The 70563-nt window shown below is 38.7% G+C and overlaps 2 protein-coding genes across 3 annotated transcripts; one reads left to right on the forward strand and one right to left on the reverse strand.

Moving 5' to 3' along the window:
- The first annotated feature begins 1685 nt into the window (after positions 1-1685).
- FABP6 (fatty acid binding protein 6, ileal) lies at positions 1686-42922 on the forward strand. 2 transcript variants are annotated; one of them, XM_010296338.1, is made up of 5 exons: positions 1686-1772; positions 38727-38829; positions 39664-39839; positions 41660-41749; positions 42843-42922. In XM_010296338.1, the coding sequence occupies exons 2-5, from the start codon at positions 38763-38765 to the stop codon at positions 42894-42896; spliced, it is 387 nt and encodes a 128-aa protein (XP_010294640.1). In that variant the 5' UTR covers positions 1686-1772; positions 38727-38762; the 3' UTR covers positions 42897-42922. The 2 variants fall into 2 exon arrangements, with proteins under 2 accessions (XP_010294640.1, XP_010294632.1); XM_010296330.1 differs by lacking the exon at positions 1686-1772 and having other exon boundaries at positions 38714-38829.
- A 4436-nt stretch (positions 42923-47358) lies between these two features.
- CCNJL (cyclin J-like) lies at positions 47359-65846 on the reverse strand. The gene is made up of 6 exons (XM_010296350.1): positions 65785-65846; positions 64997-65129; positions 59328-59538; positions 49818-50117; positions 48838-48997; positions 47359-47806 (listed from the first exon to the last, which is right to left on the reverse strand). Exons 1-6 carry the CDS (start codon positions 65844-65846, stop codon positions 47359-47361), a joined length of 1314 nt encoding a protein of 437 aa, XP_010294652.1.
- Between the last annotated feature and the right edge of the window lie 4717 nt (positions 65847-70563).

Below are 70563 nucleotides of genomic sequence, written 5' to 3' on the forward strand. Positions count from 1 at the left end.
AGGCCGTTACAGATTAGAGGGGTTGGGTCTCTAGGGCGGCTGCGCGATCTCATTGGTAGAAGGAGGAGCCGCTCCCGCGGGAAGCTGGTAATTGGCGGCGCCAAACGTCTGTCAGGGGAGCGCGAGGAAGGGTCTGCGCGGTGGCCCGCATGCGTCCTGCGCACGGCCGGGAGAGGGCGCGAGGGAAGATGGCGAGGGCAGGAGGGCTGCCCTCGGGGCTGTTACTTCGCCCTGTAGCGACACCCCCGCGGGCAGAGGCTGTCTCTGTCTCCCAGCTTGTGCAGCGCTGCGCCCGCCATCGCGCGTGTGCAGGCGGGGGGGGCTTCTGGTCTGTGGCGCTACCTGCCCCCGTGCTGTGGGGGCGAGTGGGGCCCTTACTGAGGGGAGGGGGGGAGTGAAAAACAGTGTGGTGAACGGGCGGGTCGCTGGGGAAAATGTGAGGAAGGCAGAGGGCCTGGTGTCTTTTGTGAAGTAAATCAACACTTTAAAAGGTTAAGTAGTATGAATTAGGTATATCCGATAAAGGTGAAAAGCGCAATATTGAAAAGGAGAGAAAGAGTTAACGTGTTCCCTTAAGATGTTCTGAATCAGTGGGGTTTTTTTTATTGTGGGATTGTTGCTACCGTGTGGGCATTTTTTCCGCCCAGGTAGGAAATCTTGTAGTTCTAAACAAAAATTAATGAAACAGGAAGAGGTTTAGTCTGTTACATGCGTGATTTTACATTTTGGGAAGCCGAGTCCTTGGTAGAAAGGAGGGATTTGTTAGAAGGAAGGATGGATGAGAAAGAAAAGTAGGAGCAACCTGAGACAGAAAGGCAAAAGTGATGTTAAAGCATGAATGGTTTCCTAGTGCTGTTATGACAGAGATACTGTTCAGCAACAAATTAATTTTTCTGAAAAGTAACAAGTGAAATCTATAAGATTTTATTTAAAAATAAAGTGACTTTTATTGGCAGACTTCAAAGCTGCTACCAACGGTATGCTTACAGTAGAAACAGGTCTGCACCCTGGTTTGTCAGGTAAAAAACTTACAAGTGATGGGCATGAAGACGTAATTAAATTTTTGCAAGAGGTCTGAGAAAAAAAAAATCTTGATTAAGGCCTGGTACTGCACTCACCTTTTTTTCCCTTCGTTGTAGGAAAAGTGAGTTATATTTATTAAAAGACTACAATAATGCAGGGAATTTCTTTAGTAGTAATAAACGAGAATGTGGAATATATAGTCTTCTCTAAAAGCAAAAAAGCTATGTGTATGCAAGTAAAACATGATCTTGCAAGCTGATAGCTATAGGATTTTAGTAAGTAATAAAGGCATGATTAACCTACTCTGATCATAGTGATTTGACTTGCATAACAGACAAAGACTCTTCTATCTGATAGTGGTTTACTTTGCATGGTGAACATAATGTTTACATTATTTGTGGTGTAAAGTGTGTAAGGAACATATGGGAACATCAGGAAGAAGAGCTAGTCAATTCTGGAGACAAATATGTTAGAAATATAATCAAAACAATTTGCTAAAGGTAAAACTGCTTGCTAAATATAAAAAACTGCTTAATAAATTTTTGTATCTTTTACCACTGTATTTGTTAAATCAATGGTTTGGTAGTGTGGGTGGGTAGAATAGAATGTGTTTATTGGGGGAAGGAGTAGTAGATACTGAATTACAGTATTTTTTTTCCAGCCATGCTTGCAGCTTTGTCAGTCTGTATCACAGAGAAACAGCAGATGGATTCAGCATATGATCTGTGGCTCAAAAGAAATCAGATTTGGTAAGCTTTTCCAAAACTACCTACGATTAATACTACTTCCTAAATAATTTTGAAACAATTTTGTTAGACCATATTTGTAAAAGATCTGTATTCTTCATTCTGACGCCATAATGCTTTGAATGATGGCAACTGTCTAGGTGCTCCTAAGGCTGAATTATGCTCGTTGCCAGAATTCTGGAGAATAATGAAAAGATTTGTGTTGCTACTGAGTTACCTTCATTTCAAAGCCATCCCTGTGCAAGGTTTTCAGTTTTCATTCAGATCTGAGATTTCGGGGTTTTCTGTATGTTCTGCCAAGGAGAATGCCATAGTGGCTCTGGAAGGTTCACAGAAGTTGCAAATGGTTTATAAACAGTTCTCATCTTGAAGAAGCCTAGTATAAAGAAATGGTTGTAGGAGTGGAAGGACAACTCTGCTGTTCTTTCCTCTCATTACTTTTGGTCTGTGCGATTATGACAACATATGACATATAGAAAATTAAGATTTGTTTCCCAGAAACTTTTTACCTTATTCAGATGAGTCCTAGGACAGATTAAAGAAACGTATTAGTGAAGACAGCTCATATGTAACACCAGAACTGTTTTCACATTGCTCTCCTACGCAAAGAATTTAACTGTGCTTGGAGGTACTCCAGCTGTATTTCAACAGTAGACTGAACCATACTCGGCATGCGCAGGACTATTCTGCATGTTCGTCTGTTCGAATGCTGGTTTACTTATTACTGTTTTTTACACTAGTAGTAATCTATTTGTTCATCCCAAGACTAATATTGTGAGGAAAAGACATCACATCAGCTAGAAGAGGCTGGCAGGGTACAGGGTGTGTATTGTCATATATTCTATTCTTTTTTTTTTTTTTTAAACTCAGGAGGTGTAGTACTATATTTCAAAAACTTACAAACACTTGCACTCAAATAGAAGTTTGCAAAAGCAAAGTTGCCAGACAGCTTTCATGCAGGGGAGGCCAGAACTGTCATGGTCCTTACTATAACACAGCATGGCTTGTGTAGATACTTTGTATGGTTGGTGATTTTAATTGTGCTAGCCAGTCAGTTCAGTTAGCCACAGTGCATTTCTCTGGTGCTGCCGTGCCATGGCATAGAAGGATGGCAGTAAATTCTGAGCCTACAAGAAATTACCAACTAATACAAAGAGACTACTCAGCCCTTGAGCTGATGGGACATTAAGATCCAATAGCTCAGCCTGGCAGGCTTTTTGTTATGTTAAGCTCAGACTTATGTAGAGAATGGGCGTAAAATGGAAGATTTCCTCTTGCAAAAATTCGGCGAGGTTAATGCTTACTGAAATCCACCTTGCTTTTCAGTAGGTGTTGCTTATGGCAGACAGTTACCATTAAAATGCAAACTGTCATCTCTTACATCTGGTGAAGACCCCAGCAATCCTTATGCTAAGCATAGGAAACAAATCAGGATGTATGGCTTGTTAACAATCTGAATTGTTTCATTGCAGTAACAGCGAAGATTATGTGCTTGACCCAAACAGTTTAAACGGCTAGGGGGTCTTTAAATAGAATGTAAACAGCTCTTTCGTATTAGCATTTGCATGTTGAAAAGTGCTATATGTGCTTTTAAAAACAGGTAAATAAGGACATTTATATACCACTCTAATGGCCAACGGAAATATGATAGCATAGGTAACCCTTAAATGAAAGTATACTAACAGCAGGCATGTAGATGCAGGATGAAACTTGTAAGTTTAACAAAAAAGTGCTTGCTATGTAATTTTTTTTCCGCCCCAAATTCCTTTGATCAGCATTTAATTTCTGTTTATTTTAAATCTAGCCTGTAATCTCATTAGGATAGGGTTTGTCTTTTTGTGGTTGGTTTGCATAGTGATTGGCATAGTTGGGGCCTTGTTTCTATCCTGGAACCTTTAGAAGCTGCCAAAAGAAAATAAATGAAGTCAGTGAGACAAATTGCACTAACACTTTCTGTAGATTAAAATGAGCCTCCATGTTTTCAGCAAGTGGCAGAAAGGACAGAAGTAGAAAGAAGAAATCATGAATTTGAGAGAAGTGGTGATACAATTGGAGGGAATAAAATGATGCATTTGAAGGCAGGAAAATGCAAAGTTCTATGAAGATGTGTTAACAGCATATTGGCAGACTGGGTAGCTGAAGAAGTTTTAGTAAGTTTGGGTTGAGTGAGTGAACGGATGTGATGTGGTTACATGATGCCTGTAAGAAGTAGATACGGTTGTATCTGTATGCATGGGTATACATGGGTGAAAAAACTGTTTCTCTGTGTGTAAACTAGGATGCGATAAGGATCGGGTCTAGCAGACTTGACTGTTTAAAGGCCTGAGCTGCTCAATATTAGTGATACTGATTTGTTCTGTCATGACTAAAATGTATTACTGCACTGACCTAACTATGAATAGAAAATCTTGAAGTTTGTGAATAGTCACAGCATGTATGTGTGTTTCACAGAATCACACAAAATAGTTGGGGTTGGAAGGAATTTTTAAGGTCATCTAGTCCAACGCTGATTTCAATTAATAAGTGCATTGGGTTAGGGTGTGTAGAGATGATGTATAGTGGTAACATCATTCTCTGGGCATCAAGTTCCATAAAAGTGCACTACCATGAAAGAGCCAACACAAAATGCAAGGTTGTAATGGAACAATATACATAAATGGAGTATAATCAGGGTTGCAGTGAAGCCAAAGTGCATGATTGCAGCAAATCTAGAAGTACTCAGCTTCCTTGAAGCTAATTTAGCTACCAATAACAGTGAAACTGTGATAGCAGTCTCCAGAATGGGCTGCACCCTGGTAATTGCCTAGTAGCTGGAATTTGTGGTGTTATTGGTATCCAAGCTAGCTGGATATGTTTAAGTTCACTATGCCTGTTCATGCTGGAACTGATCTGTTTTAGTGTAGGCATATGAAAGCTCTGCGTGTGTGGATTTACAGGGAGTGTTTATAGTGTCTTGGTAAGATAGTAGGTATTTTTCCTAATATCTAGACTGGTACATAAGAATTTTAGATTAGAGGTTTACAATTTGAAGTTCTAACAACCTTGCTGAGACTTTGTGACTCCACACATTAAAGGGATTGTGGTTTATATACATCCAATAGCTCCAGTCTTTGCTGGCTCTTCGGAAACAGCACTGAGAAATAGTGTGCTACAGGAAATGCCATACTTTTCTCCCTGCGTCAATCTGAATTGTGATGGCAATAGCTTCCCGTGACTGCTATACTGACAACAATTTCCTGTGGCTCTGAGGAAGGTCTGAGGGTCTCACAAAACCTCCACAAATCAGGGCTTAGGGACCACAGTTTTATGCTGTGTTAATAAATTCATTTTAACATTACTCAGTGTTTTCAAGGCATGATCTGCTACTGTGAAATTTTCAAGACTTTCCTATTTAAAAAGAGAAAGAGTGACCAATGAAAGTCAATGTATGTAAGCAACGCAGAGGAATATAAGCAAACAAAGTAAAGACTGGGTCTTGATTGTATGCTGCAGACTTACTGCTTCTATAACAAGTTAGGAAAGTAATGCTCTTAAAACAATTTTTAATTACATTTAAGCTGTTTTTAAACTTCATTATTGATTTATTGCAGAATTATTGGTTTGGGAGGAGAAAATAATCAGTCATTCCTGTAACATTTGGTAACTGATTTTTTTGTAGCCATATGAACATAGAGCTCATTTGGTTAGGTTTATGAATGATCATTAAAGGATTTGTAAAATCTCACTGCATGCACACATGCCCCAGAAGTCTATCCTGCAATTTGAAAAGTTAATTATATGCTAAATTTCTTGTGAACAAGAGATGAAGTCAACGACTGGGGGTTTACCTAATGTCCATATGGAGAATTGATTTAAATCAATTACCATAGTCGGGGTTGCTTAAAAAAAAATTGCAACTATAAGCGATCCCTTGGGGCGAAGCACTGGCATTAGCTTACTGCTGACATGTCTCACAGTTATTTTATAATTTTAAGGAAATGTAAGTCTGAAACTATTTCCTGTCCTATCTTTTAATCTGACTGATTTCTGCTATCTTCTGAAATCTGTGCATCTGTAGGTACTGGTGGTATCCACATTGTATCTCCATATATTTTTCCATTCAGATAAAAAAACGCACAACTTTGAAGATGCAAAATTGCTAATACTATAATTGTTTCATATTTTGGCATCTAAAATCTTATCTCTAGTTTTGCATGCATACATTATAACTGTCTTTTATTAAAAGATCTTTCATTATTTTAGTATAAATAAAAAAATGAATTCATCCTGCACTAAAAACTACATCTATAGTATCTCTCAAACCATGGTCATTGTTATTAAATTATTAACTTTTTAATTATAACATTCTTATTAGATCAAGTGCCAGTCCTTTTCCCACACATATACACTGGTCCCCTTCCACAGTTACTTATTACCAGTATTAAAAGTTGTGGGTGTGGAATGAATTTATTCATTTATATAATACAATTTTGTAGTGCCCAGCTAGATCAATCAATTTTATTGAGTCTTGAAGACTCGGTCACATTTTAGACTAATTTTGATTTACTAAAACATCAAAGAGCAGCGTTTGCAGGGTATCCTTTTCAAAAGTACTGTCAGGACAATTCAGCCTTCATAGGGCTGTGGGGCAGAGATGTGTTGGTGTACCTACAGGAGGCTGTTGGGCTAGGACACCACTCTGTCAGCGCATGAGCTGCCTTGTCTCTGAGTCAGGTATGAAATACTCCAGTTCCTTCTTGCTGGAGCTACAAACCTCATGATGGGCTGGCAGTCCATTTGACCATTTCTTCATCAAGTATGGCAGGCAGGGAAGTAATTCCATTCCCCTGCTCTGATAGTCCAGGTGGATTCAGTCGAGGAGGTGCTAATTGGTTAACATGGGCCTAAATGACTAAGAAAGTTCATTTTCAGTAGTGGTTTAGTTACAGGGGAAGGTATTTACATGACCTAATTGAAGTGCCTGGCTTAAATGGCCAGTTTAGGAGCTCTGTTAGTAAAGAAAGGAATTGCTTTCAGGACAGTGGTTCAGAAAAGGTTGCTAAGCTAACTCCGAAGTGACCTCAGAAGCCCATCTGTCCTTTTGACTATACAGGTAGTCTAGTTCCACAGTTTAAACATTGAAATTGTGATTATCACCTGTAATTAGAACTAAATAGTTCTAATCAAGCTCCCTATGTTTGATAGGAGGTGGAAAAGCAACCATGTCTTGCAAAATGTTTAGTTGTGTCTTATGTAGACACTTAGTTGTGAAAATCTGCTGCAGTTCTTCACATTCCTTTATCTTTAGGTATAACTTACTGCTCTAAAACACAGTCATGGCTTTCAGAATCCATAGGGTTGCTGAAAGTTTAATTTAGCAGAGAGGTGGTTTTGTTTTGTCTCCTGCATTCATTTAAAAATGTACATTGTTGATCTTTTAAAGATCTCCCCTGTGATGATACCACCTCCTTTGACATACTACCAGTAATTAGTGAATAGATACCTGTTCTGTGTCCTCTAAATCTTTACTCTTTCAATTGCAGATTGAAAAGAAATCTTCTAAGTTTTTTCATTCCTTAATTATATGTTTAGCACTGACGTTTATGGCACAGTATCTGTCAGTTATTCATTGAAATACGGTCCTAACATGGCAAGCAGGACTGGGCCTTACCTGAATTTGAGTAGGAGATCCCTACAGAATCCTCAAGTGATTTGCTAATTGAGTCAGTAACAGTCTTTCCCTGAATCAGTGCTAAATCAGCATCCTACACTGAGTAATGGCTCACGTAGCAGAAGAGTTTGCTCACATAAACTATTACAGAAAAATTCCCTTTATGGATACTCTGTTCTGACTGAAGAAGGCTTTCCAAAGTGAGGCCTTGTCATGCAACTTGTAATTTTCATAGTGCAATTTTTAACTGTGACTATCCTTTGCAGATACCCTTACTGCTGTGGCATAATCACTTCAAGCTGCCCTAGCACCAGTAGAAATGGCCTTGATGCTTATTGGTGCCACAGCTGTTGGTGTGGAGAGCCCTGCAGTTGTGCCAGCTCTAGTTGCTAACCGAGTTATTTCTTTTACTTTGCATAACAGAAGAAACAATTCTAGGAGTTCTTGTAAAGGCCAGTCATTGCTAATACTGGTATGTTATGTAGCCTTAGCCTGAGGTTTCATCCTTTGAATGGCTCTCTTTGAACCTGAAGATCTGCTCTGGGACTAAACTCACTTTCGTCTCTCTGTATTTTTAAAGTAACTGTCCAAGAATTAAGAAAATAATTCCTTCAAGGAAGCTGTTCCAGAATAGGGATTGGGGAGTAGCCCTTGTAGTATTCCTGGTGGTACTGTCATTTGACTTGAAATGTAGAACGAGCAACTGAAGTTCTTCTGGTGCTTTTCCTAAGAGTTAGGATATTAGTCTTGATGATGACTTTGATATTTTCTTTTCTGTGGTGGAGTGGTTTGTGAGTTGGGTTGTTTTGTTGTTTGTTTGTTTTTTGGTGTGGGTTTTTTTTTTTTTTTCCCCCCAGTTAAGTTGAATGCAGTAGCCTTAGGTATTAAGTTGTTGAAATGTGTTAAGTTCTGCTCTGGAACAGGGTTGGGTTTTAGCTACTACATTCCCATCTGAGACAAAGGCTTAGAAGCTTCTTTTTGGCTTTAATTCCCTGCCATAATGTCCTCTTTTATCTTGTGACAGGTACTGCATTAAGCCATGATAATGATGGGTTTTAGAATCACAAGGATACTTCTGAATCACTCAGATTCATTTGTAAAAATGGCAGGTTCTGCAAAATTTTACGTTGCTTTATACTTTGAGCAATATAAACCAGCTTCTTGGGATCTGTGTCCTCCTTCCTTAGCTCCTGAGTTCCAGTCAAGAATGTCTAATTTCATGAATTTTGAAATTAGTGGACACTTAAGTATTCTGTAGGATGAAAGGGGCTATTTGTAATTAAGATTATGTAAGAATTTACATTTTAAGCTCTAGTTCTTTCTTATTACTTTGGGACACCTATGGGAAAGACTTCTAGATTTCTGTCTGAAAAATATTAGGGGAATAAATACTTTTTATTCTAACTAAATTAAATGGAAATGAAGGAATGGTTAATTTATCAAAAGATAAACACTCTGTAGCTCTAAGTCTCAGTCATTCCAGTTGGCAAAATGAAGTTGTGGTGTGATTAAATGATCACAAACTGTATTTCAAGTAATGCAATATATCTTGGCAACATTTTGTGTGTAAGTGAGTTTCAGAATATCTCCTCCGAAATGGAGAAATTTGTATGGCTAAAGGTATGAAAAATGAGTTATACGGTACTGAAAAAGGAAACCAAGTACTTAAATGCTATCTAGACAAATGCATGTTAAGGGACAAAAGATGTGTGTGCAAACTTACTTTTGGCATTGCCTAACTCTTCTGTTCTTACCCTACTGTCTTTTCCTGTTTGTTTTGTTTTGTTTTTAAATTAAGGTTACAAATACAATTATTTTATCTATGAATACATTACCTTGATCCATTAATTTCTGTTCAGTCTCCTTAATTATTTAAGAATGCTGTTTGTGAGAAAGGTCCTTGGAATGTTTGTGGCAAATAAACAAGGCAATAAGTATTAGTCAAATATGTGGCAGGAATATATCTAATATGAACTAAAAATGTTATACTATGAAAGATGAGTATTTTAAGTCTTACATAAAGAGAATAGCAAGAAAATATTGTATACAAGTATTTACTGGAAATTTCCAAGTAAACCAAATCCTTCAAATTCCTTTTAGCTTGTCAGTACTTTTTTTTTTTTTTAACAATTTGTAGGTTTGGTTGTCTTTGTCAGATCACATCCAGTGTGATTTTCTTATGGGATGAGCAAAGCAACTGTATTTCTTTGCACCAGAAAATAGGAGCTGGAAGTATTTGGGTAGCATCTCTGAAAACCATATTTAATACTTACTGATGGTCATCTGTATTTTGGGAGAAGAAATTGTATTGAATGTCAGGGTCCCTGGAAAAAGCAATAATCAAATAATAGTTGGTATTCAGCTGAAACATTAGACTTCCAGTTACAAATACTAAATCTTACTACTTAACAACGGATTCTGCACATTATTATATTTTGTTTTAAAATATCTGACACCATATCTGTTGTTTAGGATTCTTCAGTGAGTATTTTGGTTTAATATTAGTTATCTGTAGAGCATCGATTAGATGTTAAATAGTTATTTTCATGATTGCTGAAGAGGTCTATGCAGCTGCAGGTAAAGAAATATCTAGGAGATTCACTGTCCTTTTGAAATTTGGAGTACATCTATATTCAAATTTGTGTTTAATGAAATAATAAAGGAACAAAGATAGGGACAAAAAGTGTCCTCTATTTGCATAGGGTAGCCAGAACTGTTACTTACAAGTTGGATTATGTTTGATTTTGTGAGAAAATAGGCAATCAGTCAATTAGTTACTGTTGCATACGTGTTGGGTGGGGGAGGGAAATTACTCATATGGAAGTGGAAGGAAAATGTTTTCAGAAGGACATAACTGTCACCTTGTTTTTCTTAGCTGATGTAAGACTGAGTATTGGAGAAGTTTTCATTTGTCTTACAACTGAACTGAGGTGGGAAAATACCTTGATAAGCAAGTTGAAAAGAAGATTGAGAATTTTACTTGCCCCTTTCCATTTCTTTCTTTTACTAAGCCCATATACTACCTAATTCATTTGGGATGTTTAAACTAACTTGTAAATTATATGGGCATATAATTAAGTAACACTTCTTTAACACGTTGCCAGGTATAACCCAAGTTACTGTAGCAGCCTATGTGACTCCATGCCAAGGGTGAGGTGGAATACCGTTACTTTAAACGTTGTTTCTTTCCTACCAGAGAAAGTCCTTCTACAAGTCCTCCCAAGGGGATGTATTTTACTGCTGGGTAAGTTATTCATTTTGTGACAGAAGAAGACTGACATCCAATGTCTCGTGCAGTGGTTCAGCTGACTAGTTGCAATCTGTTAAGCTGCTGGAAGTTGTTTGTGTTTGATCATAACTGGTTTGAAATGCTTTTGTTTGGAAAGGACCAAATTGCACTAAGTGAAAGTACAGTTGAAAAGTTTCTCAGGATTTTCCATGCCATTCCTAAACCTTTCCCCCAAATTATTTTTGGTGTTGGACACATGCATTGCTGTGTATACTATTATGTAGTTAGTGTAAAATACATGAATATTTACCTTTAAATTATATGCAGTGTGCTTGTTTGCATAGTGAAACAGGATACACTTTCCTTTAAGGATAAGTGTTGGGGTGTTTTTGTTGTGAAAAAGCACATTAAGAAATTCTGTAATTATTTTCCCTTCATAAATATTAGTATTGGGTACATAGCAGATAAGAAACATTCTGATGTCCCCCTGTTAAAGCACTGACATCAAAATACAAAATGTATTCTAAGGTGTGATAGATGAACACCTTCCTTCAGAGTAGGAATTAAACCCATTTACTAGAATGTCTTTATAAGCATTTAGGGCCTTTGAAAACAGACCTTAAATCAATTGGTGAAAATCCTCAGTGTCCAAAGCAAATGGTAATTTTGAAAACTCAGAACTGTTTTTCCTCCATAGTCACATGGCAAATCATTGACAGTGGTGTAAACACGACCATGTTCCTGTAATTGCTGGAGGCAGCTGCTCAGCAGACCTAAGAGTAGTTCTCTTAAATTGATGACTTCAGTTCATGTCTGCTGAGCATCAAAGACCTAGTTAATTTCTGACAATTAAATGGAATCCTTTATTTCTGCAGTTGTACCTCTTCTTCATCAATAGCTCTTATTTCATCTAGGCTTTTGTTCTGTCTTGTTCCTTTTTTCATAAACATTTCTCTTGGCCATCTATGAATAATATACAGGAATACAGGGAAATCATTGAACAAGATAATCTTTTTCTAAATTAAAATAATTTGACCAAGGTCTCTCAAGTATATTTGGTTCTTTTGCTTAATTCTTGAGCTGTTTATTCCCACTGTCCCTTTCACACATTTCTTTTTAATTTTTACTGCTATTAGTAATTATCTTTCCTCCTTTAAATATTGTGTCGAGCTGGCACTTAAATTGCTTGTTACAATCACTGGCTCTTAAAGTGCTTTACAGAACACTGACTTACATAGTCTACATTTTTTTAAAAGAGAGAAAGGAGGGAAGAGTAGGTTGATTGTCTTTAGTACTTGACTCAGTCTGCCACACCAGCTTGTGCACTAGCCTTCAGTTAAGAGCTAAGATCAAAGCAAGCTACCAAACAGAGGTACAGATATGGTAATGTTTATTTGGGCAGTATATTGGCCAAGGTTTGTTGGTTTTGGGTTTTTTGTTTGTTTTATTTTTTAATTTTCCTTTCGATTAAAGTACTTTCAAAAATGCAGATTGAAGGTACATGGAGGTGTCTCTATAGGTTTGTATGGAGCACAAAACAACTGGCCCCAACCCTGGTTGTAACTTTTACCTGCCACTGTAATACAAATAACTATGCAGCTTTTCCTGCAGTACCAGAAAGACTATTTGTATCACATATAATTGTGTTGCATTTTATCTTCCAGACCATATTATAACTGCAGTGTTGTTCCTATCCTGATCCCTGCCTGCCTCCATGCAAAAATAACTATCACAAATTAACGGCTATATTGTTCAAGAATTAGTTGGTTTGGGATGGGTTGTTGTGGGTTGAAACCCATGTGCTACTACTGTCATGCCTGTAATACATTGGTGACTGTATGTAAGAATACATTATTGCTGGAGCTAGGATAAATCGGGAGGCCTAAACTCAACTATAGGTAAGTTAGCTTGGTAATTAATTTAGAATTTCTCATAGAAGTCTTTTGAGCAAATTACAAAAGTCTCTTTTGCCTTAAATAATATGTCAAAGCAATTCTTCTGTTCTTTGGTTGTGGAAACACAGTGGTGTTTCTTGAGGCTGTTCTACAGCTGTAGACAAGCTCTGTTGACCCCAAGATCCAGAGAACTTACAGCTTTTGAGGTGTGGCTTTTCCTTATCTGTGGACCCTGGAGATAAATCTCACGTCCAATAGGAATAACAGAGATGGTAAAATACTGACCTTAATTACTTACAGAAATGGGAATCCTACATAGTCAATTCTCATTTAGTTTTTTGTGCTGACAGAGCTTAAGAAGATGGGACAATAGAGGAAATAGAACTGACTGGTAATCATTTGGAACGTTTGTACTACCCGAGCTGAGGCAAGCAGCTGCCAACCCATCTCCGACACTGCGTCCTTCTTTTTGTCGCTTATTTGTAGCTTCAGCTTTGCTGGCTGTGAAACATGGACAATAACTTTTCTTTCATAGAAGTGTAATGTGGTTTAATTATAGTGAATGTTTAAAAACAACTTGAGGATGAAAAGTGCCATGTAAGTGCTAAACGTTATCCTTGACAAAGACACAGTAACCAGGCAATTAGTCTTTCAGATGCATCTGGTTATTCCATAAATTACAAATTAATTTCTATCCTTAAATTAAGCGTTATTGACACATTCAGGTTTCTTTCTAATTGGTTCACATGACCGATTGGATGTATTTCAGTAAAATGGCTGGTGAAGGTAAGTGTGTTTTCCAGCTAGACATTGCCTTACATGCAACAATTGTATAAGAATTGGCTACAGATCAGAGCTAAGCACTGCAGGAAGGTCAACAAAATAGAACAAATTTGTACTGGGATTTTCTAGGTAGATTTCAAATGTGTGCTTATAATTGGCAGTCCCTCTTGAAGTCACCTTGACTTCATGGTTTACCTGAATAAGAGTGAGTAACTTTTGTCTCACATCCTTGTCTTATTGCCCACATGCCATTCATAAGGTATGTTTTGTAATTGGATCTTCCTTTGTTTGCTATCTACTATCTATCTGATGTTTTGGAAGTCATAAAATGGAGACACTATGGAACCTAGGATTCCACACTGACGTGGTTCTTTCTGCCTCTCTTGTGATACAGTTTTGAAACAGTTCAAAGGGGAGGGGTGTGGCATAAACGACAATGTATCCAAGTTTTTCAAGCATTTCTTGCTCGCTTAAAAAGGCCAAACAAAACTATTGAAAGCTGTAGCATACTGCTTAGCCCTGTCATCCAGTTAAGCTCTCAGTTAAAAAAACAAAACCAAAAACCAAACAAAAAACCCCAATACGTCACCTCCCCCCCCCCCCCCCCCCCCTGCCCCTAAAATATCCCTGCTCCTTCTCTATACACATGGCACAGAGGTCTGCAGTTCTCATGTGAGGCGGGGGGTGGAAAGCTGCTCTGAGCTGGAATCTTCCCATACCAAGTAACCATCAATATAAAGATATACAGGATAATATTAATTTCTTACAGAATTCCACTGACTTTTGAATCCAGTTACACTGAGGGTGAATTTGTCTCTCATAGTGTCTGCAAACACACACAAAAAAGCACTAACAACAGTTGGAGAGGTCATGGCCCATTTGTGTGTGCTAATGTCTCTGTGCCTGATGTGCACATTTCATCTTTCTATCAGATGCTCTGTTCTCTGACTAAAATTAGAATAAAAACTTGCAGCTAGCAATTTTCAATGCCAGACTTTTTTTTCCCCTGGATTTTCTTTTTTTTTGGTAATATTTTGCTGGAGGATTGGTTCTCATTCCTTCTTTGTCTATCTGTTTCTCTCTTCTTTCTGTCTTTACAGAGATTTCCCTTTTATCCACCCTCTTACTTCCCCAGGCCTCATCTGACGTGCAGGGATTACCAAGTCAAGAAATGCTATCATCACAAGTGATAGACAAGTATTTTCGGGTCTTCTGATCTTGAAAATGTACCTTATACTGTATGTGTCCCTGTCTACTCTGTATTTTTGCATTCTTCATAAAAATAATGAGTGGTCTCTAGTGTTTAATAAAAATGACAAGTTTATAATTAATTATAAAGTATCACAGGTATTGAGGGGAACTATATAGGGAAATAAACTACAGAGATTGCTCTCAGTCAACCTTTTGGGGAGAAGGGTGGAAGGGGAGAGTTGTTGTGTCCTTGTGTCCTTACTTTCTTTGGGAGACAGTACAAATTTTCAGCTATCCCCAGTCCAGAATGAGGACTAGCTGAGGACATTGTTGCCATCTTGTCAGTAGCCTAGGGGTATGCATATAGCATCAGCAGCTGGAGCCGAGTGCTGTCATCCCACCTCATCTTTAACAGTGAAGTTAATCTTGCAAAATCTCTTCATTTTTCTGCCATGTGCTGAACAGCTTTTCATTTGCATCATGAAATGTGTGGTACTTGAAGTTTCAGGTGGGAAATACCTTCCTTCACCTAATAAAGGATAGCTATGCTATAACACATGCCTTAATTCCATTAGCAGTTATGTATTTGTGCTGCTGTCTAACTGGGCTGGCTTGGTTAGCCTAAAGTTGTAGAGACCTTTCTTTGCTAAAACCCTATGAGCATTAAGTATGCAAGGGAGAAAATGATGTACTACTTTCAGGACACAAACATTCCCTTGCACATTGACAGCAAAATATGCTTGGCATGCAGTGACTTTCAGTGCTCCCTGAAATAAGAGCACTTAAAAGACACAGTCTGGCCACAAGACTGCAGAGTTCAATCATTAACACAGCAAAATGACAACATGAATGTTATGTCCTGATTACTAAGATATCTGCACTTCTGACCACTCTAATTCTTTCTAGATCTTAAGCCATTTTGCTCTTTTCAATACATCATGTTGTGTTCTCTTACAGATCTCTATTATTGTCAGTGTCTCGTGTTCTGTTTTCTTGTAGACTTTTAAGTTGTAGAACCTGTTGTGCTAAGTGTATTTCAAAACAAGGAAAAGTGTATCACCTGTATTTTATGCATATCTGATATGCATGTTTTCTCACCATTATCTAATCTAATTCCAGGTAGGATCAATTTATGGAGTATTCAGACTCAGCCTGTCTTCCTGTCAGAGCTCATCAGCAATACCCAGGATGGTCCTTGGCAATTCACTTCCTTTTATAAAGTCAGGTCACTTTTTAGTTGTTCTTACTAGGTTATCCTGTAACTTCTAACTCTGAGAAAACACTATTTGCCATTGGTTTGCATATCAAGAGAAAGAATCCTTCCAGCTAAGAGCTTTCTCTGTTATCATTCAAGGGTGTGCTTGATTGTCAATTGTTGGGAAATTGTGTTGCTCTTATTCAGAGACTCCCTTTAACTCAAGCCTTATAGCCATAGAAAAAATATTCCATCATCTCCAGAACAAAATAGGCTGTGGTTCTGATGATACTGTAATCAATAAACCACTGTGGTTTGTTATGTCAGGGTAAGCGGTTGGCAGCTGGTCCACAAAACCATGTCAGAGATGATTAACATAAGAGACTTGGTTATCCTGTCAATGATAAGGACACACGGTGATCAGTGGAAAAATTTGCAAGATGGTACGTGTTGTTGCTTGTCCACAAGTTTTGGGAATGTAGAGTTTGAGTGACACAGTCAAGATGCAAACTCTGAGAAATCCCTTTCCTTGGTCCTGTCATAGAGAAGTCCAATAAAATTACAAATGCCAAGGTATAACAACAACTGTGTCATTCAGTCTGTGTTTAGCCATGACTTCTGCATATCTCTCTATTGACAATTCTAAAGGCAGAAGATGAATGTAATTAGAACTAATCTTGATAATTTGCAAGATATTGTTCGTTCCTTTTAACTGCATTCCATAAGATAAGAGTGGCTGGATCTTGCCTTGGAGCTCCTACATTTGTTGTTTGTCGTGATTATTGTCTGTGTTCTACTTGACGGTTGAAGTCAATGAAAGTTTTGCCAAAGCATAATTCGCAGAATTGGGTTCTTGTTTATATTCGGAGAGGGTTGTTTTGTTAGCAGGAATCCACAGAGAGTTTTGACAAGTGATTTTGGGACAGTGAGCAGGGTTTCAGAGCATTTTGGTGACATTTGAGCTGTTGCATTACAGGGGTGGGCATTACAAGGACCGAAGCAGGAAGGCTGTGTTGTATCACAGCATGTTTTTACCCACATCAGGCAGTTTTCCAGAGCTGTGCGCAGCCCATGGAGTCTGACAGCAAGGCTGAATTCAGGACTTTGTGAATGTTCCTCTGTCAGAAAGCTGGAATGGGGTGGTTCAGATTTTTGCAATTCTTCCATTAGCCAGTATGCTTCTAAAGTTGCAAAAGCCCAGTTTTTATACTGTTGAGGTTATCAGGATCTCTTGTGTTTTTGTCATGTACCAAAGTCCTCTCTTTCTCTGTCTGGTTAATATCAACTCTTAGGGTGGAATCTACTGAGGCTGTATACTATTTTCTACAAAGTATCTTGCAGTATCTGTAGGCCAGGAGTTTCAATGCTGTAATTAAAGTATATAACATTGTATTTTCTAGACAAACACTCAATGTCACTGCACTTTTTCTTGGGTTTTGGTTTTTTGGGCCTTTTTTTTTTTTTTTTGTTACTGCCTAATTTAAACACTAGAGAGTAAGTTGCGAAGTGAAGTAATATGCCTGCCTTAGGGAAGGAAATTTGAATAGTGGTGCTCAGTAGGTACTGCAGATTCTTAAATGGTACTAGAATGCATGAAAATAGTGCAGAATGTTTAAACACACTATGTTATTTCACTGGGGCAATAGCAGCAGTGTCTGGTCTTGAATTACATCTGAAGGATGATGCACTATTCATATCTTTTATAACACAAATTATCTTATTTCTAGAGCTGTCCAACTGAAACTCTCCCCTCCCACCCCCCAGCAAATAATAAAAAGAAAAATGCAAGCCTTCAACAACAAGTTTCACCATCCTTGTGAGGAAATATGTTGGTGTAACTATGCTGCTTTTCTTTATAGCTGTACTAATCTAATTCCCTATGTGGAGGCTTATCACAGAATAAAGGCCAAGTCTGCAGTGCCAAGGATATGCTGATGTAGCTGTATAGCACAGTTGTTTTTATAACAGGTGGAGTTCCTTCCCCACTACAGCTAAAACCACCAGGCTGAAAAGTACATACTCTACTAGGAAGAGATACCTTTGCAGCCAAAATTCTGTTCACTGGAATGGTTGGTTAGAAGTGTGGTTGGTTTTTTTCATGCTTCTAGTAGGCATAGTTAGGCTACAAAAACATTGAGAACTGATTTAAAAATTCACTTTTCCCACCATCGTTTATACTACTATGAAAAATATAGAAATTAAACCACAATAGAGATACTACATTCTGAAAAGGAAGGACATATTAATGACTGCGTTTTTGTGAGGTTATAGGATTCCTCTATTTAGGCTCAGCCTAACTAATTGAATAAAAAAAGAGGGAAAACTGTTAGAAAAACAAATTAACTGTACCATATCATTCTATTTATTATGGGAGAAAGACTAAGAATCACTTAAAAGTGCAACACTGCTTCCAACCAATCTGCCCTTCATACAAGGTTCATTGTTTGTGTTTTTTGAGGTCTGCAGTTTAGATAATTAAAGTTGGAGCAGCACTGGCATTTAGTATTACTTGCACTTCCTTGTCATTGATTACTGTGTTGGTTAGATGCTATGTTTACTGAATGTTTCATCACCAGTTCTTGTACTTGAATTTAGTATATGTCTGGGGGTTGTCAGTTTGTTCTGCTTTGGCATCTGTTTGAATGACAAAAATGTTCTGAATTGCAACTTGAATTTCACAATGTATCCTGTCAAGTGACATATCTTTGTAGTAAATAAAGTATGGTCAATCATACAATGCAATGTAAGGGTCTGTGTCCCAAACGAATTAACAGAATTAAATCATGCTATCTCTTAATGATAATGGCGAAGTTGCAGTTAGGATTCTGCATAAACGCTAAAGTAGTGAAATATCTTAGCAGTGCAGAGGAAGAAACAGAAGGAGGAAAGAGAAAATCTCTTATCCTCTCTGAGATGAAGAATCAAAGATGTAAAAATCAATATTGTTAAAAATTCAATAATTGGAATATAATCAATCATCACAAAACATCCTCTGTACTTTTGAGGATGATGCATTTAGGAGCAACTTCTGATTTGATACATTTTTGTTATAACATGATTGATATAGTTATTCAGTTGCCTTGTGCAATCAAACGACTTTCACTGAGGCTCTCTTGAAAAAAGACAGATATTAGGTTAGATGTCTAAGCTACTGATGGCTCCAGAAGAAAAACTACCTATCTAAACTTTAGCATTACTCTGAGTAACTTCTTTTTTCTCAATGGGTTGCCCTTATGCACAAAGTTAGGAAGTTCTTAAAGTTCTTGAAATGAGTAAAGACAGCAATCGTTTGGCATTGACACCCTTACCTGATGAGGTTCTGCAATCAAATTGTAGACAGGTCAAATTCTGATCCTTTAGGATTTGCATACTAAGTTTTTCCAAATCTAAATCCATTCCATTCCATCTTTTTCAATAGAAATATTGTTTTGATTTTTTTAATAAAGAAACATTGATAGCTCACACACAATAGTAGCATTGTATCAAACACTGAACAGAATGGAACTAATAACAAAAAACCCCGAACACTTATTTTCAGAACCTAAGCCTAGAGATTGTGTAAGTCTCACTAACTGCATAATCATAAGTAGTACATTAGTCTGTAATGTTGTAGCATTTGTTGTATTTTTAATAATCCATCTTTTTTGTAATACATTTTTTTGTTTGCTTGGTTTCGAGTATTAAATTACCTGTTCTCTGCTCAGGCAATATTCTCATTGATTTCAACAGGAGTTTGCCCAGCAAAGAACTGAACAAGTATGCAGTAAAGCCCTTGGAATTTTGCCCAGTGTTTTTCACCTGGCAGTGTCCCTTTATACATATTTCATAATGTGGCCTACCCTGTACTTGCAGGCATAGAACAGACTTTGCAACTGTCTCATGTATGAAATATGAAAGTTTTAAACACTTGTGTAAGCCACTCTATTAAAACAAAGTAGTATTTTATAGTTCAAAATACGGATGTCTATTTTAATACATTGTAATTGGGGAAATTTGGTACTATTTCTCTGGGTTTTCATCATGGGTTTGTGTATATGTATGAGTGGTTTTCTTTAATTTTTATCTCCGTGGTACAGCAAAATTTTTGTAGTTGTAAGGGTTTTTACTTCTATGGCATAAATTTAACATAAAAGGCATTTGTGATACTCATGTTTTTCCCTCAGAATAAAATCAAACTGGCTGATTGATGCAAGCTTGAAGCAGTGACAGACCAGATAAATACTGGTTCAGCATTCAGATTGGAGGCCAAGAATTCTTTGTCACATCAGTAGAGAGATTGTAGTTACAATTTGACTATAGTTTTGCTGCTTCTACACCACTCAATTTGATTCTACTTTCTGAAGTCACCGAGGGTGAGTCAGGTCTGGTCAAGCCAAAATAAGCTCTTGAATCATTCCCAAATGATGGAAAAAGTGAGTCAATTCGGAGAGCTAAGCAAGTAGAGACAGTCATTATAGGCAGAAAGCAACCACAAAGCTTTATATGGTTCAATGGGAGAGGAGGTCCACCCAGTGAGTCAAGGTTGAATTTCAGGGCTCTTCTGTTAGCAGAGCTGGTGAATGGTCAGAAGAGAGGTACAAGAGCTATGAATGGGGAGGAAAAATGGACTGATACTTAGGTTATGTGATTGGGTTTGGATTATTTAAAACAATACACCCAGAAGGGAATAGGTTTGAGCTGTGGCTTGGACTTGAACATTCTTTTGAGGGGAGACCAGGCAAATTAACAACATGGAAATAGTCAGTGGACTTAAAACTCTAAAGGCAGGTGGAGAGCGTCTGACATCTTACACAGTGAGAACACAATTTCTTGCATTCATTAGCATTTTTGTTGCCAACTGCATTGGCCTGGGTACACATACTGCAATTAATAACTGTGCTTTCTCAATAGTTCTGGGAAAATCTGTGCTACTGTCATGTACCACAGGGAATCGTTACTATTTTGCGCCAACTGCTGTTAGCTGGTGGAGAACTCATGCAGAGACCTAGAAAACAGGAGAACTTGATGTATAACACAGTAACACATCAAACGTCATGTTTAAATATGCTTTATTTTTTGATAGTAGTGTTTTCCAGCTGTTCATGATCATAGGCAAAATACAGCGCATGTGCTGAGTCAAAAATGAGGAAGAGTTACTATAATATAGAGTTGGCTCTATGAGTGTGGTTACAAAATTTTGTGAAAATTCCTTATATAAAGGCAGGGCCTCAATGATAATTTTAATATACGGTCAGGTATGTACCAAGACAAAATCCTTTTCTTTTAGCTCTTTTCTCCTCATTTGTAGCCTATCGCTGCTACCTCATTACTACACCGTTCTTTGCTAGTGCAGTAAATCTGGAGACCTAATGGTGCACAAGCCCCTTTGAGGACAGCACTGACTTTTAAAATATTCATTTCTATGCCGATCAGGGATATCCCAGTCTGGCTGTAATCAGAGGAAGAAGGGAGGAGACAAATAACGCTGAACATGAGTGTTTAGGGAGCAATTTCTGTCAAAAAAACAATCAGCAGCAAAGGTGGATATGAGCTGGCCTTGCACCCCCAAGCACAAGTAAGAGTGATGTGGGCTTGTTTGATAGCCATAATAGTATAATTGCTTCTTTCTATTCCTTCATCCTCTAGCCAGCTGCTTCTCCTTCACTATGCTGAAATGCCTGTTGTTTCTCTCTGCTAACTGCTGAGTAATGTAGGGCTAGTGAAAGGTGCCAGACTGCCAGCAGTGGGATGTGCACTTCTTTGTTTATACCCAGAGCAGAGGTATATCACGAGCCCTGACAGTGCCCCTTGCTATACTGGTGAGATACAACCCTGACCTGCAGGGACAAATCACAAAGCAGAGGATCCTTCAGGGCAGTTCAGTTGTTGGTTATTTTTTGTTTGTCAAAATGGTGCCAGCTGTGGGAGTGAATTGCTCGTTTTGGAACATCAATACAACTCTGCTTCCAGCCAGTGATCCAGACAGAGATCTGTTCACAGTCTGAATTATTCCAAATGGAATAGGCCTTTGTGCTTGAAATCAGTTTGCAGCAAGTCTCCAGCTACTGGGAATTGAACTGACTACTAAATTTATCTCACCCAGGCTTAATGAACAATCATCAGGTAGTAATGATCCTAACCAATCTTGATTTAAATGTAAGTTATAGCAGGGGTTGGATTCCATATCCCTAGAGGAATTTCTTGTGCCATCCAAACCTCATCAAAGTGTCTTGGTGAAAATGATTTAAGCTAACATGTTGTACTGCGTGTTGGCAAGCAGCTGAGGAACCTGTGTATCAGTTACTGTGGCTCAGTGGTAACATGTTAACTCACAGTAACTTCATGTGTGCCTCAGTGCTGTGCTTTATTCAGACAGATGCATAACTCTAGACTTTTTTTATTTAATATCAGGGTAACAACACTAGCAAGGTGTGTCCATTAATGCTACCTTCAGTGGGTAACCTCTAGATTTTTTTTTTGACAGATATTTAAACATTCATTATGATAGTGAAGAGAAAAAAAAACAACCCACAAATTATATAAACTCATATCTGACCCTGTATGAAAAAATAATACAGAGGCCACAGCAACTCCCAAGCTGGCTTAGTCAAGCAATGTCACATAAAGCTCTCTTTAATTTTTTATTTGGATCATGTCTGTATGGAGGTCACAAAGACTTTAAAGAGAAAGCACTGACCAGATAAAACCAAACTTTTCAAAAAAATACCACTGCTGTAGGAGAAGGATTCTTTCTCAAACAAAAGACTGAAAATTAGTATTGAAAGGATTTCAGTGTTCACTGCTGTGAACAACAACAGTTAGTTGTGATTCCGGTTACCAGTGACTGAGCAGAGGGAGACCTGCAGTGGTTGTGTTCTTAGCTTGCCTCTCTCCTGCTTGTAAACTACAGTGCACAGCAGCAAGATGCTATGAACCTGGTTCAAACCATTTCTCTTCCTGACTTTTTGTGCTGTGATGACCTCATATAAATCAATTCTAGCTTGATCATCCTTCCTCAGGAATAAAGAGATGTGAAAAGTCTCACTGCAGCTCCTCATACCAGTCTACATTTCTTCAGTCCCTAATTACAGGATTGGGACAAAAACCTCGCCTGCTGCTTCCACCCTTGAGAACATCACGCAGTGGCCAATAGCCACCCTAGTGATTCTGTGCTTCTCTGCAAGAATTACTCCTTTATGCAGGGACCTACATAGTGCATACATCTTTTCTGAGCTTTTCAGCTTTGAGAAGCCTGAAGAGGGGAGAGAAAGCACATCTTCTATCTAGCCTTTGTGCAAGCACAAGAACAGCAGCATGTAACAATCTAATAAGCATTTCTTCTAGGAGAGGAAGCTGGAGGCAGTGATGCAGCTGTGAAGTTAGGGCACAGAAGGTCTAAATGCCTCTGGCTTAAGAGCTCTTAGTGACACTTGGGTTCCAAATAGTAATGCTGTGTGGCAACAGTGCAGATGAAAAACCCCACAAAACCAAGGTATAAACTGGGCCTAAGAGTACAAATCACTTGTAGAAAAGCTGTATAGAAATGCAGATTGATGTTTTCAAAATCAACAGTGGAAATTGATAGATTCCCCTTTGCTTTAAAGTCCATATTGTGCGCCCAGATTTTGTAGCACACTCCATGCATGTGTGATTAGCAAAAATCTATTTTTCTTCTGTGCCAGTCCCTGGAGATAGCAATAACTTTAAGGCATTGTGCAGCAGTGGAGGTGTGTTTTTATAGTGAATCATCTTTTCACAAAGATTAGAACTTTTGAGACAAATATGCTCTCAGAGGATGATCTTCCTCAGCAGAAAACATTTTTTTTTAATTGTGAATGTGAATGGTCTTTTTGATACTTTTTAAAGATTTCCAATTTTTTTTTTTTCTGCAATATTTTCAAAAGTTTGTGTGGATTTTATCATCTTACCAAATTGCTGTTATAAAGCCATTATTTAATTACTACATTTTCTACTAAGCTAAGAGTTTTGGTAAACTAACTTTGTCAAAGTTCATTTGCATAGTAGTTAAACAAAAAAAATCAAGGTGATTGACACTGTTTTGAATCCTTGGTAAAGGAATTAACATTGTAAGTTTTTTAAAACATTCGATAATTATTTTCCAGGTTTGTGCCAAATATAACTTTTGAGACAGATGGGGCAAAGAAGCAGGATCCATTTCACGCTTGTATTTTCCTACTATATTGTGAGTTTCATTTGTGCACAAAGGGCATTTTTCATTTGGCTCAGTGGCCAAAGTAGAAAGACTTGATTATATTGTCATACACTCATAATTTAGGTTGGAAGGGACCTCCAGAGGTCATCTAGTCTGACCCGCACTCAAAACATGTCTAGTTAAAGGCATGATGCCTTAAAGTTTTGATGGTCAGGGCCATCTCTACTTGAGTCTTGACCAGTGCCAAGGATGGAGATTCCACAACTTCCCTGGGCTACCTGTTCCAGTATTTCTCCAGCTTCATGATTTAAAAAAAAAAAAAAAAAAAAAAAAAATATTTTATAGCTAATAGCTAATAGAATTTATCATATTCCCAGTTGTCTGTTCTTTCTTCTCTTATCACCATACCTCTGAGAAGTGTATGACTCCATCTTCTCTCTTTCCTTCAATAAGGTACTTGTAGAATGCAATAAGGTCTCCCCTTTGTCTTCATTTCTCCAAGCTGAAGACACCCAGTTCTTTCAGACCGTCCTCATACATTGTACCCTTAAGTATTAGCATTTCCACAGGTAGCAAGAGGCATAAAAATGTAGGCAAAACAGAGATTTAATCCTTTAAGTATAGCTTTAGTTGCTGTTAATTATCAACTGTTTTATTGCTGATTCTAGTATCACTCAGTGAGGGACCTGTTCCGGTTTTGTATTAGCTCTATTTTTTCCATATGTTAGCCTTCTTTCACATCTTTTCTCTGTTTCAGCATTTTTTTTTCTCCTCTATCCCACCTGCCAAAATGAAAGTAATGAAATAGTTAATATTGTTATGTAAATCATCACAGACTTGCATGAGCCTAGCATTCAGAGGAGCTGAATAGAGCAGGATAAATCATTTATTTCTCTTCAAACAATTGTCTCAGCCAGAGAGAGCTTTGAAGGTAGGTGGAAAACTTGCTGTTAAACAAGCGCAGTGTAGCATTTTCAATCAATATATTTAATAAGCTGCCTATATCTCAAATTTTTTAAATACAACAAAAATTCCAATATCATGCAGGAAGAGATTAAGTATTTTGGTTTCTTTAAATCTTCTGTCTTTTAGGACACAAGCTGCAAGTAGCCTTATAAACTACAGATTTTGGCACAGAAGTCTATCTGTGGCATATCTGAACGTTTATTCGGCTAAGACGCAGAACTAAAGCTTTATCACTAGATGGCAGCATGGCTTATGACACAGATGTGTCAACCTGATTTTCAGAGGCTGCTCTGAAAGTCCGTGCCTACTCTGGAGAAACATTCACAGAAATTCAGACTGGTTTTAGAACCACCTCAGCATGCTCACCAGCGGAGTCACAAGGATAATCCTGGGCACTATAATCCTGCATTAATAATGGATGCAACTGGTTTTTAAACTTTGTGCAAATTTTGTCAAAGCATTTTCCATCCGAGGAACCAGAATATTGGGAAGTTGTCACCCTATCCGATCACTGAACTAAACATCCAAATTTTTAAGCATCCTGAGAATGATGACTGATCTGTATATGTTACCAAACTAAGCCATCCCCAAATGCAAGTTTAGGCTAAGAATGAATTTTTAAAGAATAAACAATTGTCACTGTTTAGGTTTTTTTTGTTCACTACTGCTTTCTCATCATTTAGGAGGAAAACAGCTATTGTTTGGTACAATGAAGTAAAGAAACTCCCAAGTGGAAGTTCAGATTTTTGAAGTGTTTTCCAAATTTTCCTTCTGATTACAGAGGGAAACTTTAAGAGAAATATGGTTTATTCCAGAGTTTAAGATAAACTCACAGCTGTTAAGCACATAGTCTCATTTTCCCAGTTTCACATCAGTGTTGTTTGATTAATAAGAGCAAATTTATTGCTGACCAGCTCAAGAATAAATAAAACCATTGAAGACGTCCCTCTTCAATGGCTACAGGCTAGATCTAATAAAAGCAGTTAATAGAACAAGCAAATGCAAAGATCTGCTTGTTTTAGAGATAGTGAAGAAATGGGAGGTGAGATGTATGTATTTTCTTTGCTACAAAAGTATATTTACTTCTGTTAAATGTATCTAAGGAAACATAAACAATTTCAGATTGTTGTAAAATATGCCGTGAGTTGTGACTGTATCATACATATCAAAGCATAGTTGAAGCCCAAAAAAGTACTTCTATGCAAAGAAAACTGGCTTTTCTTGTATTTTGAGAAAAGAAATACGTCCTTCTCTGCACTGCACATTTTCATACTCTTTCTGTGCTTGCGCAATACTGATGTGCTGCATCAGTATTTTCAGCGTGGCACATTATAAATGCTGCACTAGTGTAAGAAAAATTCACTTTAATATTTGTTTCTCATGTCTTGCCATTAAAATCGAGACAAAATGCTTGTTTGCTTTGCTTACTGGGGTAGCAAATAGCTTATCACCATCACCAGATAGCTGTCTGTTCCATCTAACTTTTCAGGCGAGCTGCAGGACAAGAGAATAGAGGAAAAGCTTGAGAGAATGAAGGAGAGGATGGGAGGAAACTGGTAAACGTGATTTTAAAATATAAGGAAAAGTCAACTGCAAAACAGATGTGCCTTCAAAAAAAAAAAAAGTAATATCTAAATGTAAAGTTCCCATTAACAGAGATTCAGGAACTGCAGCCGAAGGAATCCTTTGGAATAGCAGAATTTAACTGTGCATGGGGTTTACGTGCACAAATACAGTAGCAGGCTTTACAAGTGCAATATATGGAGGTTAATACACTTCAGGAAAACTGGTGGAGACGCAGGGCGATGCGCTGGAGAAACCATTATAGCTAAAAGATGGAGGGGTGTCTATTGTTTTAACAGACGGCAGTGAATCAGGATTTCTGGCTATTAGTCCCATCTCATATGACCTGGGGCAAACTATATAATCTGTATTTAAAATACAGTGCTATTGCTTTAATGATGGAGGGCTGGAGAGCAGCAGTCTGGAAAGCAGGATGCATAATAAAGTATGCTGTGTTTATTCCGTGCATACTGAACTCTGAGTAACCCTTGTAATAGAAGGAGTTCCCCTGGCAGGCCAAGTGGGGAATTTGGCCTTTCTTTAGCTCTGCAGCTTTGTGTATTTGCTTCAGTAACCACTGATGATCCAGATACAGAGATGTTGACATTACAGAAGTAAAGATGCATGAAAATAAGGAAGATGTGAAATTGCAGTATCTTGAGGAGGAAAAAAAACCTTTTTTTTTTTTTTATGTCTTCCATGTTGGAAATAAGAAAACGTTGCGTTGGCATTTTCAGTAGAAACAGTCTGTTTCAAAATCAAAATATGTATTACAATTTATTGGAATGACCTAGAAAGTTTTCTTTTGAGACGTACAAAACACATATCTGCATTTCTAAATGGGGAATTGTCTTACTGAAGCTGAAAGTTAACCCCTTGCTCGGCACCCGTTGTTAGCCTGCATTTTTCATCACACATATCATGGAGTAAGCTCTGCAATATGTTAAAGAAAATGCTCTGAATATCCCAGACTAGAGGGAAAAGGTTAAGGGAGTAAGACTGTTATCAAGGCCTATTAAAAGGCACTTGTATGTAATGCATTAATGGATTTGAGAAAAAACATTTCAGATGTTTTAAAAAGGTGTTTGTTTTATAGCAAATTAAAAATAAGTATTTCTGTGTTTTCCAGTATTAACTGTGATTTTTTTAAAAAATCCAGAAGCAGCACGGTATGTAAAAAATTACTCCCAAAAAAAGATAAACTTTTTTTTATATGAAAGCTATATATAAGCTTGCATTTTGAATAGTGATAATGTAATTCAGCATGTACACTGCAAGTAGAAATATTTGCTAAGGAGGCAGCTTTAGTTATACATTCAATAAAACTAGGTTGGCCATGAATACAGGAGCAATTTAGACTAGACATAGTGCTGGGGCTATTTGAAACCCTTACATGTTTCTCTGGACTGCTGTCATGCTCTTTCAACACATTGATTCCTTAAAGTAAAGGAAAAATAGGGCAAAGACAGAAGCTCTTAATGTCTTTGTTCTTCCTTGAAACAGAACTTAAAACTAATGAGTCTTTCTTTAAACAGTATAAGGCAGAAATAGAGACAAGTGGAAAAAACGTATGTTCCTGTGCTTCAAAATGTGGTTATTTTTTTTTTAAATGACTCCTTACGAATGCAAAGAAATCTTTTGTGCTAAATAAATATGACACAAAGTTCTGCAAAATCCTGAACACCTCCAATTCCTGTTAGATTCTCAATTAATACAACAAAATACATTGTCTTACAAGACTAAAGAGTAGTCTTTTAACAACAAACATTATCTACTTAATAAAAGTCCATCATTTCCTTCCTTATTATCCATAGGCTACGTACCAGTAGCCTATGCTTAATAAGCCAATAATGTGAGTAAAATTGAGAAAGGAAAAATAATTTATGTATAATCCCCCTTTTTTAAAAGAACTTTACATTTTCAGTGTTCCTTATATCTCTGTAGATTTTTAAAACCTCTCTCTTCTGTACAGCAGGTAGTGCTTAAAAACTGATCTATTGTTTTATAACGTAATTTGTTTGGGAGGAAGCAGAGGAGCTCAGCAGAATTCCTACAGACAGAACAAGTTAAAACATGGTGTTACATATTGTTCTTTATTGACTTCATGAAAGTCCATTGTTAAAGACAAGCTCTGTGCAGCACTTCTCAAAAAAAAAAAAAAAGCCAAAATCAACATCATGTATGCTAAACCATCAGTTGCTTAGTTTCTTAGGTGGAACAAAGCATTCTGTGACTATTACAGTGGATTGAATGCTGCCTGCTAGAATGCAATAATAGGGCGCTGCCGAAGAGATATGCAAGAAGTAGGGATAACACTGTAAAATATGCAAGTCAGTTCAGTGCGTATGAAAATACAAGCTCTAGGACTGGTTTCAGCAAGTTGCCCAGCTATCATGAGTGACCTGCTGCCACCAGAGTCCACACAGAACTCCAGTTTATACTATAGAAACAGGGTAAGTTCCTGAAAGACCCAAGTCCTGGTTTTATCCCATGTTCATCCTGCTGCCTTCTAAGCCTAATTTGAATAAAATACCATGCAAATTTTGTAGGTAACTGTAGAGAGGAGACTTCCAGAGCATGATACCTTCCAAAAAGTTGTGGCTAAGAATTAATTTGATTTTTCTTCTTGGTGGTGGTGCTGATGTGTGGCAGGGACAGCCTGTTGCATTCAGTTGCCCTCGCTGTTATTGGTTCCCACTAATCTTAAATGCAGGTACAGTGCACATTCATTTTATACTGGTACACCCTTTTTGGTGGTGACTGAGGATTACTTAGAAGACCACAGCCATGTGACAGAAGTCTCCAAATAAGACTAGATTACCTTGGAGATAAGCTCCTACTTGGAGATATGTTGTCCTGATTTGTCAGCAAGTACAATCATATAGGTACTATCAAGTAATAAAATCTTTACAACACGTCACATGAACTATGTAGATAAAGGGGAGATAACCATTGGGTTTTGGTCAGAAAAGTCCAAATGAGTAGTTGTAATGATTCTTATCTTTGGGGATCTCAGTTACTAACTTTATTAGAACTATAGTTACTGTCTGTTAGGGACTTCTAGTTTAAATATGTGGAACAAAGACATATACAGGAGTAGTATCTTTAACTCAGTTTGCTTTTACCAGAAGACTCCGCAGATAAGGTTGAACTATATCTTTCATCTTAGCAACTTTTTTAAAATTGTCTGTATTAGACTAAAACCATTGAGGTTCAAAATGTTCCATAGTGGCTCTTAATCCAAAGATGATATTTCAAAAAAATCTTAACAGTTTTGTGTAAGCCAAAGTGATAGTAGCCTAAATTAGTTTTACTGTGCATTTTCAGATTACATGAATCAAAAGTGGCGTGACAAAAAAATCTTCAAGGCTTCTGTTGTAGTCATTACTAAAACTTAAAAATCAAGATAGCTTCCTATTTCTGCTGTCATTCTCCATTACCATTGAATTGGATTGCAATTAGTATAAGATAACTAATTAAAGGGAAGAATCCCAAGAAAGAAAAGAACAGTTATATTCACAAGAAGTTGCTGGTATCAATCTTACTGTAAAACCAAAATATTTTAGTAGTCTGTTAGTGATCTTGGTTTAAAAGGTGAGGATTGTACCAATGAAACTTGTTTTTGAGCTGGAAAATGTTATAGGTCCCAGTCACCTCTGTTCCAAAAAGGTTATCTGAAATTGGGGTAAGCGAAGAGGACTACTTGGATGATAAGAGAAGGAAAAAGCCTGCCATTTCAGAAGTGTCTAACAGTTTGGCATGGCTTAGCTTGATTTATTTACCCTAGCAAAAAAGAGGATGTAATTGCTCTCTAAAGCACTTTGGAGTAAAGTCAGAGAAAGCTCTACTTAAGAGAAGTGGTAATGCTGGCACAAGTACAAACAGGCTTAGAATAACCGTGCATTAATTTAAACTAGAAATTAAAAGAAGATTTTTACATACCAGGGAGTAAACTGCCTGCTAGAGTAACAAAGACAAGGAATTGTATCAAGTGGTATCAATTCTAGAAGAGACTGAAATGATAACAGAGATGTCTCTCCCAGTTCTTTGTTTTGGTGCTTTTGAGTCCAGAAGTGCTGATTTGATTTACTTGGGTGTTGGACTCTGAAGAGACAATAGGAAATAATGAGTTCAGAGAATTTGTACTGAGCCTTCAGCTTGCAGAAAATTTTTTCAGTGAACCTGAACTAGGCACACATCAGTAGCTCAATTAGCATGAGCATAACGCTCCTTTCCCTTTCCAGAACCTTGTTTACAATTATGAGTTTGGACTTCTTTATTCTTTTTATATAGATCATAAAGTATAACTCAGACCATGATTACAGTGATCATTTTTCAGTGGCATAGCCACCTTGTGTCGATACTCCACCAGCTGCTTGTTCCCTTCTCCATGCCAATACTTGCATTATGCCAGTACAGCTGTTTGTGTGATCATGTGAAGAACTGCATGAGAGCACTGATCCAGCTGAAAAATACCTTTTCATTTTATCTTTGCTATTTTTAATTCAAATCAGGCCCTCGCTCTGGTTGCTACATTACTGCATAAACGGTTGTGCCAGCACAAAGTGGGAGGTGGCTCAAGAACAGCCAGGAATAACTTGAGCAATTTAAGCAGCAGTGTCATATCCTCAGACTGCTCTCAGTCGCTGTGGGGTTTGCAGCCACTGCTAGACCAATGAAAGGGTACATGTTGTTGATAATGATGATGGTGCCATTCATCTTCCTCTCCTCTGTCTTGTACCTCCTGCTGTGCTCGCAGGGCCTGACCATGCAATTGAGACAGTTCAGAGAACAAAATCAGATGAAAACTGATGAAACCACCTGAAAACTATGCACTTCTTTTTTTTTCCCCTTCCCCCCCCCGTCCCCGTCCCCGCCCGTCCCCCCCGCCCGCGGCTTAGTTTTCTGTCTTTTTAGTTGCACAAACCAGACTTCAGCAGTCCCATTGAGGTAGCACTCACAGATCAGGAACAGCAGTCAGGGGCAGCAGAACCAAACACTTCTTACAGAAGCTATGCCAGCTTGTACAGCTTGAACAAATCCCTTGGTTGTCTTGCTCTCTGGAAAAAACTTTTCTGGAGATCCAAACAGACAAAAAAGTTTTCCAGGTAGAGGGTTTTGGCAGGAAATAATCAAATTTCCTTTTAGGGAATCCCAAAAGTATTGGATTTTTGGAGGATCTGTGCCTGCCCCCCCCGCAAATGTTTGTGTGTCTCAGCTTCTGGTAGGATCCTTTCTTTCCTGTTTTTGTTAGGCAGATCCTACCCAGGATCGGGGACAAGGACAGAGTCTGTACTGTGTCACCTGTAGAAGTCCTGTAGAGCAGGCTGGTGCATTTCTGTTCAATATTTGGACTCTGTACAAGCATTGGCTTTTCAATAATTCAGCCACATCTTGTTGGTAATTACTTTTGTACTACTTAGGAGTTTAGAATAGTAACACCTAATACTATACTAAATGGATACTTAATAAGGCAACATTATAATAGGACTCCCATGGAATTACACATTACATTAACACCGAATGAGTTCATTCTGAATTCATTATGAATGATTATGAGTGGTTAGTCTGAATACCAAAGGAATTAATAATCATTAGCCATTTACTATGGAGGGTTGCTGAATAATTGGCAGATATAGCTGTATTAAGAATTTACAAGCTTTTCTGAAAGAATCACTAAGTGTAACTTTCTTTTCACTGTAGAGTTCCTACTTTTATTCTGAATCTGTACTCCTTGTTCAATTGCATTCCAGTTCTAAAAGCACTTCAAAGATAGTCACTCAACCTAGTCCATTCACTAATGGCATTACTTTCCTTATCTCCATTTTGTCTTTGAGTGTATCTCAGTTGGCTTTATACAACACATCTGAAAGGTTAATAAACTTTAAAGCATGCTGGGAGACATTCAAGGGCAGGGTGACTCCGTCATGACAAAAAGAATGCAAAAGCGTTATATTTATGACTTTGTGGCAAGTAAATTCTGAAAGTAAAGATACCCAGGGCCTTTGATTTGGTTCCTGAAGGTTCCCTCTGCTCCTACAAGCAATTGAAGACTCAGCTGTTTTGCATATCAGAGGTAGCTGACTTGGGAGACAGAGGGATTTAACTGCTCGCTTTAGATGAACTTGTCCCTTGGGTATAAACCTCCACAAGAGTTTTACTTTTTTGGCAACTTATTCACGCTAACAACAGCCACACAGTTGCAACTCACGTCATCCTGATAAATTCAAATACAGTGTTGAGCCTTTCTAAAAAACTTCTCATTGTAACTAGTAATTTGATTCCTGCCCATAGTCCTCACAATATACATTCAGATATGGGGTTCAGTATGTGTTGATGTTAGATCAGTGACTCAGATTTCAGACTTAGGTAAGCACAACTGTGAATGCATGTTTTTAGGTTGGTTTGGGCTTTTTTCCCCCACTCAGTGATACAAATGCAGCATAAAAAGCCGGCACAGCTTAGAGCTCGCAGAATAAGATTATGCTGTTTCCTTGCATTCTGCCTGCAAACAATACTGCTCCATCTAGGCATGCGTACCTTTATTTGTGTTTCTCTGTGACAGCTGAATCCACTCAGTGGATTTCACAAATGCCAATCTGCTACACATAGCATTTGCACATAAAGTTAGATGCATTAAATTGTGTTGAAGTGTTAGTTCAACTGTAGATGATTCCTTCTGAATTCATGGGAGCCAGCATTTGGCCTCTGATCTATAATGTTTAATTAAAATCTGTATGAAGCAGTCCTGTGTCTTGTTGATTGCCAAGTTAGCAATACAAATGTATTTGTGTTTAAGCAGAGTCTAATACTGTACGATACATCAGTGATGCCGTAAATCAATGCTTAGGAAATCATCTTCATTTAGAACTGTCCCAAAACAAAACATATGAAGGTAATTGCTTGTATAAATACTGATATATTTTTATATAAATGATACATTTAACATGCCTCTTATCAAGATGATTATAACCAGCTCAGGGGAGAATTTTTTTTTTTTTTTTTTTACAGTTAGATGATGAGGGGATCAGCAATTCATCCTTGAGGTTCAGCTGTGGCAAACCCTGGTATGCTCTAATTGAAGCCAGGGTGTACGTGCGTGAGGTGGGGGCTCAGTGTAGGACATGCTGCCTGGCATACGGGCCCTGACAGTTGGCCAGCAGATGGCAGACACAGTCTCCTATAGAATAATGATATTTTCTTTGACCTACATAAAGAACAGCTGCATCTTTCTCCATTGAAAATGATAGATGGTGCCAAGTATCCTGAAGATCATGGCCACTTTCTGAAAGCTGTTTTCAGCTTTTACACCTGAAGGTTTTTATTCTTCTGCCTTTCTCTATTACAATTCTTACCTTGTGCCAGGGAAATATCTTTCATTTTTCCACTGGTCTCACCTGTTAATTCAGTTGGATTTGAACTGAGTTCTGTTAAGCGGAAATATAACATAACCAAGGTTGTTTGCAGCAGGGTGCAGGCCCTACATTGTAGTAATTGAAATGGATTAAATACACTTAATGTATTTAAAATACATCTATACATAGACAATTTTGGTTTAATTTCTTCTTTTTTTTTTAATGGATAATTCTGGAGTTCTCTGCACCATTTAGTTCAATGACCAGCCCACCAAGGATGAAGCACTGCTGTAGAGGTATGCAAAAGCACCATCACATGCTCACAGCTCTGAAGAGGCAGGAAAATCACAAATATTGTAAATGCAAAGTGTAAGGTCACTAAATGGATACTGGTTTTAGCTGAAACTGAAGAGATAGGGACTGGGATGACTAACCTCAACAATTGTGCAAGTAACCATAACTTAAGTCAGAGGACCTCCGTTCCTTTATTCTTGGACTAAACATTGCCCTGACTCAGTATTTGAAGACTACTTAATTAAATTGTTCGTTCTCAATACACTATTGAATTTCATTACATTTTATAACAAAAAAAGGCAGGAATTAAAATAAGGATTTATTTCAGAATAAGTGAGCAGAAACCTGGATGCAAATTCACAATGCACATTAAAAACTCCTCTGCACAGACAGGTAGAGATGATGGCACGTTTACTCAAAACTTGTTCTAAACTGATTCTGATCCTGAGCAGCCAGGCACAGCAAGCACATTTATTAACACTGTGTAGCCTTACCTTTATTGTTTGGATGGATGTTAACTCTCATATACAGCATAGCATACAACTCCTTGGAGGTGAATAAACTCATGCTTAGTGTGTGGCAAGAGTGACCCACCCAGTCAGATAGTTATTCATTGGTAATTTACTGTACTACACACTGGCTCTATGCCCACCACATTCCCACTGCAGGCAAGCTCTAAGTATTGTGTAGTTGCGTAGATGTCAGCATTTTTATATTGCATCACAAGAAAGCTATCAATATAATTTGATCTTTAGAGAGAGAGAGAACATAAAGGCTCAGGTACTGTTCACATAATCTGATTATCTTTTTCCTGTTACACAGAACTGTGGTGTTTTTATTACTCAGTTTGATCTATATTCCAAGGTCCATGTGGTGTTACTACACCAGTGCTATTGTCCCCCAGTAAGTTTTATGTAAACAGAAGAGTCTTATGTTTTGTTCATTTACCTTCTTCACAGGGTTGTGCATGTCTCTCTGGAACACTGAGAGCCTAGTGCAAGACAGAGGCCTTCGGTGCTCAGCTAACCTGAGGACAATCTCACTGGTCACCCACTCTCCAAAAGCACTGGATAGTGGTTATCTTTCTGTATACACAGAGCCACATGGAGATGGCAAGATCTTAACTAGGGACTTGCTCAGACAGTTGTGTTAACCAGCTGTAAAGATTCTCACAGCCCATCAGTGGAGCAAGTGTAAAACTCCCTAGGTGGCTGTTTGAAAGTAAATCGTTGCTCTGAGCTCTCGTTTGCTTCTAAAGGCTTGTTTATTATAAGAATGTTTAAACTGATGTGCCATTCTGTGGACACTGGGTTAATGCCTGGACTTAGGATTTTTTACTGTCTGCATCATCCATTCTCTATATCATAAGCTCTGATAGGTCACTTTTTCTCAGTGTTTCAGCTTTCTCATGTATGAAATAGGCTTCATGATACTTTCCTCTAAACGGTATTTTTGAATCTGTGTATGACTGAAATTACTATGGGTTTTGCCTCTATTAATGCCATAGAGTTTATACTATTGTAGCTTAACTGGTATCTACTTAGCTTTACCATAGCAATAAGAATGGGGGCTTCTATGTTTGTGCAACCACTTCATTGTTTTCCATGCTAATGCTCTTTTTCTTTATATAGATAGGGCCTAAGCATCTGGGTCCAGCTGATAAAGAAAGTTTCCTTTTCAGTTGTCTGCTCCTGCATAATTGGTCATTGAGTTCAGCAATCTTGGGATTAAGCTGAAGGAGTTTTAATTAAAAAACAAAGTGTCAAATATGGTTGTGGGACAGTCAGAATCTATTTACAGACACTGTCAAATCAAAAGTGCAAAGGAAACACTGGCAATGAAGCAACTTTCTCTGTTTCTTCCCTGAATGTTATGCATTTGTAATTGATACAGAAACCCCCAGTTTTGTACTTTTCTCCCACATTCCTGTGTTTTGAATGTTAATCACAGGACACAGAGAATGTTCACAGAGGGAAAGGTATACGGCTCTGTTCTATTTCAAGTATGGAGACATCCTTTTAATTGCATGCAGACAGCAGATGGTATGGCTTTTGTGGCGTCATGAAGTCCAGCACAATATAGTCAGCCACTGCACAGCATGGTATAATTTAAAGCTGAGTAAATATGGGGAGAGTGAAGCATTAGGGGTGGGAAGGCAGTAATTCCTAGGAGATTTGTTCCATTTTTATTTTACAAATTGACCATAATTTTGTTATGCTTCACTCTTGTTCACTTTCTGCATCTGTTCTAGAAAACTGCTTTCCTGCTAAGGAACATACAAATAGTTTTAAAAAGATTGTTGTCAACTTCAAAAACTACACTCTATTTGAAAGTTTTATGTTTTCTTTCATAAGAAGATGTAAGATTTTGAAGTTACTTTCTCTCAGACTTCAGAAGAGGAAGCAGGTAAAAAACAGAACAGAAATAATACAAATTCCCAACTAATAAACATGAGGTAAGCTCTTTTCTAGTCCACAGGTATAACCTCTCACAAAACTGACTCGGATTTTTCTGAAGCTTTTTCTGGTGAGAAAATTCTTTTCTGTTAGAAGTCCCCTTCTCACCTGATTGACTGACTTTTCACACCCATCAGTCAGTGTGTTATTCTGGAATCCCTCTCATTTTTCCCCTGCAAGTAAAAGTTTTGAAACTGCAAAGATTTTCTGAAGACAGGAAATGTTTTCCTATTCAAACCTCATATGCCCTGTGTATTCTGTAATTGGTTTAAAGGCTGTGTAACTTATGGACAGCAGAGGCTTTGCATAAAAGGTGTCAGCTTAGTTAAGTAAAATAAAAAATTAATACAAATTAGAGAGGATTTTTTTCATTGAATTACAACATATCCTGACAAGTAATTTGCCATTAAATATATATGTATATATAGCAAACATATTCAAATTTAATAAAGCCTTAACCCCCCCCCCGACAGATACTGATTTAAGGAGTTATTGTGCACACTGGCATGCTGTGACAAAACAGTTGGGAACAGGCTGTCTTATTTCTAGCTCCTCCTGAATTTAATGCTGGTATGACATAATCTACATCCAGTCCCGAATCTGTGCAGCTACATCAAGACACAGCCGGAACGCGACCATGCGAGAGAGGACCCGAAGGAGGCAGCGTTCACTAAGAGGCACCCTTCTGTCTCATCTCAATAGAACAGCTTGCAAACTACACTACACTCTCCAATGTGCAGGATTTAGAGTACAGGCTGAAGGAGTGTACAACTAACTGTGTGAACTCAAAAGACAATGTTATTGGTAATAAAACTGTTAGATGTAGCAATGCTTTTAATTTGTGTAGTTTTAGAGTAATGATATACCACGGTTTATGATATTTAACATTTTACTGAAGTTTCTTTGCATTACTGAAGTTTGCCTTATTCTCTGACAGAGTATGGATAAGTCTATTAATTAGAAATACAGAAGTGGTTGCATAGACTGCAGTAATTTGGAAGTATACCAAGGAGACCAGTGGTGAAGTTTAGTGGACCTTTGTTTTCCATGTTTTTAACCACCCACCCTACGTTCCTGTTCTTCTTCTGATCAGTTTCTTGTCTCTAAATAGACATATTCTTGCATTAGCATGTAGGATTAAATTAATTGCATTTAACAAGTGGAACCCACTTTGCATGCGGCAAAACTTGTTGAACGCTTATTTCTCCAGACTTTTATAAAACAAGGGAAAAACAGATTAAAACAAGGGAAAAACAGATTTTTCTGTTCCTTCCCAAATGTATTGCTTTTGTTAAATAAAATTCTAATCTATGACACCTTTTTTACAAAAATCCTAGGAATGTTTTTGTTCAGATTAAAAATTCTTGGTCCACTCAGCCAGTGGAGCTATGCTAATACACAGCAGCTGGGAATTTCCTACCCTGTTATCTGTGTGTGGCAATGGATTCACTGGGTATAGGACATCTCTTGTATGCATTCTAAATAACCTAGCAGACTCCCTGACTTTTAACATATGGTTGTCTTACATAAATTAGAGCTCTGCTTTTCCAAAATAAGTATATTTTTTGTACATTGTGCAAACACTTGCTGAGCAATACAAAGCACTATTTGTCTCTTGATATCAAATAAGGTATGGGAACATGGTGCTGCAGACTAATCTAATGTACTTTACATCCAAGTAGTGTAAAATATTTCATAATAACTTTTTCTATGGGGAGATAAGGTAAGACATGTGCCGGTGCAGTAATTTACCCAGAATCTTGTCATTGCCCATATGTTACCAATATTACTTAGGAATCTGTGCAGTTTGTTTCTTTTTTTCATATTTTAAATTATATAGGGTACGCTTCCAAATAGAGCAAGGCTGTGATCTCAGGATGCTGCTTTGAAGCAGTTTTCTCCCTGTTTCATTATAACATTTTACCATTATTCCACCCTGAATGCAAAATCACGGGAATCTTGAAAGTATATCACTTTAAACATGCACTAAAATGAAAACCAAGCTTTTGTCCTTGATTTCTGCTGATCTCCAGATTATTGTCAAGGATATATAATTGAATTATAACCTTGATTTTCATACAGGTCAATGGCATCCATGTTAGTGACTCACATAGATCATAAAAGTATAGTTCCAAGGTGTGTGGGTATAGGTGGGCTGAACAGCTTGGGCTGGTTTATAAAACGAGGGCCTCAGGCCATCCACAGTTACCCATTCTTCTTTGTTCCAGCTGCTATTCTGCTCTACCAGCCATCACCGGGGCAACATGGCATTTGCAGGCAAATACGAATTCGAAGGCGATGAGAACTATGACGACTTTGTGAAGAAGATTGGTAAGCATGTCTTGGGGTATAAGTCTTAAATTAGTTAAAAATACTTCTTTTTAAAATTTTTTTTTTTACTGAAATGTGCTGAGATCAACAGGGGCTAAGACAGGTAGGAGTGCTCTGCACTTCAGCAGGGAGATTCCATTTCCATTCTTACAAGATGACCTGTCAGCCACAGGAAATAGTCCTGTTCTACAGAAGTAGCATTCCTTTTCAGTGGCAGCAGAATGAAGCGCCAAGATGTTTGCAGTATCATGATCGTGAAGGTCACTTTTTCTGTCTTTGGTATTCATCAGTCAGAGTACAAATTCAAGTATGAAAATGCTTGCTTACACAGGAACAGGTTTCTGTGAATGCTTTCAGAAGACTCTGCAAACCTGTTTCAGAGACTACCCTGTAAAAGCTCTTAGGGACACTATGATCTGTGCACATAAGTTCAATGCTTGTGTTCAGTTATTTAAAAAGTAATAGCAAATAGCTATGTGCAGCTATATTGCAAAGGCCCGAGTTCATGGGCATTAAATTCCACACATCTGCATATGTGTATTAAGTAGAACAGACTATTTTTATCTATACATTTATTCTGGGTATTGCTTCTTAGGGAAAAGAATGCAAGACCAAACCTATTATTTTAGCAAATGCATTGATGTACCTATATCTTCCTTTATACCAGTAATTTAAACTCAGAGCTTTGATACTGCTGTAAAAATGAAAAAAAACCAACAAATCAGATGCTCAGACATCAATTTCTGAGAATAAACATAACATTAACGTACTTCAGTTCAAATACAGCTGGTAGGCTGTTAAGATTTGATAAACTGTATGTTTCTATTGATTAAGGTCTCCCCAGTGACAAGATTGAAATGGGAAGAAATTGCAAAATAGTCACTGAGGTGGTGCAGAATGGAAATGACTTCACCTGGACACAGCATTTCCCAGGAGGCCGCACCACAACCAACACATTCACAATCAGCAAGGAAGCAGAGATGGAGACAATGGGTGGTAAAAAGTTCAAGGTAAATTAATTTAGCTCTTAAGTTCTACACTGTCCCAGGGTTTTTTTTCATTTAGGGTGAAAAATCAAATCTGTCTTAGGGCCATCTTTCTTAAATTTTTTTTCATGTCAAAGTAGAAACACCTAATTTTTCCCCCATTTCTTGATGCCCCTAGTACAATATCTAAATTGGATTTTAAAGAGAGATAGAGCTTCAGAACTGTACGTACGAATAAAAAAATGAGCGTAGAGTGTCAAGCACCTACTGGTGTTGCAGCTCAAGCAAACATAATGCTCATTAAAACGCTAAAGATCTGGTTGGCAGCTGTGTCTTGTCCAGCACACTGAGAGGAGTGCTATGGTCCCTAGCTCTGCCCATGCCTGTCAGCAGTGCTCACCTTTTGAAGTCATTTGTGCCTGAGCCTTAACAAAGACTGTGTAAAGTGAAGGGGAGAAAAAAAAAAATCTATCTCTATCCCTCCTGCCTGTTGGAAGTACACAGCAACTTGCAACTTAAGCAGCCTGTAGTGAGACTGATTACACAATATTGATCTGCTTCTGTCATGGACAAAAATCTGGATACAAAACCTGCTGTAAAATGGTTGCTTTACTTACCTTATTCATGTCTCATCTATTTAAAGATGAGCTAACCTCTGCCATTTGTAAGGTGTCCAGACCCCTACAATAGATTACTGGATAAATGCTTTATACATACTGAAGAGACAGGAAAACCAGCAATTACATCAGGCAGCTGTGACAAACCGAGAATAGCAGTAGCATTGCATGATATCCAAAATGTTTGTTTAGTCATACCTTTCTCATTAAGAGAGGAAAAAACCTATGGCTTTGTGAAACCTAACAGATAGGCCACAATTCTACTTGGTCAATTTATTGGAAACTTAACAATTTTGAAATATTACAAATTCCATTCTCTTCTTTTTGGCCCTGGCCACTTCAGCAGTCCAAAGTCTATTAAGTAAGAAGCCGAAGATGGAGGCAGAGTAAATGACTCTCAGCAGAGAAACCACTGCCTCTTAGTATAGTGTCACTAAACAATACACAAACTAGTAAGATTGTTTCCTCGTATCTGGTAAAAAACATCCACTCGTCTCTTCATTTTGCAAATTTTTTTCTCCGCTAAGTATGACTGGCTCATCTGTCTTTATTACTAAAAGCAAGACTGACTTGTTGTACAGACAAGACTGATTTTGTGATGGAACTACATTGTTTTGGAGGTCAGATGAGCCGCTGTAGTATTTGTGGTCTTCATAGTAGCATCCCAGCATACTTCTTCCATACCAGAAGCAGTTCTTACAGCAATTGGCACATATTATAGTACAAAGGTGTGACTGCAGACTGTGCAGTCATGTTCTCTTATACTTAAATAAGCAAGATGAATTCTAGTGTAGTTAGAGGTATGAAACTCAGGATCTAGGGTAAAGATTCACATCACTTGTCCACGGTGACTTTTATGCTGCTTGCAGGCACATTTTTAGTATCTGAGAATGCTACTTCAAAATTAACTCATACAATCATGCCTGTTACTTCACTGTCAAAAGCAGAGAACCACATGAAACACTGAGGACTGAATGAGAAGCACAGTCTATAGTCAGATCATTTTTAGAGCTATGAATGAATATTGTGTAGATACGGAACTTGCATGTATTGTTAGATGAACATTTTTCTATTTAAACTGTGAATATTTAAGAACTAAAGCACAAGGATTTTAGTCTTCATGAAGCTGCACATGTGATACACTGTAAACATCTGTACACCTAATTGTGTATCTGATAATATAAATGCCACTAACCCCTAGGAACATTAAACCTTTCTCTGTTACAGGCAACTGTTAAAATGGAAGACGGGAAAATAGTAGCTGATTTTCCCAACTACCGTCATACTGCAGAAATGTGTGGAGGAAAGCTAGTAGAGGTGAGTTCTCAAGATCGAGGTTAGTTTCTAAAAAAACCACAATAACCCTCAAAAGAAACAGACTCAAAATTTTGAGTTTAGAAAATATCTTTAGATAAAGTAAAACTATTAAAAACTTTCTCCATCACTTGAGAGAATCTGCTACAATTTTGTGCAAGTTTAATAAAAAAATTAAATGAACAAACTTTTCCTCATTTTTTTTTTATAAACTTGAAATGTAGATCTTGCATCTTAGGCACACACACACATTTTTATAGCTGTATGACTGCTATGTTCAGTATGAAATATTCCCAAGCTGCCATGTCTGACTGTATTTGCTGCACCTATGCCACAAGAACAGGAAATATATATAAAACTTTTCACCTACTACTTGCATGTTTCCATGAAAGTTATCAACTTTGTCTCATTCTTAGAAAACTATCTAGCTGCAACTCCTCTCAGAATTCCTGTAGAACCCTGTTTCCTTAGTCTTTGCATAGGAAAAAAAAAACCCAAAACACAGAAGAGGTTGGATTTCAAGTAGTATCCTATTTTATCACTGAAATGGCAACATAGCTTTGGAAGATTACTGAAACTACAATACTTTTTACAAGTTTTACTGTAACGAATTGTCAAACATCATGATTTCTGATTCTCCAAAATTTTCCTGAATTGACTTATGTCTGTGCCAGTTGCACATGTTGGAGTGTCTTCAACAGAGACTAGCCAGAAGACAGTTACTCTGTGAATCAAGAAATGACACTTAACCCTCTGTGAAAGTAATAGTGTCAATCACCTACTGCTTTTGGAGAACAATTATCTCACTTGTCTAAAACCCTGAGAACTTGAAGTTGGTGAAGCCACATCCAATACAAGATACACTCCTAAACCCCTATTTAGAAGTTGTGCTTTTTGTGAAAGAGTATTTTTGCACTGTGTAATTTCAGACTTGACAAGGGCATTCAGCTTATTTTCTAGATATGACTTCTACCAAAGGGTAAATGTTTTTTTCAGTAAAGGACAGGTTCTGTGAGCCAGTCAGGTCTTTTCGTCTGTGACACTGAAGCTCTAATTACACTGTTCAACCAAATTTTTGGTTTGTTCTTTATTCCAGATTTCTACTGCTTCTGGTGTAGTCTACAAAAGGACCAGCAAAAGGATTGCTTAAAGCAATAAAGCCAGTGTCTTCCAGTGCACTGAAAAAAACAAATACTACAAATAAATGAGTACTGATTGTCTTTCCCTCTTTCTTTGTATTACAACATGAAGAACTGTTTTTCAGAGTAATGTTATCCCCAACATTAATGCCTACCCCATTCCTAGAGATGACATACTCAGAAAATCAGAATGCAAAAATCAGAATATGCAAAGCATTTAATGATGCTGTCCAGTCTAAGTATTTCAGGATGATACATACTTACAACTATTACAAACTATTCAAATGTTGTCTACCACCTACTTTATAGAAGCTCTATTCAGCTTCTATCTAGAGAATAGGGCAATACTCTGCTCAAAGCGTACATCAAAATCCAAGACCTAACTAAAGTCTTTTGCCCTATTGCTGGTTAAAGGGCAGAAGTTTAGGAGGTTGAAAAACAAGAGAGTTTTATCACTCATTAAAAGATATACTTTCATACTGCTATCATGGTTTTCTCAGTCTCATCAGTATCTCCTCTTGACTCAAATTCTTTCAAGACATTTAAGGTTTTACAGCAGACTCCTGCAGGAAAATGTAGAGTCTTATTTTCTCAATGCAATCCTGTTATTTACATAGAGTGCATGTAAAAAAGTGTTTTCTTGAACACAGTAGGAATTAAATATAACACTTTTTGGATTCACTGTTCCAAATCACTTCTGGCCAATTCCTGGTCCACAAAGCTTTTCCCTTTTCAGACTCCCTTTTCCAGCTGTCTTTGCCTTCTGGGTTCACCTAGCTGCTTGCCCTCACAGGCTAATCAGTAACTAGCCAGGGCATATCTTACGTACACAAAAGTTCATTTTCTGATGGGCCTATGTACATTACTGATAATCCCAATCACTTCAGGTATCTTGTATTTAAAAAAGGCTTTTAATTTCTTTTTATATTTTCCTAAATAGACATTACTAAGTTTTCCAGCTGAAACAAGGCTTCATCTGGACTCCACCACTTTTCCCAAAACAGGCTGCAAATGTCTTATGACTAGGTGTTGCTCGATATATTACTTATTCTGTTTCCAAGGCAAAGCATAATGCCAAACTGTAAACACAAGTCAAATCTGAAACCTGTCCACTCTTGAGACATTCTTTTGCTACTTGCAACAGATCTACTTATTTAATAGAATTTTCTTGAAATTCAATCTCTTCAGTTAATACTTCTCAGTATGACCTCATGTAAGGGATCTCTTCAGGCTTAGCTCATATGAGTTCAAGTCAGCTAGTACATTCCTCTGCAAATAATAATGTGACATCTGAGAACATCTGGATTTAGAATGTGCCCATCATATTCAACACAACAACTACACGGAGTGACCTGTAGAATTAGGTAGAGGTAGACACTGGGCAAGTGTTATATGAAATTAAAGCTCATACTAGAATTAAGGAAGTGTGGTGTTTTTTCTGTACCATTCACACCCTGAATGGTTCAAAGAATCTGCTTGGAAGGAGATGATGCTGATATCTGATGACTCCCTGCTTTGAAAACAAAATGGAACCAGCCACCACTAATTCCAGTTCTAGAAGCAACTACATTTCATGTTATGCAACTAGCACATTTTGTTTTCACGTTCTGCATGTGATCAAGTAACTCCCTATTATACAGGCAACAATGCTTTGAAAGGAAGGGTGGGATTTTTATATAGGCTGTCTAGAAATCATGTAAGGGGTGCCTTCACCTGGGAAAAAAACATTTCTGCCTTTTTCAACTGGAGGACATGCTTTAGGCTTGTCTTGAAATGGCAGCATAGAGAACAAAACGAACACCCCTTAAAAAAATAAAATTTGTGCAATTAAAATTATCACTACAAATCTATTGGTGTTTGGCCCGCATTTGCTAGTATCTAGACTCATCAGTAAAAAACAGCACTAAGCTAAATTTTAAGCAACACCTGTACACTCCACTGATGAGTTGATTATGCTGATCAAAGAGCATTATATCAACTTCAAATTATTCACTAGCATGTAAAACTTGATAAAACAAAAAGATCAAACAGTGGCTTTGACAACTTTGCAGACGCCAAGTTGTGGAGGTATGTTTCAACAAAAGAAAAAAGTTAGTCACATGAAAAAGTATTTACCTGGAAATTAAATGTGCATAATTGCCAGCAACATTTAAAGCATTCTGGAGAGAATTGTCAATTGAAGCAGTATTAGGCCAACTCACATTTTCATACATCTTTTCCCTCTCAGAGTCTGCTGTTGGACTTCATCTATCCCAACTGCACCCATGACACAACAGCACAAATAGAACCTAGAAATCTATGGACAATTCCTGCTTAGAAGATCACCAGAAGATCTAGCAACCAGCCAGATCTCCTGTTCAGCCTTTCAGTCTCCTCAGGTAACATGGCACCCCCAGGACATGCTGGCCACATGAACTTGAATAATTCATTCTTATTTTATGTCATGTCTCTGCACATTTTCTGCCTGTTTCTTCAGCCATCTCCTCATCCCACTTTGTACTTCCTTATATACACCAACACTTCATCGGAACAGGACCTTATTTCTTGTGCAGTGACCAAGTTCCTGATTTGCCTAATCCTTCACAATTTATTATTTGGCAAGGCCTTTCTATCACATTTGTCCTACTACTCTTTTGTTCTGTAAAATATTATGAGTGCTCAGATGAAGTATTTTTAAGGTAGAGACATACATTCTTTGTTAGCTTTTAAAAGCTAAGGAGAAACCACTGAAAAATAAAAAAGGGTACTTCAAGCTGTGTGCTTATTTATTGGAAACCTTCACTGGGAACTTAGCAAGTATTTTCACAATGATGGTAATCCAAAGTATCACAAAATGTAACGTAAATACAAAGCCAACAGAATAAAAGATGAACTAAGTTCTCTAAAATTCTAGACTCATTTCTGAGGAGTACTGCCTCTTCATTTACAGCTTGCATTTTTTAAAAAATAAAACAAGATTCCTCTAGCCTGCTGAGTGGAAGAAATTAACTTCATACCAAAAGTTGAATTCTTGGAAGACAGTTACACAAACACGCATTAACAAGCAGACCAATTTTTCCCCTCTACCCTAAAACACCCTTAAGAACAATTCTCTAAAAATATAATTTAACACAGCACTGTGACACATGACTTGAAAAACTTCCCCAAGTCAGTAAAAGCATATTGCACATTACTTGTATTGCTGTCCTGAGAACCTTCAGAGAAGAGACAAACCAAGAGTATTTACAACAGAAGTTGCATATATCAAAACTAAAGTTCCACATTTGCACAAATCCATTTCTTGTAAATATCTACATTAACATAAAAAAGCCTATACAGTTTTTTGAGCCATCATCTCCACATTCAGTTGAAAAAATAAACCTTTGGCTATGTGGCAGTAGGTGTGTGTCTCATTGCAAAGAGGCAACAGGATCTTCAATTTTCCAGCTACGTTTTCCAAGAGAATGTCAAGATGGTTTTTCAAAAACTAAGTCAGCATTGTCTACCACTGCAATCAAACTCTAATTTCACAATAAAGTTAACCAGTTCCCTATCTTTGCCCCCTTTAACACCAGTTTCTGTCCTGAGCCTGAACTACTGCCACAAAGTCATTGAGCCCAAAACATGAAGTAACTGAAGGCAGTGAACCTTTCAAGAGCATTTCTTCAAGTAATATTAAATCTCTGATAAATCTCATGAACAATTTTACTAACAGTAATCTCCAGTCACAAAAGCAGCAGCATGTTAAACATCTAAGAGATGATTTAAGGTTTTGTTTTTGTTTCTAAAATACTTGAAGGCAGTGATGTCCTGTTCAGCACGACCACGTTTAGATTCCAATAGAATTTTAAGTCAAAAAATAATTTGATAGTCTTCTAGCCCTTTTTTTTCCTTTTATTCTGAAGTCTTGCACCTGAACTCACTCCTGCTCAAAGAAAATGGAAAGTGTTCTACACACAGATTTCTGCATAAATGAAGTTCACATTTAACTGATACCAATTTCAGTATATTTTAGTAGAAGTTTCCAGCAGTATAAGCTGCCACAGTTCAAGCCACACATCACTGGGAAAGAAAAGAAGGACTCCATGTTTTCCAACAACATCCTCTAGGTACATTGCTACTTGGCCAGAAATTCAACAAACACTCCAGCCTGAAATAACTCTTCAATACAAGCTTTCAGCCAACTCTGACAAGTCACTAACTGAAGACTAGAAAGAAGTAATATCCACAGGGTTTCTATGCAGATGCCTCTCAAAGTAACATTGAGTGAGGTATATTAATGAATTTCTATTTCTCTTTTAGGAGCCAAAGGTACAACCCTTGGCAGAAAGGCACCCAGACTCCAGTGATCAGTGGATCCAGATCAACATCCTCTGAATGAGGAAGTCATAAGATTCTGTTCCTTTGTGGTTTTCATTCAGATACGCATCTTGTATCACATACAGGGTCTCTTCTTCAGCTTCTATTCATATCACCTTTTTCTTCTGTCAATATTTATCCATCCAAACACCCAGCTGCATATGACTGATGACCACTGAAGTAACTACTGCCATAAACCATGGAAATGCAGTGTCTGGGCTCTGTTCCTAAGGCCACCTGCACAGCAAGGGGTGTTTGGATGGGCAGAGTCTGGGCAGTTGGCTGAAGACTGGCCTGAAGAGCTGCACAAGACTGCAGTGGGCTGTCAGCACTCCCAACAATCAGACCACTGGGCCTGTGGGCCTGTAAGGAGTCACGATAAGCAGAGCACAAATCTTGCACTGGCGACTGGAACTGGGAAAGCGTTGCTGAATGCTGGGCTAAAGGGTGATAACTGGATTGCTGGAAGATAACTTGAGAAGTGGCTTGATGGCTCAGATTTTCCACTGCTTCCTGTTCTTGATGTTGAATTGTTACTTGCTTTTTTATGTTACTGGCTTCTTTGATGTCATTCTCATAATATCTGAAACAAATAAGTAAGATTTATCAAAGAGAAATTCACAGAGCTTGTGCATATCCCAAAGTTTTCACCAGTCCAGCTACATCAGCAGCTTTTTGGCCCTAGCTGTATATGGTAATCTTCAGCTGCATTCTCAATTCATTTCTAATTATCCTGCTGTGATCTTCACACACTAACAACAGGTTTATGGATCATTTTTCATCGCAAGTATGTTTTTACTGATGGACTGATTATCTTGGAATCTTAAGTCCACAACACAAAAGACATTTTGAAATAGTCTGTGTAGGTAGTTGCAGAGTATTAAAGCGCATAGCTATAAGGAAACAAGGCAAATTCCTGTTAGATATTAGGAAGAAACATTTTCACACTTTTGATTATCATGAGAATGATGAAGCACTAGAACAAGTTGCCCAGAGCCGTTAGAAAGTCTCCATCCTTGGAGACAGTCAAAATTTGACAGTCTGATTTAACTTCAGTTGGCCCTGCTTCAAGTAGGAATTCAGAAGGTCCACTATCACTCCCAACCTAAATCATTCTATTAAACTTTTTTATTTTCTATTAAGACTGTATGTGCTCACATACCAGACCAGTATTGATGCATTGCAGTCATGTCCTTTACTGGAGAAAAAAAACAAATAATAGTTCTGAAATGTCTCCCTACTGTATTCTCAATGTTAGAGACACACTGGTGTCTCTCTGCAGCAAGTATATGGCAGCTACAATGAAAAAACAAGGGGACAAAGCTTTCATCAATCATCTGTAAAAGCTTCCATCCAATCACACAGACAACCAGTACAAGAAAGCATAATGAACACTAAATTGTGCACTCCATTCTGCATTGCAAATATTGTTAAAATACAGTATTTAGTAAAGTGACCTGATTTTTTCCCTTTTATTCCTCTCCCCAAACTGAAGATGGAGATTACCAATGTAATATTGTACTATCTTAATTCTAGTTAAAGTTACTTTTTTTTTTAAATTAGTATTAACATCTTCCCAAGAGCACAAACAGGTTTCTTTCTTTCTGATCTTACATGAGCATCATTTCAACGCATTGGGCAAGATGTTCCCAGGAATAACGTGTTAGCAATTCAAGCTGTGTTGTCCAGGCAGGAGAAATCTGCATACAGATACGCGAGGCACACACACAAGCTGCAGCAATCAGAGATGGACGAAAATGGAGGAAAGTGTGATCTACAAAAGAATAAACAAAAGCAAGAGTTATATTCTTAATCACTACAGTAAGCCTATTATGTGTATACATGGCAGAACAGGACAAAATTAAATGCGAAACTTTGTTCCACACATCTCATAGTATTAACTCATGACCAGAAATAGTCTCTCAAAACTGGATGAAGCTTTCCTGAAGATCTCTAATACTTGTTCATAACTGCCATCAAGGCTCAACTATAGTTCCTTTCATTTCAGAAGCTGCCACAAAATAGATTACGGCGAAATTTGTAGGCTGGTCTCAACTGAACCAAAGTTACGTATCAACAATTACACACATTGTTGTACCTGGCTTATGAGGATGCTGCAGTTCACTGCCTCTCACATGGGCAGATACTGGAAGCAATGCTGCAAACCAAATCATTAAAAGCCCCATCATTCTAAATGTTATGTCATGTCTTGCAGCACAGGACCCTCTAAAAAATATCATTAAAATAGATTCATACATTCAACTGCATAATATCATGTCTGCAACTGACAGTAGTTCATACTCCGTGGCAGGTCAAAAATGAGACCCCACTTCTGACAGTCTCACCAATTAGTGTTCTAAGCTGAAGAAAAATAATTTATCTCATCTAGAGATTTCTGAAAAGAGACAAAAGGCTTAGGTGCAAGGAAGGGACACTGTACCATTTGCCACCTGAAGTAACTGCAAAGGGAAACTATTCTGCTCAGATAATTTAGTGCAATCCATATTATGACAAGTTTTAAAGCCCTTATCTCTTTCAGATTTTTGCCTTTTGCCAAATGGAAGAATATTCTAGCATAAAACTAAGCCTCTTACCTTGCACTGAGAAATCAAGGAAATAATACGCATATTTCTCGAGAAAATTTTTGATTTTGGTCAGTGAGGTGACAGGCCAGCCATTGTGAAGGTCATTCTCGCCAATGGACACATAGAGGTAGTAGTCAATGTAGTGTGCTGGTGTTGGTAGACAGAGGTTCCAGTTGAAGTTTTCCAAAAGCAGCATTTCCATTCTAAGCAAATCTTTCTTGTTCAATACCACGTTCACATTGCACATGTATGCCAGGTTATTTAAGTGCTCCAACTTTGGAACTTTATCTTCTTTTTCTTCAAATTTACCTGCCAGAAGAGATGGTTTTCAGATAAGACATCTTTATGATTGACTGTCCAAAAGCCAAAGAACACTCCCAGAACCAGAAAGTCTAATGATAAAAGGTGGGTTTTTTTTACAGGAGAGGAAAGTACAGTGATACAAGTAGGAAAGAAGTCATACTGGTCAACATATTCCTATACCCTTTTTATGGTTTTGTTGGTCTGTTTTTAATTGTTTGTATAGTATTGATGCCAACACCAAGACTATAAACTCATTAGGATTACAGACAGTTTTTCTGATTATAACTGGAAGTGGTTTGCTGAAGGGCATTCAGTCAAGTGCGAAGAAAGCAAGCAGTACGGGGAAAATAGGGCAAAGGAATATCTAATATTGAGGAAAAAAAGCTCCTTTGGGTATGGAAGCTAAATGCACATGCTACAAAGACGACAACATTAAAAACCCTCGGGCAACACCACCTTTGCCCTTGCTGCTTCAGAATTCCTCTTTGTTCCTTCCTGTCTTGGAGGGCCTCATTAGCTAAGGTCACTGAAAGGCTAGAAGTACACTGCAACCAAGTGATTAACATAAATAATTCCTATGGGGCTAGGAAAGAACATACATTTTCAGAGTCAAGATAGCTGAGCAAAGCTGCACCTTTTCCTGAATTGTATCTACCAGCCTACTGAAATAGCAGTAGTCTCTAGAATGACTCAATTTTCACCAGTAGCTACAAAGTGCTGTCATTTCACACAGAAAACCAGGATCTCGCTTTATTCACCCTTCTTCATAAAAAGCATCCAGTATCAGATTTGATTCCCAGGATTAGATCTATCAGTAATAAAGCAACAGCATTACTTTGCTGCAAACTTAAGAAAGCAATTAAGGCTTCTTAAATTCACACTGTTGATTTACCAAGCCAAAAATGACCAATCTACCCACAACTCCTTGTTCAAGAGCTAGCAACAAACAATCTCCAGAAATAAGTTTCCAGTGCAGCTTAAAGAATATCCCCACTGCAAAATCCAAATCTATAGCTACTTAAATGTACTCTGTAGTTATTTTTCCTCTTTGTTCTTGAGGGCATATATTCCACAATTGATTCTTGCTTCAGTTGTCCTCCCATTGCCTCTGTAAGAGTCCTTTACCAACAAGGAACAATTAACAAGATTATTAGCTTCAGAGTAGTCTCATCAAATCTAAAAACAATTAAAACTAGTATTGCACTAAAAAATTATTTTAAAAGGAAGTAAGATCTTGCTATCCATTTACAATAGCAATTCCATCCAAAGAATCTCCAGTATATTAAAAACTTGACAGTTTTCTGTACTATTAGCAGCTTAAGTGTCTTTTAAAGACATTTAAAAATTGATTTTCTGTCTTTGAGCCTGTGCAGGTATCATAGATATGGAATGCATTAAAAGTGTAATATAGCAGCAACGCCCCCATAAAAGAGCATAACAATAATAATGAAAAACAAAATTAATCCATCACGTGAAGTAGAACAGGAAATAATTGTGGGCACACCATCCGTGAAAAAGACCTTAAAATTCAGGAGTCTGTATACACATTCATAAGCCTCCTTGTCACCTGAATTCAGAACTGTTTAAGAAAAACAAAATTTGAGAGAAAAAGTTAACCCTTTTTTTTTTTCCCCCCACAAGGTGATGTCACAGCCTGATACAGAAATGTAAGGAGTATGCTAGCAGGAGAAACTACTACATGCCCAGGAAACTGAGGATGAGATCTGTCATTCTGGTTGCTGTAAGTTCTAGTTCCTTCTTTCTTCCCACTCAACCTTGGAAATTTCAAAAGGTCAGACTGTAGCCTCAATAGCAGACTACCAGCACAGTAGTGTTAGGAAGGAATCATATCAACATAGGGCAAAGCTATTTGAGTTGATCAAGATAATTTTTCTTTTAAAGTTAAAAATAGTTGACAACAGCTAAATTTAATGATTTATTTGTTATTTTCCCCCTTCTGCTTTTCAACACACTGGTTCCTAGCTTTAATGTTAGATAGCAGCAGTCGCTGTAGCAGGTTGGAGGCACTGGGTATAACTGTAGCTAGGTAAGTTGAAGGGCTCCAAAACCAAGTTGGGAATGGGGAAGATAAATAATTTGGAAGTTTTCCTTCAAATAAACTGTAAAATTTGAATATGAGCTACTTTCCAAAGCAACATACAAGCAACTTGATCATATTTTCTTTCCCAGTTCCACCTTGACCTAAACACTTTGCTTCCAAGTTTACCAAGGACTTACCACCTATTTTTAAATTGAAGTCTGGAGAAGACAGCAGAAGTTAGTTCATTCCATCAGACCAAAGAGATCAGAAGCAAGAGAGAACAAGTTTAAGATGTTTTTAAAATGCAGTGTGTCCTTTTCCAGTTCCATAATTTAAAGATATTGGAATATACTATTCCTATTTTTGTTCCTTCAGTTACACCAGAAGCTGAGATTCTACGCACAGTATCTTTAAACTGAGAGAACCAGAACCTCCAACACAATTGCTGCAAGAATTAAAGGCCTGATCAGACAAGACAGTTGCAAGTCTAGTATTGACCAAACAAACAACACTGACTGGTTTAATCAACATCACACTTTGGGAGGAAAAACAAAGCTGCATTAGCTACATTATCACCTGGAGTCTGCAGTTTGAAGTTCATGAGAATTGTGTACAAGTCATTTGCATGCTTTTGAAATGCCACCTCAGATTAAAAGTTTGCTGTTGTGTTCTGAGCTCCAGTGACAAAACAGTTGTCATTACTGCCCTCAAATAGTTTTGTTTCAAGGTAACGGAATCATAAGTCTTTAAAGCAATGCTTAATTTAAGAAGTATATGATGCTGCAGATTTTTATACAAGAAAGCCTACTGAGGTCACTAGGAAGAATAAAATGACATGTAATGTAGGTCTACATTTGTGACCAACTTTTGTGTAAAATCTAAACAGATGGGGGCGGCATTGGACATCACTACAATCAAATGTACTCTCAAGAACTGATTCAACCGCTGTAGGAGGCAAGAGTCACTATATACACCTAGCTACACAGCATGCAGTTCAGACTGATTACTGGCAGTTAGGTAGATGATCTTCCTGGGGTTTTGCATGGGTAGCAAAACAAAAGCAGGACATGCAGGCAATTTGCTTTATTACATTTTCAGAATCCTTGAGAAGACAGAGGAACAAAAAGGACTGCCAATTTAAAGAGTCATTAAAGTGTAAGTACTTTTTATCCCATCAAAAATTAAAATCAATCCAAACAAAGGATAAACCAGTCAAGCCCATCTAGCCCAGCATAAAAACAAGACCTACAGCTGCTTATACAGCTGAAGGACCACTTTTCTTTATTCCTACATTGTTCCAGAAGGTAATAAAACAGCCTTCTGAGATTCTCTCCCATGCCACCCCCAGATACAAATGCAGCTTCTCACTGTCCTCTAAGCAAGGCAAGAGCGAGACAGGCTATTTTAGAGAGAGCCTGCTTAATTCCTTTTTCTGCAGTGTCTTACAAAGCGAGCAGTAAAGCATTTTCCATGTCTGTACAATAGCTAGCACACGTGCAAACCACTTAGCTCAAGGCACCTGAGTTTTTAATGCCTTACTATAGTAAAGTTTAATTACTAAAGAAAATATTCTGTACATGTTACAGCAACAGAGAAAAAAAAATAAGACTACAAACTAAGTTTTGCACTAATCTATATCCTGGACCGACACCCACTATTATCTTTTACTGAAAAAAGTAGCTTAGCTGTCTTTGTCAGAACAGTTACCTGCTTGTGGAAGTGGGACAATAAATGGAGAACAGATCACAAAGCACACTCCAATAGAAAAGCTGCCTGTTGTCTGACTACAGCTCCACTTAGTCAATGAGGAATTAGGTGACAAAGGATTACCCATGCCCTAAACTCAGACCATTTAGCACAGACATCTTTTCTTGCTCTAATTTCTTTTATTGTCCTGAGTTAACTCAGCTGTTGAGAATTCACTGGCAGATTATGGAGCTGGGCAAAATAAAGCCAGGAAAACCACAAGAAGAGCCTAAGTACTCTGTGAAGCAACGCAGCACTGGATGTGCTGAACAGTAAGCTACTTCTGCTTAAAACAATACTAAAATTTAAAAACTGTTATCATGTCTCCATAGCAGCAGAACCCTCTTGAGGAAGAGGGGCCATAAGAACTAGAATTGCTGGAACATTCAATGCCTCTGAAAGGCTGAGAGGGATGTTGCTTTTATCAGGTACTGAAGCACCTGCTACTGAAAAGGGTTAGCTCTTCAGGGAAGAAAGGAGCAGCTTTTAAGACCCAGCTAGGGTTTTACAGCAACAGGCAAAAGCTGCACTGCTTTAACTATACTGACATACACATACAACAACAGTACAGCCCTCGTATACCACAATTAACAAAACTCGCAGAAGAAACAGTTGCAGCGGTTTAAGACTTACTGCCCCGGTGCTTGCTCTCTCCCCAGAGTTTATTGCTTCTGCAGCTGGACCATTTAAATAGATTGTGTCAGTGCATCACATCTACTTCAGGGCAGCTGGTTCGCACAGCCCTCAGCCGGCAAATTGAGCCAAGTAGCACTGAAGCAGATGGGATAGTTTTACACAATCCCTTTTTCCAACAGAGCATTTAGGCCTAGAGCACCTTAAAATACCACAATCATTTTCTGTAAAAAATTGCCCAATGAAGACGTAGTTTAGAACATTACAACTTGCTTCTGCTCAACAGTGCTCCTCTATAAGGGGCTGCCTTCTCAGCTGCTGGGTGAGCAAAACTGAAAGTTCCTCAATTCCCTTCAGGCAAAATGTTAGTTACACTAGATCAATCCACTTACTGAAACCACCAGCCAGCAGGTTGTGTCTCGAGAAGATCAGAGCTTGTTCAAAGTACTGGGGTGCTTTGGGGGAAAAGGAAGCTAGTAACATTTTCAGTTGCTTATCTGTTTGCAAAGGGAGCATCCATCCATAGCCTGGTACAGAAACAGGCTTCTGAGCAGGTATACTGGTAATTATCCTGCTCTAGATACAGCTGGTTTGCCTGAAGACCACCAGTCCCAGCTGCCCAGCATTACTTCTCACCAGAAGCCAGCATCTCCCTGACCTAACAGCAGTCAACCTTAGCAATCACTAGTCTGCTTCAAGCAAGGGACAGATGGATTGTCTTGAGCAATTAAAACCACTGGACTTCACTAATGATCTTGCAGCAGCAGGAAACTACAGCTTCTGGTATTACCACAGCTGGACCTCAAAAGGAGGTCCTGTGTCTTCTAATCATATACCTAGCCAAAACATCTACATAGACCAGGTCGTTCCATATTACAAAAGTATGTTTAGTTTATGATTCTGATTTAGATCATAAAATTTCCCTTAATGCAAGTGAGACAGACTATTCTAAATACATTCATAAAGTAACTGTGACATCAATTTTTCCAGCAACTTTTCCTTCTCTACCCCAATAGCTTTCAGTTCACCTCTAGATTGCTGTGAACAATTTTTACCATTCTTTTTCAGAACTGATTCAGAGGAAATAATAACCATTGATGACATTAGCAAACTTCAAAGCTTTTGTAGCTGTTCTGACGAGCTAAACTATCTGATAGGAATTTCCAGAGGCCTTCTCCAATTGTCACGCTGTGCATACACTGCAAGAGAAACATACATCTTCCGGCTAATGAACGACTGGATGAATCGAGGGACACACGTCCACATTCCTCTCAACTGCAGCAAGTTCAGGTTGAACATTATTTGGCTGCTAGTGCCATTTGTTTGGAACAGTATTATCTTCTCACTCCCTCATCTCTCTCACAATTATTACCAAAGTGGGAAGCACTATCATTATCCAGTTTCCCTGTCTGGGGATACTGATGAGCCAGTCAAAACGCATTTCTAGATTATAGCAAGAGAAATTAGCTTCAGCTAACTAAAGGACATCTAGCCGAATGCGATGTTCTCCATCATGACAGCAGTGCTGTTGTATGCTATTGAAAATAGGTGACAGCAAGATTTGTAGGTAAAGGAAAAAAAAGAAACAAGTTTTGGAGATACTTTAGATCTGAGATAGAAGCAACAAACTTCAAAGCTAAGTTTCAACAACTTCTCTGAGCTTAAGAATTGTCAACTTGCATTTAGCTTAGAAGTTTGTTGCTTCCATTTCAAGAGTTGTGTCTCTAAAATGTTCTCTATTGTTCCCCCGCCTTACAGTAATTAGTGGGAATAAGTAATCTTGCCTCTAACTACACCTCATCTTGCTTGTGGTCTCCACACTACCCTCATCTCTTGCTCTTTTCTAAGGAAGCAATCAGGAAGAAAACACAGAGTTTGTCCCAATGTATTTATAACAATTACTGAAAGATAGTCTGCATTAAACATTCATCTTGATATGATGTAAACACCACAACTACTTAAAAAAAGATTAGTTTCTTGCTCTCTACAGTAAAGGCATATTATTTTTTAGAAGTACAAGTGTCTTGCAACACAGCCTGAAGAGCACTTTTGCTGCAATTCTCTGCTGAAAAACTATGCAACTTCCTACAGTAATGTTTTGCGGGAAGTTCTAATTACTGCATTTGCAGTAACAGGCAAGGGACTAATTTTATTATTCTTTGCCACAATGAGAATTTTCAAGGTGACTTGAGGCCAATACTTCTTACTTGCTCAGAATCTTTTACTACAAAACATGAAAAAAATCATAGTACAAGTATTCTTCCATTTCATATAATTTTTAAAGTAACAAACTAAACATGAGAATTCCCACCTACTGTAAAGTGGCTTTTCCTGACTTGACTTGCATCACTTTGAACTACACATACCAAAAAAGAGTAACCTTATTGCACATTAAGATGGCCCAGATAGTAAACACCAGAGCTTACTACGCTCCCAAGTCCCCAAACTGAGCCCTAGCTTTTTAAACCTTATCTATACAAGTTAATTAGGTGTTAATTTTGTGCAAAGCTACTTTGGTTCAACTTTCAATATTTTGGTTCTACACAACTCTTGAAACAGAAGCAACAACTTCTAAGCTAAGCAGCAGGAAAGCTGCCTTTACAGTAATAGACCTTTTCCCCTTCCTGTAAGGAATGATTTAATTCCAGATCAGGATGTATACATGCTACTGCATTGCTCTAATCTTAATTTTAGAAATATTCTCATACTCATTAGCTCACTAGACTTAGGCTTGCTCTTTAAACAAAAAAAAAAGGCAATTTGCTTAAAACAGGCAAAAGTTGCAAAACATTTCCGTCTAGTGTTATCACACAGCAGTTTGTGAAATTCCTTTTGCTTCACAGTTGCATAGACGTGGCCTAAAGTTGCATTTTACTTCAGTCATTTACATAAGGAAAAATCTTGAAAGCTTTTTTGGTTCTTTTTAAAACCTAGAAGCTACAGAAATCAGCATTCCAGTTCTCCCAATCTCATATAGCGAACCTCTGCCCAAGATCTTACCAGTATACCAATTCTGACAATTCATACGAAGTTTGAGGGTACCATTTTCATCCTATCTGCGTAGCACTGAAAATGTGAACTATAGCTATAAATTGTCCCTCTAAATCCAGAGGAAAAGTTATTAGAAGAAGTGTTGAAGCATCAGTTTTATGCTGGGGAAAAATGGAGGAGATGTATACTTGAAAGTGTCAGATTTATCTGAAGAAAATACTACACTTTTCCTGAAGGTAACATTCATCCATGCACTTGGGAAAATAAAAGAAAAACACAAAAACTCGCAACACTGCAAGGTTTCTTGTACTTACGAGATTACCCAAAAAAAGAAAGATACTGTCTGAAAGCTGAAGGAGTACACCTCTGAGCAGGTATCAGTCTCCAAGCTACCTGAACTTGTGATTTCGTTCAGTCTGATGTGTTTGAAATTAAGGGTACAGTTTCATAACAATTTACAAATCAGCCCTAGCCCCTCTCCCCTCCACTGCGCCAGCCTGAAGCTTGTCTGACCCCTCAGAAAAATACCTCTCTGGTAAATGTAGAAATACTTCCTCAGCTGGGATGGTTTTCTGCCAATCTACCGGTCTGAAGGAGCTCACTAAAGGCTCAGGTCAGCAGAATTGAAATATCTGAGAGTCCCTTAGGCTGTTTTATGACTGCACCTACGGCAACCATCTACATTCTTTGCTCTGATTTTAATATTGGCCGCCTTTGCAACATGAACCAGTAACTGCTCCACAAGATTCACCATCTTCTCTGCAGTCAGATAGACAATAATGTTTACATACACTAAGTATATGGGATTTTTTTATTATTTTACCATTATCTCTGCAGATTAATCTCTTCAGAATACAACCAATAAGGAAAAGCAGTAGCAATCCCATATTGCTAAACATATAGCATCACCCTCTTTCCTCAATAACTTCTGGCTCTCCACAGTGTTTTTTACCTTAACCAGTATGACTAGCATTAATAGCTGAAAAGTGCAAGCAGAGTTTGCATAACTTTTGTTGTCCACATTAGTGCGTTGCTCCACATGGCTCCCATATGGCAGGATAATTTCTCTGTAACCTAGAAACTGAGTTCATAAGTCTGTAAGGGTAGACTGCAATTCCTTGAGGCACCAGTGTTGCTTTCCTCCACTTGCACAGCCCTGGCTACAGAGAAGATTTCAAGAAAGCCCTAATGACAAATGTTCAAGATAATTTACTAAATGGATGCCAATACCAAAAATACAGTATTACACAGCAATGCCTAGCAATTTGATAGGAGCCCAGAACAAGTAATAGGCATTCCAGCGTCATCACCACATCCACTCAGTGCCTCAAGAAGCAAATTTTCCTTTGGCCCCTGTATAAGAAGCCTCTGATTTGCAAGGAACTGATTACGCCCAGTGATTACAACAGAGGCATAGATTGTCCAAGGAGATATCTCCAGGAGAGGCTGCACGTTATACAGATGTCATTCCCTACTACCAACTCTTCCTTGGAACCAACCTCTCCCAGTCTTGCCACTTCTTCCCACCCCATCACCCCCTGATCTTCATCATCCCCTTCCACTGAGCCAGCTTCAGCTGCCAAAACTTCCTCTGCACATTGACACCAGGATATAGATGTGAAGTGCAAGCTATGCAGCTGAGCAGAGTTTATTAGCAGACTGCTTTATGCCTTGACATGGACTTCATTAAGCCTTACCCTAAGTAGCTGGAAGCTGTTAACACAGAGAAAACAGCACATCATATATAAGGAAAACCACCATCTGCTCAGAAAAAAAAAAGCCTTGATAGACAGCAGCCAACTTACTTGCTAGGAGAAGACAGGCAAATGAAACGATGTGCAGTTGCTTGACAGTGATATCGTAGTGATCCATAAAGAGGTCCAATAAATAGACAGCGAGATGCCGGGCCGTAGGGCAGAGATTGAAATGGTTGCTGAGGACAGTCAAGAGATCAATGAAGTATCGGCGCATCCCAATCTGTGGTGAATGAGCCTTATACGTAGGCAACTTAAGTTCCTGAGGGGAAAAAAAAGAAAAGGGAAGAAAGACAGGTACTGAAACAAACACTGTTTCGGTGTTTGGAATCCCAAACCACCACCCACCACCTGCTATGGCAAATGCTTAGCAGCTACAGCACTATGATTGATACAGAAATCAGGGCTGGATTACTGCGTGTTTTGACAGTCACTTAACTTGTAGTACTTTGGTCATCCACACACTTTCCTCACAAGCATTAAACACATGCTCAAACACTGTAAATTACAGTTTAACCCAGGAATAACTTGCTGTTGCTTTCTACAGAACACCAAACTTCTCAGCCACAAAAGTTGCTGCTGAAGGACTCCTTTTTGATTTTGTTCACCCAAATTAGACTGTTAAGTAAGGTTTTAACAGTTTCATAGGCAAGAAGGGCAAGATACGTTTCTCTCATAGTCCCCGTTCCTCAGTTGCCAAAGTTTCTACATTCTGTGCCAAAAAAATGTCTTTAGAATAAAGAACATCTATCTTACAGTAAACAAAAATTAAAAAAAAAAAATCACATGGTGCATGGCTGCAGCAAGAAACAAAAGTAGACATTAACCAACAACATTGGAGAATGATTAAACTATGACCTTTTTCTAATTATAGCAAATTCCAGTATTTTCTGTAGTGACTGATGTCAGCATTGTAAAAGCTAACTATTGAACTGACAGACTGTATTTCACATGTAAGATAGAAATTTTCATTTTAAACGGCAGAATTATAGAAGTTTTTGATCTACCTATGCTAGATCTTCACCTGCAAGGGTTTTACACACAAGTTTGTAGTCCCTATGGAAAGAGTAAGTTAAGGGAAGGAATGAAGTTCCCTGGGAATACCCACCAACTAATGCCACTTAAAAGTTGTCACTTTGTTGTTTTAGACATGGTCGTATACTAATGCAGTTACCATGGCCAGACTCAAATCAAAATGGGCTGAACACGTTTGATAGGCATAGATTAAAAAACAAACAACATTTCAGCAAAGTGTATCTCTCAGTAATTCAGGTTCTGCTTATACGTCATTTTTGTATTACATATACTTAATAAATTAGAAGCAGTACAGTGCTGCAAGATAGACATGTTTTATAGCGGAATACAAAGCGGTACATACAACAGTTAGTTCTACTACATAAATCAGGACTTAAAAAAAGCATCCAGAGGAAGTATCTGCACTGGCTACCCCATTTACAGAAGCAAGAAGCACCACCTTGCACAGCTGGCGCGGTGGCTGCCCACGCTCCTTTCATCCCCTGGAAAGAGACATTCCACGAGGAGGTTCAACTTCGCAGGAAAAACCGGCCGCACAATCGGGCTCAGAGGGGCACACGTAACTGGAAAGCAGGGAGGCTCCAGAACGAGACGCAGCTTACAAAGACAGCAAGCCGAGCGCTCTTACGGATGATTGCTTCCCAGGCCTTTTTAAAGGAAGTCAGTGAAAAAACACATTCCAGACTGAACAGATCCATGCTGTGGACAGGCAAACAGCCCTTTGAAACCTGGGATAGCCTGCACTGCGGGATTATAAAGAAATCACCCACCAGTAACAATTTACAAAGCAGGGAGACAATGGAACATGTTCCCTTCCCATTGTTTTATACCCAGAAAACCCCCATAAATTTGATTTTTTTGATTGCCTTATGTACAGAGATTTCAATCCATCAGTCCAACTGACATACACAGTTTCAGAGCAGGAGTTCCTAGTATACCCGTAACATGAATGTTCTGGCAGAAATGGTTTCAAGCTCAGTGCTTACATCAGCTAAAATAATTCCTTTTTTTATATGTCTATACAAAGCCCAAGCTATCATAAGATCAGGTGGCAATTCTACCTCTGAAATATTTTGTTCTTCTAGGTGACTGGTAGGAGCTTCAGGTTTTATTTTCTGAAATGTCCTTCCTGTTTGCACAGCTATGTCTCCCAGCAAAATTACACTCTCTATATACTCTGAGGTCAGCATATATATTTTATGTGAAATTTGCTTTTTAGACCATAACAAATGCAAGAAAGAAACAGTAACTCCAATTACACATTTACTCAAAAAATCTGACATGTCTAAATGTTACAGTTCAGTGGGTGAGCATTAGAGGCTCAGAATGAAAGCAGAAACCCAGAGACTTGGGTCTGAACCTCAGATGCTCAGAGGCCAGAACTACCCCTACTCAGCCCGCTGCGCTAGAAAATTCAAAGACCAGTCAAAGCACCGAACTTAAGCCAATAGGATTATTCTGCTACTGGTTTAACACAGCCATTTACTCCCTGTAAGACATCTGGTTTATTTATTTATTATTATTTTTTGAAAATTGGTTAACTAGTAAAGGGTGCAAGTGAAAGGCACTTTAATTTTGTGCACTAAAAAACCCACATGGGCTTCCCTGTAACAAGATTTAACAGCACAGACGAGGTTCAGCTTCAGGATTAATCTCAGGAGGAACAGAGCCATGTGCTGTGGCTTCTTGCAAGATCAAGTTCCTAGGTATTAACTGATCTAGGGTAATTATCTGAGTATAGGCAAGAGCCTTGCCCTGCACCGCATAGCATGAAGCAGCTAGTAAGTAGTTCAGTAGGACTGCTTTTACACAGACAGATCAGTCTTAAATGATGAGATTTTCTTTTAATGGGAAGGGAGCGGTACATAGTTTAACAATGCAAGAGCTGAACAGCAGACTTAGAGTTACCAACACGGCTGCGGGCATGCACCCCTTGCCATCAACCCCCCACAGGGTTCTTTAGCATAAGGTCATCAAGAAAAAAAAATTACTCCTTTGAATTAGAAACTTGCTACTTCGGGAATACTGATGCAGGATCACCAAATACAACTCTATGGAAAAAAATTAACTTTGGGGGAGCAAGAATAAAATCAATCATTTCCGTTGCTTAATTTTTTTCCTCTATCTCTAGTAAAGCAACAGAGAAGAAACTGGGAGTCCTGCTGTCTGCTGGAGTTGCCCTTTCATATGCTGCTTCTGCTTATCTTTGACCTGTTCATTTGTATCTGCTTCAAGTTTGCTTTGGGCTACCGAGCAATCGCCACATTGAAATGCTAAAAGCGGCAGCACATAAGAGGCTCACAGGTGTCTGGGAAATTACTTAACAAGCTTTGCTCAACATATTGATCAGTGTCTATCCACAAAATGCCTCCAGAAGGCACAGCACAGCATTTAAAGGGATCACCACTTAATCTCAGGACCTGAAAAGTAAGGCTTGGACTGAGTCAGGCCTGAAGGCAAAGACTGTTTTTAAGCTGTAACCTCCTACCAGCTTCAAGACCTGACCTTCTAAAAGAAGGGAATGGGCGTAAACATTTTTAAGTGGTGTTAAAGAAGACAAATCTTCCTCAGCAATCACACCTGAAAGACAGCCAGGCTCCAGACACCAGCCATTCATTCACTGCAGAGACACAGCTCCAGTAACCTGACCACTTCAGCTGGCACCATTCCTCACCACAGCTCAGGAGCCAAGATTGCATCTCTGGTTCGGGGGCGTTTTGTAACTGGGCTGAGCAAATGCACTTCAGAATCCACCCCTAAAGAACATACTGGGCAAACAAGACTTAAACTAAAGCTTCTGAGCAGCAACAGAAGGTTAGGCTTTCACTGTCCATTTGAACCAAACCAGCCAAACAGCGATTGAAGTGGAGAGGAAGAAAACTTAACAGGATCACTTCCTCCAGCTCCCTCGAAGCAGCAGCAGGCTGCAGGCCAGTCTGCCCAGCATTTATCTTCATCACAGTCCCGCATCAGATGGTTTGGTGTGCAACATGGCAAGAGGTTCCACATACACGTTCTTTCTGTCCAATTTCTTTTTAGTAAAACTGTTCTCCCACTGATATAAAGCCATTAATGAACTGACAAGTAGTCAGGAGAAAAAAAAAGCTAGCAGTAGAAGTTAGCAAGTGATGTGACATTATGGTAATAAGTCACACTAATAATGATCAGTTCTCGGAACAAAAGTGGAATTCATCAGGGTATTTTGGAACAACTCACAGGCCTTTTGACAAGGACAATGAAGTGCTGTAGCAAATACGCCTCGGGTTCTGAAATTCAGGGAGATGTTAACTGAATCTGGTTTTCTACCATGTCAGAGCACTTGGACTTCAGTCAGGATCTGTTCTGTCCCACAGGTCAAACACGCAACATCTCTTGACCCTGTGCAACAGCTCTGGTGTTCCTTACTGCTCTCCTCCCTCTCTCAGCACCAGTCACCTCAGCCGCTGCACACAGGCATCTCCAGAGCGCTGCATCCTCTGTGGAGAGCCAGGTAATTACCTTCTCATTTCTGGAGCAAAATGAAACACTGAGACCAGAGCTGCTCAGGAACAGTAAAGCCCCATTCATCTGTTAAAATACTTGCCTATACAGACGCAGGCACCACTTACTGTTACAAACTTCATACTTCTCTCATTATTATCCATTAATGTTATTACCTACTTCTGTTTCTGGATATGTAAACAGAATCCAGTGCATGGCCCCCTCTACCACAGCTCACAGATCTTGACCACTGATCCTAACCCAAAATCTGAAAAAGGTTTCCAGCTGATGAACAAAATTAGACAGTGAAGGTATATAACTAGCCTCAACAAGATCTCCATGATTCTTCTTAATCCAGCAGTAAAGTACATAAACCCAAGACACCACTTGTGTGGCATTCAAATTTAAAATAATAAAAAAATAAAAGGAAAAAGGCTACTAAGTGTTTAAGTTAGAAAACTAGTAAAAAACATGGTAACTTAGGTAATCATTTAGCACTCTGTATGTTGCATGTTCTAGAAAAATAGCATGTACATGACCTCCACCAGATTCTTAAGAATTCCTGTTGTAAAAATAACAGACATTGCAAACTTGTTGCCATTAAAACAGGAAAAAGAAATACTTGTAGATTAAAGAGAAAGCTTATCTAGCAGGCTATTAAGTTGTTCTTTGAAAGAGACAAACTCCTTCCTGTTTTGTGTTCTAACCAGTCTTCCAGCTGTGGAAGAAAGGTGCCAAACTGATCTCCTAGATGTAATTATTGCACCACAAATGAGAAACCACTAAAAGCTAACTTCTCTATTTATGCAGGCAAGAAGATCTATGCCAAGAAAAACTTAGACTATACTTTTTTTTATAGGAGCTTGAAAGTTCAGAGCACTCTGCATGCTGCTTTGCAGTAGACTAGGTAGCATGCTACCAATTTAATTCTGCTACTAAAGTGACGCTATTCTCTCCCGCACAGAAGCAACCCTCCTGGCCCTGCACAGATCCACTAACAAAACGACTTGTACAAAACTTGCTGCTCAGTGTTCCCATGCTTAAGCAGCTGACTGCAGTTTAATTAATCAGTCAAAGGTTGCTAGTGTATTTTGCAAACCATCTGATAGTGGAGTATAGCTGATGCATTTGACTTACTGATCTTCAAGTTGGCCACACAAATTCAAAGGTGGGGGCAAAGATACGTGACAGGGCAGTGCTCTTACGGTATGGCCAGCAGGATGTGTGTCCTCGCAGAGCGGAAACGCATGGTGAAAGTCTCCGAAATGGTCGCACTCGCTTAATCTGTGCAAGCACAAGCCACACTGTGTTATAACACAGAGACACCAAGGATTATAACTGTTAGAAGACACAGCAATAAGGGATAGTCTAGGATTCACTGCATCATCTGTTACTCATCTTTTCAGCCCTGCTATAACCATATCTCTCAGTCCTGCAAGTTGCAGCGTTTCCCATTATTTAAGCAACCTTCAGCTCTTTTAGACAAGTCTTAATCAGGCCCTAGGAGAAGCGCCAGTCTTGCACAGCGTCTGGACTCAGTATGTAGGAGTAAGAGACAAACCTGACAGAACCACGTTTCAAGAAATGATGTCAACAGTTCCTCTCATTATTTCCAGTAAAAATTTAAGATACAGATACTTTCTAATAAGGAAGGGTACATGGGCAATATATCCTTTATTTTTGCCCTCATTCAATAGCGACCAATCAGGTGGACAGAGCAACAGATTAAAGACACACTTGTTACACTGCCTAAATCAGTGGTGCCAGCAGCTACCCTTACTGATTTAGGATACATTCCATTGTGAGGTGCGAATGAAACACCATAAAAACACCATAGAAGATTTTCTCCCATTACCACTGTTCCTGCACACTCAACAGCAGTAGCAAATTCATATGCATCTTCCACAAAGGACCAGAACTCTGGCCACAAAAACAGAACCTCGAGTTCCAACCTACTCAATGACTGTGGCTTACACCGGGATTTTTTCTTTACTCTTTCAAAGAACAGTAGGCATCTTCAATAGTTTCCCCTGCTTTACCTAGATTAAAGGCCATCTCTGACTTCTGTGCTCTTCATACATTTCCCCTACCACTCGCCTCTGTCTTTCAAAATATCTACAGATGAGCGCAGACTCCATTCCTTGATATCTGAGTTTAGTGTAGATGCTTAAAATTAAGGTTTAGGCATACTACTGAGATGTCACACAAAAAACCTGTGGCAGACCAAGACAGCATTTCAACTGTATGTAAAAGCTTTTTGTGCTTGAATCCACCCTGCCCTTCAGCATCCTCACAACAGTCCCAGGCATTCAAAATTTGCGGGAAAGCTGAACCAGTATTGTGCTTGAAAATCCATTACTTCACACATTCCACTGTGGTATTTTATCAAGCATTTCATTAAGTCCTTCTTACACACTTCAAAGTATTCAGAAGTTCAGCAGCTAATCTGAGAAACATCAGAGAAAGGAGTGTGAAAATTGAAATTCCAACTTTAAGGGGAAAAGAAGAGAGATCATGAATAACCATGTACTTCATTAGGACACCTGTTCCTTTCAGCTCCATGCACATGCTGCCGTCTATAACATAAGCAAATTACAGATAGCAACCACTAATGCTATTGTTGCTGATTTTCAAAAGCTAGGATTTTTTGTGTGTGTGTTTTTTTTGTTGAGTGAACAGATTATGCTTTTGTTGCTGGGCTTCCAGTCTTGGATAAAAAACCTCTCATATTAATACACCTCAATGCCTGTTACACCTGCTTTCTTTTACAGCTGACTCAAACTGGAAAGGTGCATCAGAATGAAAGGTTAATATTTTATCCTTCTATTAAATGCAATGGGAAAGAGCCCTTTTGCATGTCTGCAAGTATCTGGGACCCCTGAATTTCTCATCTAGATTTTTTTTTTTTAGAAACAACAGAAGCACAACCTATGCAATGCCCTAACACCTTCCCTCTGTTCAGAGCGTAACTGTCTAGTCTGCACCAATCTGAATGTCAGGCTGTGCCAGACAGATCTGAACATATCGAACATACCATTTCATTAATTAAGCATCAAAGAGATGACCACTTTTTTAAATAACAAGGACATGAGTGGACTTTCAGGCTAAAAGATAAAAACAGTACTTGTTACATCAAGATCTTCACACTACCAACGGGTCAAGCAAACCAGATGCTTTCGCAAAACAGCAGAAAATAAAGGGACATATGCTAGGTGCAGGGAGAAGAGGGAAAGATCATATTTTTACTGAAGTTTTTACTGCACAGGACCTGCACTACTTCTAACAGGACGATTTAAAACTGCAAGAAATGCACTTATGGTGACAGTATTCAAAGACCGTTGAAGAAAAGGGCCCTTCACAACAAACTCTGTATAGATTATACTCCTGCTTCAGAGACTGCGGTCCAAGCTGACACCATGGATGAAGCAGAGGAAAACGTTGCATGTCAAAGTAGAATGAAACACACTATAGTGGTAAACAGCATTTCCTCATTAAGGTCTTTAAACCAAGAGGAGGTGGGAGACATGTGTGGAGGAACTTTCACCTAGAGGAAATCACTCAGACTTTTTTACCACTTTAACAGCAAAGGACTGTTTGCTTTTGGCAGAAAGGATAAGCTCTCCTTACCTGGCTGAAAGTAACTGCAGACAGTAATTTGGACTGCCTTTAAAAAGATCAAGTTACAATTACTAACCTTTTAAATTCACAAAACAAATCCTATAAAATTTGGCCCTGCTCTGAGTATCTATACAAGAGATAAATAAAAAGGGAAATGCAGGCAGATCTAGTAATTCTCATTAATTGCAGGAAATGAACATATCCTGGAAGGAAACAGCTCAACATAAGCACAAAAATGGGAGAGGAAGAGCAAGCAGACATCACTTATTTCTGGGATGATCAGACTGCCTCCTAAAGCAAAGTATTTCCTCAGCTTTAAAAAACAAATAAACAAAACCCCCCAACACTGACTTGTTACTCAGCTTTCCACGCTTGTGGGGCATTCACGGCTACCAAAGCAGACAGAAGAGTTTTGTGCAGATGCTACAGTAGTTTCACTTCCATTGAAAGGTCTCTGATTTTTGACATCAAAGCCAGCTGCCTGGCACAACCAGTACCTTTCCATTAGCACTATCATAGGGCCACTGTAGAAGTAGTTGAAGCACCAGAAAATATCAGCACATAGACACAGCACCTTCCTTGGCTTGGTGTGCGTCAGGCTCTCCTAGTACAGAACATACACAGTAGGCTCCAGTTTTTATTTTCCTTCCTGGCTCAGTCTTGCGACAGGTTTAATGTTCTGGCCTAATCCAGGGGAACACTTTAAGCTCTCATTTGAAGTCTAAGGATGTGTGTAGCACTTTGGGAATTTATGTGTTTTGCTCCACTAGGTCAGCACGCTCAATAACTAACACAATACCGTCCTGCTAAGCTGAACGCTACATCCCAATAATCACAGCACAGATATTTTACTAGTCAGACAATTCAGGTGCTATTAATTTCCTCCGCACTGAGCTAGAGCCTTCAGGAAGTCAAAGCCTCTCAGCATCTTTCAGGCCTCTCTGAATTGGAAGCCAGGTATACCTGGCATTCAGGATCTGCTTTCATGCGTAACATATCCATCAGATACAGCACACATCTGTCACAAAGGACACCAACTTGCAACCAGATTAAGAACTCCTCCCAAACCCAGCTCGGGGGGTGGAGAGGATGGCGTAACATTTTTTGCTAGTTGTTAACATAAAACCTATGTTGTTTCTTAGTAGGCATACATCGATATTTGTACGTCTAAATTGTTTTTGGGGAAAAAAAGTGTTTCTAACGATCCTTCAGTTGTTTTAGGACAAGAGTTACGTTATTTAAAAGGGACATTTTATTCCTCACCTTAAACCCAGACTTTAAGTGTGTTCTTCAAAAAAGTGGGACAGCCTGCAACATGCGTGTTCACCTCGACAAGCATCTTGAAATAACTTTCCTGTCAGATTCACGCACTAAAACTGAGACCTGTCTAATTCTCACCCAAGACCAGAGACACACTGTTCCAGACTAGGACTCCTCAGCAAGTATCTGAATCCAGAGAGGTCATTTAGGCTTGAGGGTACCCTTCCCTGAATCTTCTGTATTCCAATATTAACATGCTAATACACTAATAATGCACTAATACTCTAGTGGGGATGCCACTACTGAAGCTTATTTTGTTTTGTGCCATTGCCATAGGCGTCTCTAAAATTGGTCCACGCTCACAACACTGACTTCAGTACTTCAGAACTATTTATCTTCCCAAACTTTGCTGGAGGATCGTTTTGAAGAGTTCCACAATGTTCTACAGTAAATTCTGACACTTCGGACATCAAAAAAGCAAACCTCAACAATATACTTCAAAGTTGTTCCTGCAGAATTACTTTACAAAAAAAAAAATCATAGAAAGTGAACTGAAGAAAGTCTGGGGGGCTGTGATTATTTTTCCTCGATATACTTGCACTCTGGGTTCTCATGTAGTACTTCCTTCAAAAGGGAAAATCATCCTTACCAGGTGGGAAGAATTAGCATTAAAATTGTCCGAGGAGAAAAAGATGAGCAGCCCAGAAACCCTTCTCCCTCTTTACAGGTTCTTTAAGTAATTCTTGTCATTTCAGCTGGCCTAGGTTAGTATCCGTATAGAAAGAAGTCTGAGCAATCTAGAGTCATCAGATGCACCCAGAAAGCAGGCTGAAAAATTAAATAGTTGATCAAAAGATAGTGGACACACTAAAATAACAAACCACAAAGTTCCCCCCACCTTTTAACGCCCTGTCAGTCGGAGCCTCAGTTATTCCTCCCCGCTGTAGGGCCGGGAAGACCCGAGAACAAACCCACCCGCTCGCAGAGACCCGACAGCAATTAACTCACCTGACGCTAAATGCCTGTAAAGTAAACAAAGGGAACTGAATGGCCAAAGCGCTAACCTTGCTAGCCGTAACTCAGAAGCTGCGTCAAGCGCGGGGAGCCGGCACTTGCCGAGGGCTCTCTCGCGTTACCGACTAAGGGCATTTAGGGCTCCGCCGAGACTGCGGGGCGGCCTGAGGAGATGCGGGAGGCCAAGGCGCGGCCCCAGCGCTGCCGGCTCCCCGCACGGGCTCCCCTCCTTACTGCAGGGCGTTCCACTGGGGTTCTAGTCACGCGTAACCGATAGGCCAAGTTCTAGATGAGCCATTCCACGCCGCGTCTGTACATCTTTCAGCCCCTCTACGGGCTGCCAGGGAACAGGCTCCCATCTTTTACTCGAACTTTAGCATTTACCCGGCAGAAAAGCAGCAAAGCTACTTCTCCAGATCCCACGAGACGCTGGTTTTCCGCGGGTCAGCATCAGCATCCTCTTTAGCATTTAATGCAAGGAGTCATCAACACCCCGGCTAAGTTAGAGCCGCCGGGAAGCGGCAGGCAGGTGTTTTTAGGTTCTCGCAGGTTTGGTTTCGAACGAGTCTCGATCGAAAAGAAGCGCAGGGGGAAGAGCTCCCTCCACGCAAACCTGCTCCTTCGAGCGCTGCCGAGGCCGAGCTGCTCAGCGCCCAGCCCCCGCCCGGGCAGGGTAACAGACCTTCCTCCGTGGGCCGGTGCCCACGCGTTTCTGCGAGGGGGAGGGAAAGGAACAGAGTGGGACCCAACCTTCGTCCTCAAGGTCTCATGGATGTCTGCAGCCAGCTCCCCTTTCCACCACTGCTCCTCCATCCCCTTCCTTCCCATTCAGGCAGAGGTCTGGACGAGAGACGCGGCCGCCCGGCGGGGAGAGCGATCC

This window comes from Phaethon lepturus, unplaced genomic scaffold, assembly GCF_000687285.1.
Source record: "Phaethon lepturus isolate BGI_N335 unplaced genomic scaffold, ASM68728v1 scaffold28410, whole genome shotgun sequence".
Classification (NCBI taxonomy): Eukaryota; Metazoa; Chordata; class Aves; order Phaethontiformes; family Phaethontidae; genus Phaethon; species Phaethon lepturus.

Bases quoted from the DNA above. Each gene is read 5' to 3' on its own strand.
- FABP6 (XM_010296338.1), top strand. From the start codon at position 38,763: ATGGCATTTGCAGGCAAATACGAATTCGAAGGCGATGAGAACTATGAC. The intron at 39,840-41,659 runs GTAAATTAATTT...TCTCTGTTACAG, and splicing joins TGGGTGGTAAAAAGTTCAAG to GCAACTGTTAAAATGGAAGA. The intron at 41,750-42,842 runs GTGAGTTCTCAA...TCTTTATTCCAG, and splicing joins GTGGAGGAAAGCTAGTAGAG to ATTTCTACTGCTTCTGGTGT.
- CCNJL (XM_010296350.1), bottom strand. From the start codon at position 65,846: ATGGCCTTTAATCTAGGTAAAGCAGGGGAAACTATTGAAGATGCCTAC. The intron at 59,539-64,996 runs GTAAGAGCACTG...TTTTCCCCTCAG, and splicing joins CACATCCTGCTGGCCATACC to GAACTTAAGTTGCCTACGTA. The intron at 50,118-59,327 runs GTAAGTTGGCTG...CTCTTCTGGCAG, and splicing joins TGCCTGTCTTCTCCTAGCAA to GTAAATTTGAAGAAAAAGAA.